This window comes from Megascapheus bottae, chromosome 10 (assembly GCF_031878675.1).
Source record: "Megascapheus bottae isolate mThoBot1 chromosome 10, mThoBot2.hap1, whole genome shotgun sequence".
Taxonomy (NCBI): domain Eukaryota; kingdom Metazoa; phylum Chordata; class Mammalia; order Rodentia; family Geomyidae; genus Megascapheus; species Megascapheus bottae.
In genome coordinates this window covers 55,178,399-55,231,000 of record NC_143518.1, presented here as the reverse complement: position 1 = coordinate 55,231,000, position 52,602 = coordinate 55,178,399, and the positions used below count along the sequence as shown (strand labels likewise).

The 52,602-nt window shown below is 48.9% G+C and overlaps 1 protein-coding gene across 1 annotated transcript; it reads left to right on the top strand.

The window, feature by feature from the left end:
- Positions 1-25,336: 25,336 nt before the first annotated feature.
- Positions 25,337-51,154, top strand: Slc60a1 (solute carrier family 60 member 1). Its single transcript, XM_090341336.1, has 10 exons — positions 25,337-25,581; positions 37,479-37,677; positions 37,992-38,252; positions 40,525-40,690; positions 40,988-41,103; positions 42,474-42,647; positions 44,661-44,808; positions 45,951-46,021; positions 46,761-46,881; positions 48,429-51,154. The coding sequence occupies exons 1-10, from the start codon at positions 25,352-25,354 to the stop codon at positions 48,470-48,472; spliced, it is 1,530 nt and encodes a 509-aa protein (XP_090197462.1). The 5' UTR covers positions 25,337-25,351; the 3' UTR covers positions 48,473-51,154.
- The last annotated feature ends 1,448 nt before the right edge of the window (positions 51,155-52,602 follow it).

The following is a 52,602-nucleotide window of genomic DNA, read 5'->3' as shown; positions in this document are numbered from 1 at the left end:
CTGATAGGGTCCGGGGAGCTGGAGATGATAAGGGAGGGAGACAGGGTACAGCCAGGGACAGAATATTCCAGCCAAAGGCCCTGAAGGGAACATACTCCAAAGATGAGCAAGAGGGAGCCAGAGCGAGGCCAGCAGGGTGGCAGGAAGGCTGAACCATGTGATTCTGCCCATTAGCTCCACCTGAAACCCAGCTCCAGCCCGCATCAATTGGATTTTTTAAAAATTTTTATTATTATTATGTTTTATTTTGTTTTTTGGTCAGTCAGGGGGCTTGAATTCAGGACTTGGGTGCTGTGCCTTAATTTCCTTTTGCTCAAGGCTAGTGCTCTACTGCTGAAAAAGTTTTGTGTGTGTGTGTGGTTTTTTTAAGTTTTACTAACATACATTTGTTGTACAGGAGAGGGTTTCATTGTGTTATTTCCATACGTACATGCACAGCTCCCGTCAAACTCAAGTACATGCCTCTCCTTATCTTCATCTCTCTCTTATCCCCCTCCCTCCCTAGAGTAATTTCAACAGATTTCATGGTTCTATTTTTTTACACACATATAGATAGTGCTAATTTACCTTCATGTACCCTCTTCCTCCTCCCACTGAAATCCAGCAGTCTGTTTTACTCTCCTATCATTGTTTCTCATATATAGTAGTTGTAACAAACGGTTTTATTGTGCTAATTTGTACTGCATATATTATTATTATTATTTTATTGTTATTATCATCCAGTCCTGGGGCTTGAACTCAGGGCCTGAGCACTGTCCTTGGGCTTTCTTAGGCTAGAACTCTACCACTTAAGCCACAACACCACTTCTGGCTTTTTTCTATGTGTGTGGTACCGAGGAATCAAATCTGTGTCTTGGTACATGCTAAGCAAGCACTCTACCACTAGGCCAAACTCCCGGCCCATATATTATATTTTAATTAGAATGATATTCTCGATTGCTTTGGCAGAGTCAACAAAAAATTTGATAATGTCTGTGCTCTTGAAAGAGGAATTAAGTCAGTCCTGGGTTCCCAAGGAGTGTTGGGAGTGGTTTTTGTGGTTTTTTTGTTTTGGTTTGGTTTGGTTTTTTGCCAGTCTCCGGCCTTGAACTCCGGGCTTGAACACTGTTCTTGGGCTTTCTCAAGGCTAGCGCTCTACCACTTGAGCCACAGTACCACTTTTGGCTTTTTCTTTGTGAGAAAAGATTCTTCCCCAGGAATCTTACATTCTTTTTTTTTTTTTTTTTGCCTGTCATGAGCTTGAGCTCGGGGTCTGAGCACTGCCCTTGGACTTTCTTAAGGCTAGAGCTCTACCACTTGAGCCTCAGCACCATTTCTAGCTTTTTTCTATGTATGTGGTACCAAGGAATTGTGCATGCTAGGCAAGCACTCTACCACTAGGCCAAACTCCCAGCCTCTTACATTCTTTTTACCTGTGATAAGGTCTCAGTAAGCAAGAAGGTAGTAAGTACATTTACATAAAAGATGTTGTAAGACTGTCACAAAGAATCCCTCAGCCCTGGGTTCTGTTTCTACTGAGCCTTCAGTGTGGTTGGAGAAGTGTCACAGAAAGAGTTTAAGATACAAAGCATTAGAGCACAGATGTTGCTCAAGGTAGATAAGCTACGTCCTGAGGTTGGGAGCATCCCATCCCCAGGAGCTTTTAAGCCTCAGGGACACCACTTCCTCTGGCAATCCATAGCAAGTCCCTGAAGCAGGGGCTGCCAGTCTGCTCCTGGTCTGACTCTTTTCCTTGTTCTTTTTCTCAATCTCTCCCCTTTACCTTGTGTGGCAGCAGGGTGTGACCAGCAGCTGAGACACACTCCTGGCTCTAAGAGGAACATGTCAAACCACCATTCTAGGCTTGCAAACCCCCTTGTGTCTGGATAAGCCGCTGGCTTATCCAGATTGCCTTGGCCTTTCAAGAGCCAACACTGATCTGAGAAGGAACTAATGAGGGATTCTCAATGCCAGGGCTGATGTTAAGTACGAGGGCCTAGTGCAGAGAGCGGTGCCAGGGATTACAGCCTGACTCTTCCCTGCCTTAGGTAGCGGTTCTGCGGGTCCACCCTCAGCCACCTGTGATTCGTTGGTCAAGTGTTTCCCCTGCTCAGGAATGGAGTGCCCAGGTCAAGGCCCTAGAGCGGGGGTGAGGCTGAGCTCTGCCAGGGACAGGCAGGTCAGCATGGACACCAGGAGCAGAAGCCTAGGGCCAGGCTGCCTCCACCCAAATGCCAACACCATGTCCTACTCACGTGACCATATCACCTAGAAGGATTGGTGCATGTCTCAGTTTCCCTGTCAGCCAAGGGGGTAGGGTGTTCATAGGATGGTCAGTACATGGAAGGTATTCACTATTTACATCAAAAGCACTTAGGCCAGCTACTGGTGACTCACACCTGCAATTCTAGCCATTCAGAAGGCTGATATCTGAAGATTGAGGTTGGAAGTCAGGCAGGGCAAAAAAGCCAAAGCTCCACTTCAAATCTGGCCTCAGATTTGAGATCCTCATGCCTCAGCCTCCTGACTGTCCGGGCTATAGGTATGAACCTCCATGCTCAGCACTTTATTTTTGGTGGTTTGCACTCAGGGCCTCATGCTTGCCAAGCGGGTGTTGTACCACTTGAGCCACACTCCTTTTTGCCTTTATTATTCTTTTCTGTAGGGTCTCAAGTATATACCTAGGCTGGCTTGGACTTCAGTCCTCTATTCACATTTCCCCCTGTAGCTCGAATAATAGATGTGCACCAGTGCATCTAGCTATGGACTGAGATCTGGCCTTTATGCCCAAGTTAAACAAAATCTTCTCAATCCCTGCTTCTCAACAAAGTAAGATTATAGGCTTCAGTCACCTGTGCCCAGTTTTAAAATCATTTTTATTAAATAGAATTTATATCCAGGCACCAGTGGCTCACATCTGCAATCCTAGCCACCTAAGGAGGCTGAGATCTAAGGATGGTAGTTCAAAGCCAGCCATGGCAGGAAAGTCCATGAGACTCTTATCTCCAGACAATCAACCAAAAAAGCCTGAAGTAGAGCTGTGGCTCAAGTAGTAGAGCACTAACCTTGAGCACAAAAGCTCAGAAATAGCTGGGTGCTGGTGACTCATGCCTGTAATCCTAGCTACTCAGGAGGCTGAGATCTGAGGATTATGGTTCAAAGCCAACCCAGGTACAAAAGTCCATGAGACACTTAACTCCAATTAACCACCAGAAAACCAAAAGTGGCACTGTGGCTCAAGTGGTGGAGCTCCAGTCTTGATCTGAAGAGCTCAGGGACAGCACCCAGGCCCAGAGGTCAGGCCCCAGGACCAGCATATGCACACATGCACATGTGCATAGATAACACGCATGTATGCGTGCACACACACACACACACACACACACATTAGCCAGGCACTGGTGACTCATACCTGTAATCCTAACTACTCAGGAGGCTGGGATCTGAGGATCATGGTGTGAAGCCAACCCAGGCAGGAAAGGACATGAGACTTATTTATTTTCCTTTTTCCCATGAGACTCTTATCTACAGTTAACCACTAGAAAAAAAGGAGTAGAGTGCTAGTCTTGAACAAGAAAAGCTTAGGGACAGAATCCAGGCCATGAGTTCAAGCCTCAGGGACAGTGCCCAGGCCCCAAGTTCAAGGCTCACAACACAGTGGTGAATGCCTTTAGTCCTGATGGCTTCAGGAGCCTTAGGCAGGAAGATTGCTAGAGCCTAGGAAATCAGGGATCAATCTGGGCAACACACTGAGACCCTGTCTCAAAAGAAAACAAAACAAACCCACAAACAAATCTTGGCACACACCTCTGAGAAACACTAGTGGTTCAGAACTAAGTAAACACTGTTCTGTCCTCCAGGAACTCAGTCTGGTCCCAGAGAGAGGAGCCGGCTGAAGCAATAAATAAGAATGGCTCCAAGTGGGGCTCTTATCTGCCGCTCACAGATTTGGGGAGAGATAATGGCAGAAAGATTTGAGGCACCTGCTCAGGCTTCTTCCTCCTGCCTCCTTTCCCTCCTCCTGCCCCTCCTTCCCCTCCTCCTGCCCCTCCTTCCGGCCTGCAGGACCTACCTGTTTTGCAAACCTAAACTGGGCCTCCACCTCTACTCTCAGGGATATGAATGAAAATACAAATGATTTAATATGAACAGGAAACACGACATGTACATTATAGAAACAGGAAATGGGTACATTAGGAAGCTACCAGGACTTATTTGTCCTGCTGCTCCCTCCCCTGTCCCAGACCCCTGTCCTGGATTCTAGATCTCTTCAGACTTGAAGACTGGAGTGCCTGTTTTATTTGTTTGTTTTTACAGTTGCAACAGAATCAGTCTTGTTTCTAGGTGTTTCATCACTTTTTTTCTTTTGGTGCCAGTACTGGGGCTTTTGAAGTCGGGGTCTGGGCGCTGGCTCTTTGCTTTTTCCCTCAAGGCTAGTTAGTGTTCTACCACTTGAGCCATAGCTCCATTTCGGGTTTTGTTTTGGGTGGTTAATTAATGCAAAGTCTCAAGGACTTTCCTGTCAGCGCTGGCTTGGAACTGCCATCGTCAGATCTCAGCCCTCTGAGTTGCTGGCTTTGCTTGCCAGCTTAGGTTTTAATTTGTTCCAGTGTCTGGGTTATGGGCTGTGGCTGCAGAGCTGGCAGGGGAGGCAGAAGAAGAGGTTTGACTTCTAATCTGACTTGTCCAGCTGGTTCTTTCCCAGCCAAGCTGAGCAAGTGCTCCCACCTCACCCCTTCTCCACTTGCTGGGCACAGCTGGCCTCTAGCCCCTCTGTAAACCCTTCCCTCCTCTGGGAGCCCATAGTCCCTGGTTCATGGTGTGTGAGCCTGGGACTGGCCAGGGGGATAAGGTGGTTCTCCCCTCCCCCCCCCCCCCCCCCCCCGCCATTGTTCTGTCGTTGAACATTGTGTGTGATGAGAGTCACTGAGTCTTCTGGCAGGCTCTCAGCAGAGCTGGGGACATTTCCGGAGGAGTCTGGCCCATTATGCATGGCTGCAGCTTTGTCTGGATAAGCCAGCCTGGAAGATCCTAGGAGAAGGGCCTTCCTTCTCGGATGATCCCCAAAGCTCCCAGAAGGCCAGCTTTCAGATCTGACCTCAGCACCTTTATTTTTTATTTTTTATTTTTTTTGCCAGTCCTGGACTTGAGCTCAGAGCCTGAGCACTGTCCCTGGACTTTCTCCAGGCTAGAGCTGTACCACTTGAGCCTCAGCACCACTTCCGGCTCTTTTCTATGTATGTGGTACCGAGGAATCGAACCCCGGTCTTCATGCATGCTAGGCAAGCACTTTAACCACTAGGCCAAACTCCCGGCCCACCTCAGCATCTTTAAAAGTATCATTGTGAGGGAGCTCACACCTGGAATCCTAGCTACTCAGGAGCCTGTGATCTGAGAATTGCAATTTAAAGCCAGCAGGAAAGTCCATGAGACTCTCATCTCCAGTGAACCACCAGAACACCAGACATAGCTCTGTGACTCAAAGTGGTAGAGCTCTTGCCTTGAGCAGAAAAGCTCAGGGATAGCACCCAGGCCCTGAGTTCATGACCCATAACCTCCACCACCATGACCACCACCACCATCGACAAAGCTTCCTGGGGGAGGAGAGAGCTAAGTAGTAGAACACTTGCCTAATAAATGTAAAGACTGAGTTCAAACTCCAGCATCTCCAAAAATTAAAAATAATAATAAATAAAAATAAAAGTTTCATTGAATCCCCTCTGCCCTCAGAGGAAATGAAACTCAAGATTGTTTTAAAGCTACTCAGTGGTAGTCACCAGACAAGCAGTGCTCTCAGCTCAGGCGTCAGGGTCACCATGGCGTTTGTGGCCTCTGAAGGGGGCAGTAGAACCTGGCAGGGTAGCCTAGTGGCTAAGAGCATAGGTATTGGGAACAGAGGCTTCAAATCCTGGCTGGACCATTTGCGAGCTGAGCCACTTTGAGCCATTTACCTCTCTGTGCCTTCGTTTCTTTAAGTAAAATAGACTATAACAGATGTACTCACTTACTGATGCAACAAATAACTTCTATTAGCCATGACTATTTACGAATGAAAGGATTTCTTTTTGAGGAGGAGGTACTGGGGTTTGAACTGAAAGCTTCATGCTTACCAGGCAGGTACTCTTCAGCCCTTTTTTTTTTTTTTTTAAATTTGCCAGTCCTGGGCTTGAGCTCAGGGCCTGAGCACTGTCCTTGGCCTTTCTCAAGGCTAGAGCTCTACCACTTGAGCCTCAGCACCACTTCTGGCTTTCTTTCTATGTATGTGGTGCCGAGGAATCGAACCCGGGTCTTTGTGCATGCTAGGCAAGCACTCTACCACTAGGCCAAACTCCGGCCCCCTCTTCAGCCCTTTTTACCCTGGTGATTTCCCCTCTTCTTCCCAGGAGGCCTGGATTTGTAATCCTCCTATTTATGCTTCCCAAATTGCTGGGATGATTCCTGTGAAGTACTATATCCAGCTTTCTCTGTTGAGATGGAGTCTCACTAATCTTTCAGACCTCTTCCTTTGGGGTTGCCAGGATTGCATATGTGAGCCACTGGTGCCAGGCAATGGACGGATTTGAGCATGAAGGAGGTTTTTTTGGGGGAGGGGGAGGGAATCATGAGGCTTGAACTTGGCCTGGGTGCTCTCCCTGAGTCTTCAGCTCAACGCTACCACCCTACCCTCAAGCCAAGCCCCACTTCCCATTTTCTAGAGGTTAATTGGAGATAAGAGTCTCAGGTCCTTTTGTGCTGAGGCTGGCTTTGAACTTTGATCCTCAGCCTTCAGTGTAGCTAGGATTACTGGCATGAGCCACCATGCCCAGCTAGGTGGAGTCTTTTAATAGACTACACCTCCTGGGAAATCTCCTGTGTTTGTGCGGGAAGGTTTCACTGCTGTTGCCAGGACAGCAGGAAAGACAAGGCTGCAAACAAAGCCAGGAGTCTAAATCCTCACACCAGAATTTTCCTCTTGGCAAATCTTTTTGGGGATGAGGCAGCGGCACCTGGATTAAGGAAGAGTCTCTGTCAGTGTCCCTTAAGTCAGGGATTCGGGGTTCTTAGGTTGTTTCCTCCTGCAATAAGGGTAGGCCTGGGGGAGATGGGGGGAGGGGAACCAGAATACTGTGAATCACTGGATCTTTGTACTTGACAAAACTGGGGAAGGAAGCAACTGCTCTATGAATTCTGCTAAGAAGGAAGGAGCAGTCTCCTCCAGAGACCGGTCTAGCTCCTGCCACCTCCCCTCTGCCTGGATTCCCTCTGAATGGGGTCTGAGAAGGCCCCTGGAAGGGTTGTATAACATCTGGGTAAGTAAATGGCAAGTGTTATGCATGAATAAAAAGAAGAAGGGGCGGGGGGGGGCAGGAGCATGGCCTAATGGTAGAGTGCTTGCCTAACATGCATGAAGCCCTGGGTTGGATTCCTCGGTACCACAAACAGAACAAAAGCTGGAAGTGGTGTTGTGGCTCAAGTGGTAGAGTGCTAGCCCTGAGGAAAAAAACAAAGACAGGCCCCGAGTTCAAGCCCAGGACTTGCGAAAGGAGGAGGAGGAGGAGGAGGAGGAGGAGGAGGAGGAGGAGATGAAGAATTCAAAGACGAAAGAAAAGGAGGAAGACTGAAGGAAGGAAGGAAAAGGAGAGGAAGAAAGGATATCTGTATTTAGATTACCAAATGGATTTTAAGAGGGGATGGGTATGGCTCAGTGGTAAAGCTCATGCTTACCATATAAAAACCCCTAGATTCCATCCCCAACACTGTCCCCCCCTAAAAGAAATACAAAAGAATGTCAATAGGAAGGAAAACAAGACTGCCACCATATCAGACAGAAGAGCAAGGATGCATCTAGACATTCCGGTAGACAGAAAGGAGATAGACGTGAGAGCTTGGAACACGTCCGTCCATCCATGGCCCATCGGCTGAAGGTAGAGGAAGCTGCCAGTGCTGTCCAGCCGGACACTGGGAAGACTTGGCCTCAGCCAGGACCTGGCCTACTCTGTGACCCAGTGTAGACCAGATCCACAGTCCAGCTCAGAGGGAACTGATGGGCTAGCAGTGCACAAGGAAGGAGCCACTGGTTCCATCTAGAAGGGGTGACGGGACTGCCCTGACGGACGGGCCTCATTTCTTCAGGACCAGGGAGAGCCACCAAGGACTCTGCTCAGGAACAAGCCCTCCCCGTGAGGGAGTCTGGAGAATGAGAAGAGGGACGCAGGTAGGGGTGTCCACTCACAGAGACTAAGCTGCAAACAGAGGAGCCCACATCATCTTTAGAAGAAGTATCTATCATGAAAACAGTTAAAGGAGGCAAAGTGCTGGTAGCTCAGTCCTATAATCCTAGCTACTCAGGAGGCTAAGATCTGAGGATCATGGTTCAAAGCCAGCCCTGGCAGGAAAATCTGTCTGTGAGACTCTCACTTCCAGTTAACCTTGAGAAAACCAGAAGTAATGCTGTGGTTCAAACTGACAGAATGCTAGCCTTGAACAAAAGAGCTTAGGGACAACATCCAGCCTGGAGTTTAAGCCCCATGACAGAAAGAAACAAAAGAAAATAGAAAGAAAGAGGAGATTTTAAAAAGAAAAATGATAACACTAGGTCAGGAGTGTAGCCTACAGATAGAGTGCTTGTTTAGTATGCACAAAGCCCCAGGTTTGATTTCTTGGTACCACATACACAGAAAAAGAAGTGGTGCTATGGTTCAAGTGGGAGAGTGCTAGCCTTGAGAAAGTCCAAGAACAGTAGCCAGGTCCTGAGTTCAAGTCCCAGGATTGCCAAAAAAAAAATATTCAATGCTGTCTACTGATAATTTATTAATATTAGTGTTTCAAATTCTCTTAAAAAAATCTTTAGCCTGGCACTGGTGGCTCACACCTGTAGCTACTCAGGGACTTAGAATTGAATACTGAAGTTCAAAGCCAGTCTAGGCAGGACAGTCCACAAGACTCTTATCTCCAGTTAACCACAAAAAAAAAAAGTAGAGCTGTGGCTCAAATGGTAGAGCACAAACTTTGAATGATGAAAGTTGAGGGATAGTGCCCAAATCTCAGTACCAATACATACACACACACACACACAATTTTATTTATTTTTTATTTTTATTTTTGCTAGTCCTGGGGCTTGTGCTCAGGACCCGAGCACTGTCCTTGGGCTTTCTCAAGGCCAGAACTCTACCACTTGAGCCACAGCACCACTTCTGGCTTTTTCAATATATGTGGAACCAAGATCTTTGTGCATGCTAGGCAAGCACTCTACCGGCCCCCACAATTTTATTTTTGAAGAAGGAGAAAGCATGCAGAGAAAGCAAGAAAGGAATGAAAGAACGGAAGAAGAAAACTTTCAGGTAGACAGGTAAGATTCAATGATGGAGCCAGGGGCTGGTGGCTCACGCCTGTGAGCTACTCACAAGAAACAGAAAGGCTGAGATACGAGAACTGAGGTTCAAACTCAGCCCGGGCAGGAAAGTGCATGAGACCCTTATCTCCAATTAACCACCAGAAAACCAGAAGTGGTGCTATGGCTCAAGTGATAGAGTGCTAGCCTTGAGCTGAATTGCTTAGGGACAGCACCCAGGCCCAGAGTTCAAGCCCCATGACCTACCAAAAAAAAAGAGAAAAAGAAAAAAGATTTACTGTTGGGTGAGAGATTCCAGGGATGAATCCCACAGGGGCTGCCAGTTGCCCAGGGGACACAGTTGAGGACATGCCTGTCCTATAGCCGTTAGCAATGAACTCCTTCTCTGCCACTATGTCTTCAAATTCATCCTCATTAAGCTTGAGGCAAGGGTCATGGGACTGGAGGCATGGCTCAATGGTGCAGTGCTTGCCAGGCATTCTGAGTCCCTGGGTCCCCGCCCCCACCATCAACAAAGAAGGAAGAGATGTGTATGTTCCCGTAGCCAGGGAACATGAACTTGGCCCTGCATACACAGGCTCTTCTCCATCACATGCTCCTGTTCTGCCGCCTGGGCTGGTTGGACAATGATGAACCCTGGACACCCTGCCCTGGGGCTTCCCACAGCCCCACACACCGGTCCCAGCCCGCGGCAAACACAGCACAAGTCGGAGATGTCCACTGCTGAGGGCTGTCCTCAAGGGCCTGACAACAGGCTGCAGTACTGAGGAGGCTGCTGCCGGCACCGCTGCTTCAGGCCCCTCACAGCAAAAGGAATCCCATTGGCTTCAATGACAGAAATTAAATTTTTCCTTCCTCCCTTCACCTCTTCCTTCATTCCTCCCTCCCTTCCCTTCCTTTCCTTGTTTGGGGGGGAGGTGGGGTGGGAGGGTCTGATTATGTTTTCCTGAACTCCTGGGCTAGAACATCCCTCCTGCCTCAATCTCCCAATTATATGGGATGATAGTCTAGGAAAATCTTAAATAATCTCCTTTGAGATTTGAAGAGATGCAGCCCTCTGAAAAATATACTAGATGTTAGAGCCGGGATGTGGTGGCTCACGCCTGTAATCCTAGCTACTCAGTAAGCTGAGATCTGAGGATCAAGGTTCAAAGCCAGCCTGGGCACAAAAGGACCTGAGACTCTTTATCTCCAATTAACCTCTAGAAAATGGGAAGTGGGGCTTGGCTCAAAGGTAGGACAGTAGCCTTGAGCTGAAGAGCTCAGGGACAGCGCCCAGGCCGAGTTCAAGCCCCATGACCCCCCCCACACACACAAATGTACTAGATGTTATGTAAAGGAGTGATTAGAAAAATATCCCCACCAGGTGGCTCACACCTGTAATCCTAGCTACTCAGGAGGCTGAGATCTAAGGATCATGGTTCAAAGCCAGCCACAAAAGTCCATGAGAGTCTTATCTTCAATTAGATACCAGAAAACTAGAAGTGGCTCTGTGGCTCAGGTGGTAGAGCACAAGCCTTGAGCTGAAGAGCTCAGAGACAGTGCCCTGGCCAAGAATTCAAGACCCATGACCAACAAAGAAACAAAAAAGAAGAAAAGGAGAAATATCCCCAGTTAGCCAGCAAAAAAGCTGGAAGTGGTGGTGGGAATGTGGCTCAGTAGTAGAGGACCAGCTATGAGGCCAGAAGTTCAAGCCCAGTACTGGCACCAAAAAAAAAAAAAAAAAAAGAAACAGAAAAACAAGAAAACTAAAACTAAACTGAGTGTCAGTGGCTCATGCGCCAATAATCCTAGCTACTAAAAGATCAGGAAGGTCCACGTTCAAGGCCAGCTTGAACAAAAACTTGAAGAGATACCAGTTCAACCAATAGCTGGATGTGATGGATGAGTTTGCCATCCTAACTACATGGGTAAGATCCTAAGAATCATGGTTCCAAACCAGCCCAGAAAACAACAACAAAATAAAACCCTGATGAGACCCTATCATCAGGAAAAGCTAGGTGGTGTAGTGGTGTGTACCTGCCACCCCAATTATGCTGGAAGCATTAACAAAAGGGTCAAGTTAAGGCTGGTCCAGTGAGAAACCAGAACCATCAGAGCAAAAATACAACAAAAAGGACTGGCAGTATGATTCAAGTGGTAAAGCACCTGAGGTATAGCAAAATGAGTCCATAAGATGAAAATGAGAAAAGGAGGGAGAAGGAAGGAGGGGAGGGCACTGGCCCCTGGCACGAAGGGGGTTATCTCATCCATTCAGTTAATGATCACTAATGCCATCTGTGACTTCGTCTCCTATAAACATCCCTGGATTCGTCTCTTGCCCACTCTGCCTCTCGCCCTGACATCCTCGCCATCTCAGGACTCCTTTGCAGGAAGGTCATCCATACAAGCAGACCCATTGAGCCAAAATACAATCTTGACTAGCTTTCCAGGGTAGGCACAGTGTTACTAGCAATAGGAATCACTCCACCATCTCAAGGAACCAGCATGGACTGTAGGAAGGAGAAAAGAACAAGGGAAGAAGAAAGAGAAGCTGACTCAAAACTATGAGAAATGAGCTGGGACCAGTGGCTCAGTCCTGTCGTCCTAGCTGCTCAGGAGGCCGAGATCTGATGGTCTGAGGGTCTCTGATTTCTTCCCAGGGTGGGCAGAAAAGTCTCTGAGACTCTTATTAATTAATCAACAAAAAGCTGGAAATGGAGCTGTGCCTCAAGGGATAGAGTTCCAACCTTGAGCAAAACAAAGCAAACTTAAAGGTTAGCTTCTGGCCCTGAGTTCAAGTCCCAGTATCAAGCAAGAACCTGAGGCCCTAAGTTCAAGCTAAGGTACTAGCACAAAGGACGGAAGGAAGGAAGGAAGGAAGGAAGGAAGGAAGGAAGGAAGGAAGGAAGGAAGGAAGGAAGGAAGAGAGGGAGGGAGGGAGGGAGAGGGAGACAGGGAGGGAGGAAAATATGTAAAGTTGGGCATGGTGGATAGAGGCTGAGGCGGGAGGATCATGAATTGGAGGTCAGCCTGAGCTACATAGCGGAGGCTTTATCTTCAAGTGAAATAAGACCCAGGTAAGGTAGTAATGGTATTCTTGCCATTCTTACGATTTCAGTGAGCTGAAATGACTATCAGCGACACTGGAATGTGTCTGCTTAGGGGTAATTAAAATGTTCTGAAATTTGATAATGTGATACATCACCCAATCTCACAAATATACTGAATTAAGTAAAGATGTAAATATGTTACTTAAAGCAACAAAGGTAACCAACAGATTTATTTATACTTTGGGGAACTAAACAAAAACAGCTAGGTAGCCATATTGGGAAAAGGGAGGGCTAGATCTGTTAAAATGATGCATGAGAACTAAACTCTTTTTATTTTCATAGCTATAAACCAATACAGGATGTTAAAACTTAAAAAAAAAACAAGGAATGGTCACATAAGCATATTATTTAAAGATTTGGAAGTTGCTCCAAGAATAAAAAGCTAAAAGAGTGAGCAGAAGTTGTCTCCAGAAGCAAGCTAGGAGGTGGGGAGAGCCCACAGAGACGAGTCCTCCCTTGTTCCAGTTTATTTTTAACCATGTACATGAATGCTTTGAAAAAAAAAATTTAGGCACATCCCATGACAGCTGAGGAGGTGGGTGAGGAGTACTCTTGAGACTGCAGACAAGTCTGGGGGCCAGATTCAGATGGATTAGACACGAGTCACGGAAGGCTTGCAGGTAGGACTGCAAACCAGCCCAGATGCATTGTGGGGACATTGGGACTAAGCAAATGTTCTGATGTTTACAAGGAGACAGAAGGTATTTCTGGAAACTATAGGCCAAATGGCTCGATATAGAATTCTGGCAAAATTCTAGCACAGATTATTAAACAGATGGCATGGGAGTGCTTTGTGATTTATTTTTATTTATACTCTGCCTCATTCCAAAAAGAGTGGTTTGCAGTGGCTTATAGAGTATAAGTATAATACAAGACAAAAAAAAATGTTTAATGAGGAAAGGGTCTCCAAAAACCTAAACCAAATATTACTATGTGACACTGAAAGCCACCCCTAAATACATTACCAAAAAGAACTGAAATATATAAAAACTGGGGCACGAATGTTCACAGCATCATTATTCACACTAACCGAAGAGCAGAAATCCAAATGCCTGTGAATTTTCCAACAAATGGGGCATATCCATACACTGAACTATTATTCAGCTATAAACAGGAATGAGGCCTGGAGGCTCAGACAGCAGAATCCAATGTTAGAAGACAGCCTGAACGGCAGAGTGAGACCCTGTATTTCACATAGTTAAAGAAAGTAAGAGACACGGATACGTGCTACAACACAAATGAACCGTGGAAACGTTGTGCTGAGTGCAAGGAACTGCATAGTGCATGATTCCATTTGTGGGAAATGTCCAAAATATGCAAATCCATGGAACAGAAGGTGGGACCAAAGGAGGAGAGACCAGAGAACTGCTGATGAGGATTGAGTTTCTTTTGGGAGTGATGAAAGTGTTCTGAAATTGGATAAAGTGATGCATCACACAAAATATACTTGCAAATATACTGAATTCTACTAGATTATACATTCAACGTATGTTTTGGAACAGGATCTTTCTCCAGGTCCCAGGCTGGCCTTGAACTTACTATCCTTCTACCTCAGCCTCTTGGGTGCTAAGATTAAAGGTGTATACTACCACACCTGGCTTTAGACACTACACCGCCAAAAAATAAAATAGAAAAGGTGAATTTTTGTGGAACATGAATTATCTCAATCAAAACCAACATATTGGGGGAGGGGAGGAAGGTGAAGAGGAAGGACAGGAAGAAGAAGCAAGTCCACACAGGGTGTAAACAGTAGGCCCTGAGTTCAAGTCTCAAGACCCTCCATATACACACAAAAAGATTGATTGCAAGAAGATCCCCTTAACTCCAGGAGCAAGAGTCACATGGCTGGCTCCCTTGGAGGGATGCAGATTGCTCACACATGCAGGTATAATACGGTGAGGGAGGGGCCTGGAGCTGCAGCGTTTGCAAGTTCCCAGGGCTGAATGTGGACTTTGTGGGCCTAGGTCTTCAGCACTAACTACAGTTCTGGGAAGTACACTTGAAGGGACCCCATAACCAAGCTGAAGGGCTCCTCATAAAGCCCTAAAAGTTACCTCGACTGCCCTATACATGACACGGAGAAACGGCTGTCAGCCTGCCTGGCACAGTGGCATAACTGATAAAAACACAGAGAGAGAAACTGGTTCTAAGAAGAAGACAGGGCTCCAACCAGGCAACAGATCCTAAAGGTCTACTCTTTAAAAGACACTGGTGAGGGTCTGGAGTTTGGCCTAGTATGCACAAAAATCCGGGTTTGATTCCTCAATTCCTCAATACCACATTCATAGAAAAAGCCAGAAATGGTGCGGTGGCTCAAGTGGTAGAGCTCTAGCCTTGAGAAGCCCCAAGGACAGTGCCCAGGCCCTGAGTTCAAGGCCCAGGATTGGGCAAAAAAAAAAAAAAAAGACTGGTGAGCAAGGAGTGTAGCCTATTAATAGAGTGCTCGCCTAGCACGCATGAAGCTCTAGATTCTTTCCTCAGTACCACACACACCGAAAAGGCTGGAAGTATTGCTGTGGCTCGAGAGGTAGAGTGCTAGCCTTGAGAAAGCTCAAGGACAGTGTCCAGAAATTAAAATAAAGGCACTGATTAAGGAAGGAGGAAGGATGAGCAAGTGCTGTCATTATAGACAATGTGTATTATATAAAATCCAAACTATTTAACTTGAGGGTGTAGGGGAGGAGGGGAAAATGGGGAGAACGATAGAAGGGGTGACACTGATCAAGAAACATTGTAGCTGGGCACTGGTGGCTCAGGCCTGTAATCCTAGCTACTTACGAGGCTGAGATCTGAGGATAGTGGTTCAAAGCCAGTGCAGGCAGGAAAGTCCATGATACTCATCTCTAATTAACCACCAGAAAAACAGAAGTGTGCTGTGGCTCAAAAATGCTAGTTTGCCAGCCTTGAGTAAAAGACTTCAGGGACAGGTGATGTACATAGGACTTACAATTACATATGTCAGGTTAAGAGTACATTTCTTTTTGGACAATGTCACCCCCTGTCTCGTTCTCTATCAGTTTTTCCCTCCCATCTCCACCCACAAGTCACTTCCAGCCTTTTGGCAGTTAATTGGAGATAAGTCTTACAGACTCTCCTGCCCAGGCCGGCTTCAAACCAGAATCTTCAGATTCCAGCCTCCTGAGAAGCAAGGATTACAGATGAGCCAGCAGCTCCCAGCACCCAGCTACTCTTCTGGCACTTTTTGTGGTTGGCTGTGGTTATGGGGCTTGAACTCCAGGCCTGGGTGCTATCTCTAAGCTTTTGTTGCTCAAAGCTAGTGCTCTGCCACTTTTGCTACAGCCTCACTGCTGGCTTTTTGGTGGTTAACTGGAAATAAGAGTCTCCTGAAAGCCCCAGACTTTCCTGACTGGACTGGCTTTGAACCATGATCCTGAGATCTCCACCTCCAAAGAAGCTAGGATTTGAAGTATGAGCCACTGGTGCCCGGAAAGATGCAGCCTTATTGCTTATTAGCTGTGTGCCATTAGACAAGATACTCTGCTTCTATTTCTTTATCTGTAACAAAGGAATAATAATGCCTATCTCTCAGAAATACTGTGAACTTGAAATAAAATTTGTGTTCCGGGCAAGGAGGAAAGGTTTACATTACAATTATCTGACAAAGGACTCACAGCCAGAAGACACAAAAATTCCTTAATGAATTTCAAAGATAGACTGCCTAATGCTAGGAGGCCAATGCCTTATCCATTAGGCGACCGGGGAAGACCGCCTAATTTTTTTTTTTTTTTTGTCAGTCCTGGGCTTGAGCTCAGGGCCTGAGCACTGTCCTTGGACTTTCTCAAGGCTAGAGCTCTACCACTTGAACCTCAGCACCACTTCCGGCTTTTTTCTATGTATGTGGTGCCGAGGAATCGAACCTGGGTCTTCATGCATGCTAGGCAAGCACTCTACCACTAGGCCAAACTCCCGGCCCCTGACTGCCTACTTTTAAAAGAAAGCATGTCCTTAATCTCAGCACTCAAGAGGGAGAGATAGAAGGATCTCAAGTTCAAGGCCAGCTTGCCAGCTTGATCTCCAAGCTGGGGGCCGGGGGTGGAGGGGGTGGGAAAGGAAGGGAGGAACAGAAGGAGGGAGGGAGGAAGGGAGGGAGGAGGGGAGGGAGGGAGGAAAAAGAATGAAAGAAGGGAGGGAGGGAGGGAAGAAGGAAAGAGAAGAAAAGAAAAAAATACGAAGCTGGGTGCAATGGCTCATGCCTGTAATCCTAGCTACTCAGGAGGCTGAGACCTAAGGGTCACGGTTCAAAGCCAGACCAGGCACTAAAGTCCATGATATCTTATCTCCAATTAACCACCAGAAAAACGGAAGTGGCGCTGTGGTTCAAGGGGTAGGGTGGTAGCCTTGAGCTGAAGAGCTCAGGGATAACATCCAGACCCAGAGTTCAAGCCCCACAACTGACAAAATAAATAAATACTGTTTGTTACGCTGTTGCAGCCTCTTTCCATTTCTGAGAATATACTCCAAAGAACGATAACGTCTGTCCAGAAGGCAAGTAAATAAATGTTCAGGGAAGATTCACTTACTGTAGCTCTTGGTTTCCATCTGAATGTTTGCCTATAGCATAAGTAAACCAGGATGTGTCCTTTTGATAGAATACCACTTAGCAGTGAAAAAGAAGGAGCTACTGTCACATGAATATGTTGAGCAAGCATGCAGCAACTGCTGCTCGTGTGTGTGTGTGTGTGTGTGTGTGTGTGTGTGTGTGTGTGTGTGTGTGTACTGGGCTTGAACTCAGGGCCTCTTGCCTAGTTTTTTATTTTTTTCTTAAGACTGGCATCCTACCATTTCACTCATGCTTCCACTTCCAGATTTTTGCTGGTTAATCAAAGATAAGCACCTTGGGGATTTTTCTGGCAGCACTATGATCCTCAGATCTTGGCCTCTTGAGTAGCTAGGACTCTAGGTATGAACCCCCAGCTCCAAAATTGTCTCTTGATCTGAGCAATGAGCACCTGGCTGTGGACATATATCAAAATTCACCAAGCTATTTATTTGCCTCATGTACACTGTCTGTGTTTACCTTATTAAAAAGAATAAACAAAAAGTTACTGCATGTAATGGATTTAGTACACAGTGGGAACCCAATAAATAGAATGTTCAAGAGAAAAAAACAAAAAAGGAGACAGTTAATCATTGTACTATGAGCCGCTTGGACCCCAGGGAGTCCTGGGGTCAGTATTGGTTGTTCCCCTTCTTAAAAGGGTCACTGTCCATCAGAGCCTGAATGACAAGGAGATGAGGGCTGGGGAGTCAGTCATATGATAACTGAAGGCTGGTTGAAGAAAGCAGATAGAATTTGAGAGTAAGCCGGGCGCCAGTGGCTCTCGTCTGTAATCCTAGCTACTCAGGAAGCTGAGATGTGAGGATTGTGGTTCAAAGCCAGCCCTGGCAGTCCAGGAGACTTTTTTTTTTTTTTGGCCAGTCCTGGGCTTGAGCTCAGGGCCTGATCACTGTCCTTGGGCTTTCTCAGCCACACTGTCACTTCCAGCTTTTTCTATATATGTGGTACCAAGGAATTGAACCCAGGTCTTCGTGCATGCTAGGCAAGCACTGTACCACTAGGCCAAACTCCCAGCCCCTCCATGAGACTCTTATCTCCAATAAACCACTAGAAAACCTGAGCTGGTAGAGTGCTTGCCCAGAATGCACAAAGACAGGGGTTCAATTCCTTGGTACCACATACATAGAAAAAAGCCAGAAGTGGTGCTGTGGCTCAAGTGGTAGAGCCTTAGCCTCGAGAAAATCCAGGGACAGTGCTCAGGCCCTGAGCTCATGCCCAGGGCTGGCAAAAAAAAAAAAAAGAAAAGAAAGAAAAAAAACAAAACACCTGAGCTGAAGAGCTAAGGGACAGCGTCTAGGCCCAGAGTTCAAGCTCAACAACAACAACAAAAGCAGTTGAGGAGCAAACAGCCCAGAGAATCTGGAAATAGTGGATGGCTCTCTGTAGACTGAGAATTCCATGTTTTCTTTGGAGTCCTAAAGCTGCCTCTGAATCCTTTGCATGGCTACTGAAACCTAAGCCTTGCAACCCTCACTCTCAGTCTCTGATCTTGGCAGGTCTGTGGCTAGACATACACAGAGACAAGAGGCTGCTGCTGGCTCATGGACAGACTCTGCTAGCCTGTTTCGTGTGACACAAAACCAGGCCATGGTTAATAATAAGGACCAGCTTCCATTTGCATAGTGTTGACAGGTTCTCATGGGCAGGGAGTCCTGTTTTAGAGAGAAGCACAGAAAAGGCTGTTGCAGAGGCCAGGCTGCAGGGTCATCCCTCTTCCTGGGAGTCTGGGCAGGCTCAGGTTGAGGCTGAGTGGCTGCCTGCAGGGCTACCAGAAGTAGAATTCCATTTGTGAGTGGGAGGTTGCAGTAGATCATTCCAGAAGGCTAGCTTCAATTGGTACTTCAGAGCACTAGCACACATTAAGTACCAACTAAAGGGCAGATAACTATGCAACCTGCCTCCAGGGTGCTGGAGGGCCTGGCCTCACTATAAGCTGGCTCTCCTCTGGGGCGTCTCTCCTCTACCCGCACCTCCTCTCCTCCCTGGCACTTTCCAGGGGATATTGAGCACTAGGAGATCAACCAGATATTTGGTCAGGGAGGCTCTTGTGCACACCTTTGTTCTGTTTGTGTTCAAGTGTGGCAAGGCTAACCAACTGTAGTCCTTGGCACTAAGCTTTCTGCCACTCCCCCCCATGCCATTAGACAGAGCCACTAATCCTTTTTCCACACTCTAGCCAGCAGGGCAGTGAGGTGGCAGCTGAGAAGACAAAAGGCAGGGGAAGGGTGGCAAGATACCCCAGAATGGCCAGGGAAGGCTGCCAGATGTGCTTAATGACCTTGAACTAGAGACTTCACTCTCCCGCTCCTACCTGGCTTCCTGAGAGTGTGGGAAGCAAAGACCACAGGGCCCAGAGAAGGAGGACCAGCCTGAGGTTACTCAGAGAATCCTCAGGCCCGAGCCCCAGTGCCCTGTCGGCTGGTGCTGATTGTTGATCAGACCTTTTCTTCTTGTACATAGGGTGTGTGTGTGTGTGTGTATGCACCCACAACAGTGTTGGAGCTTGATGGGGCCACTTGGGTGCTCTACCACTTGAGCTACGGTAGGTTCACTCTTGCCTTTTTTTACTGGTTAATGGAAGAGTCTTGAAGACTTTCCTGCCCAGGTTGGCTTTGAACTCTGATCCTCAGACCTCAGCATACTGAATTCCTAGGATGACAGGCATGAGTCCCTAGTGCCCAGCTCTCCATTGTCCTTGTATTTAATGTTTTGTTTGTTTTGGCCCAAGATTTGGGCCGGATTCTGGTGGCTCACACCTGTAATCCTAGCTACTCAGGAGAATGAGATCTAAGGATCACGGTTCAAAGCCAGCTTGGGCACAAAATGTCTGTTAGACTCTTATCTCCAATTAACCACTAGAAAAACCAGAGGTGGTGCTGTGGCTCAAAGTGGTAAAGTGCTAGCCTTGAGCTAAAGATCTCAGGAATGGCACCCAGGAGTTCAAGCCCCACAACTGACAAAACAAACAAACAAAAATCCCAAGGTTTGAACAAGCTTCATGCTTGTTTGGCTTACCACTATTTGAACCATGCCTCTAGCCCTGCCTTTTGCTACTTATTTGGAGATACAGTCTCATGAACATTTCTTCCCAAGCTGGTTTCAAACCACTATCATTTAGATGTCAGCCTCCTTAGCCACTGGGGCCCAGCAGGCTTTCACTTCCAACAGAAACCGTGAAAAGACCAAAGGGTCCATCCCAGGTTTCCACACAGAGGGTTTCTGGCAGCTGGAGTAAGCGGGAAGGAGAGCTAGCTCTTCTACTGGGTGCCACATTTCCTTGGTTGCCCTCTCGTGTATTTCTGTGATGTACGTTACCTGTAGGTGCTCAAAGATGCGCTTGGATGGCTTATAAATGTCCAGGTATTGGCACACAACTTCCTGAGGACTCTGAGCATCCAGCCATGAACAAATCCCATGCTTTTATCCTGAAAGAGCAGAAATAGTGAGTGAGCCCTGGGATACCACCTAAGCAGGATGGGGGGGCACCCAGGCCCCTCAGAGGAAGCTTCTGGAGTTGGTGACTTATGGCAATGGTCTTCAAGCTAGAAAACCCTTCTGACCTACGAAGGCTTGCTTATAGTTCGGGTTTTGACATTTGAGGGTCTCAAATTGCTCCCCAGAGCTTGCACAGGGCTGGGGCCATTATCCTTCCCACTGGTAAGGAAATGAGAGTAGTTAAAGGATCATCCAAAATGTTGTTTCTTTTCTTTTATGGAGTTAGAGATGGACCCTGGGATTCAAGTACATGACAGGCAGGCTGCACCCCCAGCCCTTCATTCAAGATTTTGTCTTTTAGATCTAGAAATAGCCTCAAGGTGCCCAATCAAACTTATGGGCTAAGGCGAAGGAAGAATTGCTGGAGATGAACTCAGGGCCTGCCACATAGCTGCCAAGCAACTTTACCTTTAAGCTATACCCCTAGCCCCAAGAATAGACATTTAAATAGCAACTGGAAGAGAAAAATAGGACAGCCTCTGCCCTTGAGGAGCTTGTTTTAATTGGAAGACATGTAAATGTAAAACTAAAAGTAATAGTAAAGATATTGTGTACATAACCAGTTCTTTGGTTATATATCCTAGACTTGCTGGTCAGCCGCCAATGGTAGGAAGTAAAGGATATAGGTAAATATCATTTAGACCTTGGGGAGCTGCAGGTATAACTGGCTGAGGTTCCAGGGGGAGCCTGGGAACCTGTACTATAACAGCTGCACAGGTAGAGGGAAGTGAGCAAATCAAGACCTGGCTGGAACTAGGGGAGTTGGACACAATTTATCTGGGGAAGGTTCCCAAAGGAGTGTGAAATCCCCAAGAAAAATATGATTTAAAAATGGACTTGGAGCTGTGTGCCTGGCTCACACCAGTATCCTAGCTATTCAGAAGGCTAACATCTGAGGATCTTGGTTCAAAGCCGGGGTGGACAGGAAAGTCTTGAGACTCTTATCTCCCATGAACCACCAAAAAAGCCAGAAGTAGAGATGTGGCTTAAATAGGAGAGTGTCAGCCTGGAATGAAAAAGCTAAGGGACAGTGTTCCTGAGTTTGGGCCCCAGGATAGGCACACACACACACACACACACAGTGACTTTGGACTTGCATTTTAGAATGCAGTTGGGGAACATCAAGGAATCAGGATCTATATGTACACTAGGGATTCTTTAACTGAATAAAAATGATATCAGAATGAGAACCTTTGAACTTGGCCAAGGACAAAGAAGTTGTTAACTCTTTTATTGGAGCTTGCAGCCACAACTGTTTCACAAGTGAGAATGAACTTTATACTTTGGGACAGTTCAGCAATCAATCAGCAGGAGCCCAGGGATCTCCTTGTGTCTCAGGACAATCTGTAGACCACTCACCTCCGTCTTCATATAACTGGCTCATTTCCCTTGGTCCTCTGCCTCTCCTTATTTAATTTTTTGCCAGTCCTGGGCCTTGAACTCAGGGCCTGAGCACTGTCCTTGGGATTTCTCAAGGCTACAGCTCTACCACTTGAGCCACAGCACCATTTCTGGCTTTTCTCCTTCTTTTAAAAGTCCTGTACAATGAGTTTCTTTGGAGCACTCATTTCAGAGCTGTGTTTTTACCAACTTGGAATTGGCCAACACTAAATCAAGTGATGCCTCTATAGTTTGAGTTTAAGTCGATCAAAAGGAGATAATGTGTAATACTAGAAAACAGGAAGAGGGGGAGAGAGAGAGAGAGAGAGGCAGAAGGGAAGAAAATAAGTAAGCCCTCCCTCTAGACTCATCTCTGTAATCCTAGCTACTCAGGATGCTGAGATCAAGGAAGTTCACAGTTCAAAGCCATCCTAGGCAGAAAATACCATCTCTAAAATAACCATAAAAAAAAACAGATCTAGGGGCTGGGAGTTTGGCCTAGTGGTAGAGTGCTTGCCTAGCATGCACAAAGACCCGGGTTCAATTCCTCGATATCACATATACATAGAAAAAGCCAGAAATGGTGCTGTGGCTTAAGTGGTAGAGTTCTAGCATTGAGAAAGCCCAAGGAGAGTGCTTAGGCCCTGAGTTCAAGGCCCAGGACTGGCAAAAAGCAGGGCTAGAGGCATGGCTCAAGCAGTAGAGCACCCACCACCAAAAAAGCTAACCCAGTCAGCACAGAACCCTAAATGCAACACCCAGTACTGCAGAAAAAAAAAGAGAAATTAAAATTCAGCTCACCCATCTGTTTAACATTACCCAGAAACATACATCCCTTTTCTATGGGGAAGTGGGAGAGTGGGGAATGAAGACAATTTTGGACCATTCTGAGGGTGTGTAAAGGATTCCCAGGAGAATGAATGGCCATAGAGATGGTCTCTTGAGCCAAATGGACACAGTCTGTCCAGATGTGTTATATTCGTGACTGCGGTTCCAGCAGAAAGTAATTAGGTTCTCTTTCACAGTCTGGCTTTATTGCTATGAGTCCTTGCACTGTGCTGGAAAGCTATAGGGGAGGCTTGGGAGTTTGGTACAGTGGTAGAGCACGCTCTTAACATGTGCAACACCCTGAATTAGACCCACGAAAAAGAGGGGGGTAGAGGGGTGAAGGAGAGGAGGAAGAAAGGGAGGAAGGAAGGAGGGGAGGAAAGAAGGAAAGGTAAGCTACGTGGATCTTGATTCTATACTGTTTAAGGACCTTTAATATTCTTTAGCTCAAAAATTCTCATTATGCAAAGAAACAAACAGTATGATCGCCCCAGTGGCCATCAGAATGGAGATATAAATCATTTCCAGCCCCAGGCACTGTGGGCTTTGAGCTGGTAGCCAACGAGCATGGTGTAGGGAAATCATGGAAGAATTTCAGGTGTTCCGGAGGCAGAGGCAACATCACGGGGTCGAAGTGATCCATGTGTGAAGAGCTAACAAGCAGAACAAACTTGTTTTGTGTAAGGCCTTGGAAGCTGTTACTGGAGGAGTATTTCCATATGATGGGAGGCCCTTCCTCCCTTCTGACCACAGCTGACTCCACATCAGGACAGGTCCCCAGAAAATCCCAAGTGAGCCTCATCAGTGGGGGCATTAGTTAAGAACAGGACTGGCAAGTGTTTTCCAGCAGGTACGAGGAAGGGATCAAATCATTTCCTGTGGAGCCAGACACAGGTGGTCACATCTCTAATCCTAATTACTCAGGTGGCCGAGATCTAAGGACTAAGGTTCAAAGCCAGCCCAGGAAGACAAATCTGTGAGATTCTTATCTCTAGTGAACCAACAAAAAGCTAGAAGTGGAATAATGGCCTAAGGGGTAGAGTGCCCCAAGCCCTTGTGATCATGATTTGTCCTTTTTCCTAAAGGTTAATTTTGTTCTTCTTACCCACCATCATCAGCATTGAGTGCTAGTCATCCCCCATGGGGTCCCCTCAATCACAGGCACCCTGCAGCTCCCCTAGTGCTCACAGACCAACATATGGTAGAGCTGATACCAGATGGCACAGTGAGCTGAAAGTACCTGACAGAAAAGCTGGCTTCCCTCACCTCATGCCAAGCCATATTGGGGACCCTCACCCCAAGACCTCATCTTTCACCTCTGGTCTCCTTGGTGAGCAAGTGGGCAATGTATTGGCACCCTCACTCTGTGTGCGTGTGTGTTCGAGAGAGAGAGAGAGAGAGAGAGAGAGAGAGAGAGAGAGAGAGAGAGAGAGAGAGAGAGGGAGGGAGGGAGGGAGGGAGGGAGGGAGGGAGAGGGAGGGAGGGAGGGAGGGAGGGAGAGAGAGAGAGAGAGAGAGAGAGAGAGAGAGAGAGAGAGAGAGAGAGAGAGAGAGAGAGAGAGAATAAGCACACATGGGTGCGCCCCCCCCACACACACCTTAGGGCCTCTTGCTCAAAGCTGGTGATATTTTACCACTTGAGTCATATCTCCACTCTGGCTTTTGGTTGGCTGGTTAAGAGTCTCACTGACTTTTCTGCTCCAGCTGGCTTTCAACAGGGATTCTCAGATCTCAGCCTCTTCAGTAGCATGAGCCACTGGATTCCAGCTAATTTTCCTACTTCTTTCTACAAGCTAGCAGAGGTGACTTTGCAGGGTGTAGAAGGGAGGAAGGCAGGAAGGTGCCCTGCACACACGGGGCCACACAGAACCATGTGTGCTTCTTTCCCCAGGAAAGGCCAGCATGGGTCTCAAAAGCAGCAGGGCCTCAGAACCCTCTCAGCCTAGAGTCTCAGCAATCCCCTGTAGCCCCCACCAGGGGAAAGAGAACTGTCCACAGCTCTCCTTAAGGATTGCTCCCCACAGGGAAGGAGACAGATGGAGTTTGAACAGAACAGCTCCTCACCCCACCTTGCACTTGTGCCAGGCGCAGGGGAGAGGAGGCTTGGTGTGGAGGCGCCCAGCCCTTCCAAAGAACCAAACCAGGAGCAGGGGTCAAGTTCCAGGGTTTTTCCTCTCCCAAGGGGAGATGTTTAGTGTTTTGTTGTGCATGAGATTGTGATTTCTATGGGGGAGGCACTGCCAGGGCCTCGCAGCCCATCTATGAAGCCCCTGGACTGAAGGGCTGAGGTCCACGTTTCCCTGCCCCGCGGTGCCCGGGTGTGCGCAGGGGGCTCGGAGCTACGGGGCCCGGGAGAAGCGCGCGCAGACCGGGGCGCACGCCTCGCCTCGGACGCCCCGGCCCCTCGGTTCCAGGGCGGGTGCGGAGAAGCTGCGGGCCCGGCGATGCGCGGCGGGGAACGCGGCTGCCCCCGGCCTGGGAGGGGACCGGCGCCCCCCCACCCCGGCCGCGGCACCCCGATCGCGCCCGAGGGTGGGGCCCTCGGCCCGGTGGCCCCGCCCCGCCCGCCCTGGCTCCTCCCGGCCCGGCCCGGCCCTCCCGCGGGCGGCGCGCCACTCGGGCACCGGGCTCGCTCGGAGTCAGCAGCCGCGAGCCCGCCGGCCGAGCCATGGGCTGCGACGGTCGCGTGTCAGGTCTGCTGCGCCGCCACCTGCAGCCCACGCTCACCTACTGGAGCGTCTTCTTCAGCTTCGGCCTGTGCATCGCCTTCCTGGGGCCCACGCTGCTGGACCTGCGCTGCCAGACGCACAGCTCGCTGCCCCAGATCTCCTGGGTCTTCTTCTCGCAGCAGCTCTGCCTCCTGCTGGGCAGCGCCCTCGGGGGCGTCTTCAAGAGGACGTGAGTGCCCGCCTGCACGCCCCCCGCGGACCCTCCCCACCCCACCCCACCCCCGGGCCCGGCGAGGGGCTGCCAGTCCCTCCCCCCTGCCTCCCAGCCCCCGGTTCCAGCTGTGCCCCGCCTTAGCCCCAGGGCTCCTCCTCCCCCACTCCAATGCTCCCCGGAAAACTCTCTCCAGGGACTGAAGGTGACTTGTGGCTCCTTTATTTGCTTCATTCAACGTCCTCTCCCCCCCCCACCCGCCCCTCGAGTGTAGAACCAGTCCCAGCTCCCTACCCCCAAACCCCAGCCTATGGGTAGAGAAATGGGGGCGCTTGCGTCAGTGGAGAGGAGGTATCCTTCTTGTACAGTTCCTTTGAGCTCGGTGATAGCCCCAGCCACCAGGGGCAGAAATTGGCAGTGAGGTGGAAAGACAGTGCCAGCTCAGAGGCAGTGCCAGGTGCCCAGGCTGGAGAGTGGTTTGACCAGGCGCCTATGGGTGGCTCCACTCAAAGTTAACTCCACATTGGCACAGGTTGTCCCTTTGCTCAGGTGGCCGTGGGGCTGGTGGTTCCAGAGGGAGCCAGATCACCGTTCCTCTACCAGCCCCTGGAGGCAGAGCCTTGGGCCTCTGAGCCAGGCCAGGAGGCGCATATCCTCCCACCACTGCTTAGTATGGGACCCGCCTTCCCCAGTGCCAGGAGCCCCTTCCCTTGTTGCTCTACCCTAGCCTCTGCCAGGGCAGAGCTCTGGACCACTGGCATGGCCTCCACTGCTGCTCTTTTGGATAGCCTACAGGGCATCATTTTCCTGACTAATTGTCAGGACCACCTTCCAGGGTCCTTTGGGAAAAGGAGCAGGCTCTACTGTCCTGTGAAGCCCGGGCTAGTGCATGGATGATTTGTCCTCCGGAGACTCCTCGGCCATTTCCCTAAGTCCTGACTCCTGGCTGAGTTAGTTATTTTCCCTGGCTGCAGGGACTCAAGCCAGCAGGTAGACTGGGTGGGTTCAAAGGGCTTTGCTGGTGGTGCTATTTAGTTAGCATTAGTGTTTGCAGTGTTGGGACTGGAACTCAGGGCCTCATGTATGTTGGACAAGGCTCTGCCATTGTATCACAACTCACCTTAATCTCAGAGATTTTTTGTTGCCTAGTACTTCACTATTTTGACTTTTTTTTTTTTTTCCAGTCCTGGGGCTTGAACTCAGGGCCTGAGTGCTGTCCTTGGTCTTTTTCTTCAAGAAAAAGTCCTCTGCCACTTGAGCCACAGCACCACTCCTGACCTTTTCTATGTATGTGGTACTGAGGAATTGAACCAAGGTCTTGGTGCATGCTAGGCAAGCACTCTAACTAGGCTAAACTCCTGGCCACTATTTTGACTTCTAGACACTGTTTTACCTAGAACTTTTTTAGGAACATGTTAATATGAGAGCAGGTAGGAGAATAAGGATAACTCTAAGTGACAGGTTTGATTGTATGAAATGATACCTAGATGGGCTCTCTCTTCCTGGCTACCTTTGTGCCTTTGTTCCTTCACTGGAACTCTGATAAGGAGCAGAGTGGGTCCTGTATGAGAGTCTTTCCTGGCTCACAGGAAAGAGAAAGGCAAAGGTAACACTGTGAACAAACGTCCGTGTATGCTGCTCTGTCCCAGGCACTGTTTATTCTGTTTTGTTTGTATTAGCATATATTCATTATAGAAAGGAGTTCATCTCCCGCACTCTGTTTAGTACAGTATTTGTATCAACTCACTTCCTCTTCAACACATTCTTGCAGATTAGTACTCTTGTCTCCATTTTACACATAAAGAAGCTGAAACAGAGGCTAAGAAGTATAGCCAGGTGTGATGGTGCCTGCCTGTAATCTCAGCAGGAGGATTATAAATTGCCGGCCAGCCTAGGATGCACAGGAAGACACAGTTTTAAAATACAAAAGAAAAATTGCTGCCTGTAATCCTAGCTACTCAGGAGGCTGCATAAACACGAGGATTTCAGTTCAAAGCCATCCCAGGCAGGAGCCAGCAAAAATCCTCAAGTGGAACTGTGGCTCACATGGTCAAGTAGCAGCCTTGAGTGCAAAAGCTAAAGGACAGCACGCAGGCCTTGAGTTCAATCCCCAGTACTAGCACAAATAAACAAAAACCTCATGGGAAGGCAGGTGGTTCAAGTTTAAATTCTCAGTCTCAGTCCTTCCATCCCCCACAATAAAATGTCATCACCAAGAACTCTTCCCTTCAGTAAAGAGCAAAGCAGACTTCCATGGAAATGAAGAATGGTGGGGTGACCTTGAGTATAAGCAATAGAGTCTCACCACCAAGCAAACTCCTGGCACTTCTCCAGCCTCCCCCCCCAACCCTATACACACACACACACACACACACACACACACACACACACACACACGGGACAATACCTCAGACAGCCCTGACTCCTGCCTCTAAAGCTTGAGGCTTATGCCTCTGTTGAAATCCTAATGTCCTATAAGGAAGTGCTTTTCAGCTTAAGTGATTACCAGCCAGTGCGTCAGGCTGGCTCTGGGAAGTGGGGGGATTGCTTTAACAAATCTCTTCGAGGGCCAGCTGTTGCGAGGGTGTGGGGGAGAGTGAGAGAATGACACATGGAAGAGCCGCACCTCTTTCTCTAGGGCCTACCTACTTAGCCCGGATGATGGGGCTTCTAGACACCACCATAGGGCAGCAGACATTGAAAAGATAATAAGTGGAGAGCTGGACACAAGGCAGAACTTGAACCCTCTCCTTGCTCAGAGATGCAGCAGCCTCCCCCCTCCCTCTTCTCTCATCCTTTCTTTTCTCTCCCCCTGTTCCTTCTTCTCTCCCTCTCCCTCCTTTCCCCCTCCCTCCCTCTTTTTCTCCCTCTCCTCCTCCTCTCCTTCCCCCCATCCTTCCCCCTCACCGGCTCCGAAGCATCTAGCACAGACCTAGATTTGAACATGGCCACTACTTGCATGGCTTAGGGAAGGAAAAGTGTATCTACCAGCCAGAAGAATCTGACCCTAGAAAGACCAGGAAATCTTTCAGCTACCTGGTTGGCAGGTAACTAGGTAGGTATATATGCTATATGGGACAGGAATGGGAAAGGATATTTAGATAAAGGGTTAAGAGGGGTTTTTTGGGGGGCCAGGAGTTTGGCCTAGTGGTTAAAGTGCTTGCCTAGCATGCATGAAGACCCGGGTTCAATTCCTCGGTACCACATACATAGAAAAAAGCCGGAAGTGGTGCTGAGGCTCAAGTGGTAGAGCTCTAGCCTTGAGAAAGTCCAAGGACAGTGCTCAGGCCCTGAGCTCAAGCCCAGGACTGGCAAAAAAAAAAAAAAAAAAAAAAAAGAGGGTTTTTTTTGTTGTTATTCCTGGTTTCTGGGACCTGTCTAACCACCCTGGAGGCATCAGGGTAGGGTTTCCCCAGCCTCTCTTCTGCACACATTGGCAATAGCCTTGCCCTACGAGACTCCTTCTCTTCTTTTCTCACATTCTTTCTAATCTTCAAGTCACACCTCACCAACCCCACCTAAGGGGCAGTGCCTTGCAGCACTGCAAACCCAGTCTTCCTAGCCTATTCTTCAAAGTATTCTTAGATCTGTTCCACAAGTTACACTCCCTTACCCCTCCCAGCCCCATAATGCCCAGTGAACACAAGCTGTCTTTTCTTTGAGCTTGGCTCTGATTGGCCTCCCTTCCACAAACCCTCTACTTGTCCCGTCAGAAGCCACAAACCCATGCCATAGCTTCCTGGGCATCCAGCAGCAGTCATGGGTCTTGCTTTAAAACCATCACAGGGCTGGGAGCATAGCCTAGTGGTAGAGTGCTCGCCTTGTATGCACAAAGTCCTGGGTCCAATTCCTCCATACTGTATACACAGAAAAAGCTGAAAGTGGTGCTATGGCTCAAGTGGCAAAGCACTAGCCTTGAGGAAAAAGTGTCCAAGGAGAGTGCCCAGGCCCTGAGTTCAAGCCCCATGACTAGCAAAAAAAATCACAGCTAGGTACTTGTGGCTCATGCCTACAATCCCAGCTACTCAGAAGACTGAGATCTGAGAATCTTTGTTTAAAGCCAGGCTGGGCAGGAAACTACTCAGAACAAGCCAGAAGTGGTACTGTGGTTCAAGTGGTACAGCACTAGCCTTAAGCAAAAGAAGCTCAAAGATACTATCTAGGCCCTAAGTTCAAACTCCAGGACCAACACACACACACACACACACACACACACACACACACACGAAGAAAAAAAAGAAAACTCTCAACATGAAGTTACCATGTGACGTAGCAAGTCTACTTTTAGGTGCTTTCCAAGAGAAATTTTTTTAAAAATTGCCCACACCAAAGCTTGTGTATAAACATTCATAACACCGTTACTAGTAGTAATCAAAAAGTGCCAACAGCCAGCTTCACTGGTAGCTCATGCTTGTATTTCTAGCTACTCAGGAGGCTGAGTGCTGAGGATCATAGTTCAAAGCCAGCTTGGACAGGAAAGACCATAAGACTCTTATCTTCAGTTAACCAGCAAAAAGCTGAAAATAGAGGTGTGGCTCAAGCGATAGAGCCAGTCTTGAAAGGAAAAGCCATGAGAAATCAAAAAGCCCTGAGTTCAAGCCTGAGTACCCTCTCCCTTCCCAAATGGAAACAACCTTGTTATTTTTTATCAGATGGGTGGGCAAATGGTCTGTGCATATAATGATATAACATCTAGCCATTGTGGTAAGAGAACAGATCAGTCCCAAAAGTCTACATAGTAGATATGGTTCCATTTATGTGACATAGCCAGCATAGGGGGATCTGTAGTGACAGAAAGTGGATTAGTGGTTGTTTAAGGCAGGTGGTGACTAGAGAGATGAGGAGAATAACTGTGAATGGATACAGAGTTTCCTTCCAAGGTGATATGAATGCTTTAAATTTAGATTGCTGTAATAATTTAGAATATGCTAGACAAGTGGGGTGCTGGTGGCTCATGTCTGTAATCCTAGCTACTAAGGTGGCTAAAATCTAAGGATTACAGTTCAAATCCAGCCCAGGCAGGAAAGTCTGGGAAACTTTCTTATCCTTCATTAGCCACCAGAAAAGGGTTCTAGTGGTAGAGCACTAGCCTTGAATGAAAGATCTCAGGGACAGTGCCCAGAGAAAACAGAAAAATAAATAAATAAATAACTAGGAATATGCTAAATAAAGGCATTGAACTGTATATTTAAACACTTAAAAGTTTATGCTACGTAAATATTTATGAATTTTATGCTACACAAATGAATATTGGGGTTTGTTGTTGTTGTTTTGGTTTGGTCTGCTTTGTTTCTGATGGTGTGGGAGTTTGAACTCAGAGCCTTGCTCTTGCTAATCAGGTGCTCTATCAGTGAGCCTTAGCCCCAGTCCTCTTTTACACGGATTATTTTGGGGGTCTCCATTCCTGCCCAGGAATGTACCTGGACCACATAATCCTCTTAGTATTTTTTTTTGCTTATTTTCCTGCCCAGGTGAGAGATAAACACTCACTACCACTCCCAGCTTCTTCTGTTGACATGGAATCTCATGAATCTTTTTGCTCTGGTTGCTCTGTAATCTCCATTCTCCTGATCTCAGCCTCCAAGGAGTTAGGATTTATAGTACGGTTGTTTTCTTGTTTGTTTATTTGTTGTTGGTCATGGGGCTTGAACTCAGGGCCTACGTGCTGACCCTGAGCTCTTTTCCCTCAAGACTAGTGCTTTACCACTTTGAGAGTCTCATGGACGTTCCTGCCCAAGCTGGCTTCCAACGGTGATCCTCAGATCTCAGCCTCGTGAGTAGCTAGGATTATAGCACCTGGCTATAGTGGGTTTTACTTTTGTTTTAAATTTAGAAACTTCTCCAAACCATTAATTCACTCATTCAACAAATATATCTTAAGCTAGGCCTTGTTTCAGGAGAGATAATGTGAAGACTGCTACTATCCTAGAGCTCATGTTTTGGAAGGAAATATTAGATGGTCAGAAGAAGTAGATGAAGCAGGCCAGGAGTGGAGAATGCCAGAGCTGAGACTGGGTCCTCTCTTAGGTTCTCAGGGATGGCCTTTCTGGGGAGGTGACAGTAGAGGTGACTGCTTTGTGAGCAAGCTCCTGAAGAGCCAGGCTGGGGAAGAATAGGAGATGTTTTATGCAGACAGCCTGCTGGTTGAGCTCAAGTCTAAGATGCATAGACTTCGCGTGTGTCCTCCAGCTGAACACCAGCCTGAGTCTAGCAGGGTAGTTCTGCTTTAGACTGGAACCTCCCCCAAAGACAGGCTGTTTTGCCCCTCTCTGGAGCCCCCATGCCTCAGCAAAGGCCTCTGAACAAGCTGAAAGGTCAGTAAATGGAGGTTGACTCAGCTGGGGGGAAGGGAGGAAGGCCCCCTCTTGCTCACCAGCCTGGCTTCAAGACCACTAACCTAGCTTTCCTGGGGTACCCTGTGTCCACAATGCCATGCCATTTGTTCATGCCCCTTTGAGTTGGAGAGGGGCAGCCTCTACCATCTCCTTCCTTCTGCCATTTGTCCTGGTGCTCAAAGGAGAAGGCCCAGCTTGGGGGAGGGAGAACAACGAGTCCTGGGAATCCTCCCTGTGACCAGGAAGCTCTTGAGCTGAACTATGAGGATGTCCCAGCCACCAAACTCCAGGGCCACTCGTGGTGGTACACAGGTGGGCCTCAGTGGCCTTCTTCCCAATGGAGAGGCTGGAGCAGGATGGGCCTACCCACCCACTTGCTCTTTTCCTGGCACTTGGGGGCCAAGGACAGGGGCCCAAGGCAGGGCCAGACCAAGGTATGACTTGAGCACATGACCAACTGGGGAAGGCAGATCGCCAAGGCTAACCAGGGTCAGCAGTGAAGTCAAGGTCACAGGGTTGCTCATCGGGGGAACTCCAACAGAGGCACAGCCAGGAGGGCGTGGGGAGATGAGGGGAGGGAGGACCCCAGTTCTTGTCCCTCCCCTCCCCCATTTGCCCCTTCTATGTGGAGACATTAATAAGTAACGCGGCCGTTTCTCAGGCATCCTGATGTAGGTTTCCTAGGCCTGGGGGAAAGAGACTTTTCTTGTCCTTGGCCCCAGTAAACAGGGGGGAAGGGAGGGCCATGCAATGCTGTGCTTTCCTGGCCTTTGCCTATACTGGGAGTCAAGACCCAGAGTCTCAAGTCGATTTTTTTTTTTTTTGGTTGGTTGTAGAACTTGCTCTCAAGGACTGAGCCCGGTCTTGTGCTCTTTTGCTCAAGGGTAGCGCTCTCTCACTTTCAGCCATAACACCACACCTCTGCTTTTCTGGTAGTTCATTGGAGATAGGGTCTCACAGACTTTCCTGCCCAGGCTGGAACCATGATCCTCAGATCTCAGCTAGGATTGCAGGCATGAACCACCAGTGCCCAATTCAGTTCATTTTTGTGCTGCTCTCTTCATGCCTGGCATCCGTTTTCTACTCTAGAAAATGAGCAGGACTCTGAGGACCTTGCCGTCACCCTAGCTGGGACACTGGGAGAAGAGAGGTAGGTAACAGGGCAGTAACTGGACTAGCTTCCCAGGGTCACTGCAGAGGGTGTGACAGCAGGGCTAGGATTGGGATTGGGAGGAAGAGGAAGAAGCTGGCACTGATCTTTGCCTTCTTTCTCCTGAGTGCCCTGCCCTAGGCCCAGCGCTGACTTTAGGGAGCACTGGAGAGAGCACTGGCCAGCAGCTTAGGGAAGGACACATGCTGTCCCATGCTATCATCGAGGAGACTGGCTTGGAAGAGCCTGGCCTTCTGCTTACATGTCCCATTGCATCCCTGTTACCATTCCTGAAAAGAGCCTCTGGTGGAACCATTTACAACAGGCAATGCGTGTGTTTCAGTCTGGCTCGAGGACATGTGTAGGGTTTTTTTCTTGGTATTCATGGATCCTTCTAAAGACATTGATTCAGGCCAATTTTGGGGGCGACCCTGGCACACAGCCCTGTTAAAGCAACTAGGAGAGTGGTTAGCCTGGGATCCAAAAACCAAGATTTCTTGTGGAACAAATATCCCATTGAAGTTCCTTAGATCCCAGGTCATATGTGGCTCAGTCCTCTCTACAAGCTGCAAGTGCCTGGCTCAGGTCTCAGGCCAGGACCTGGAGGTAACAGAGGGAGGATTTCCCAAGCCTTCTTTATCTGATCACCAGGCCAAGGGCCAAAAAAATACCCCATGGGCATCTTCTCCAGAGTGGCAAGGTGAAAGGTCTAATGGGAACCGCAGGCTTTCCAGAACTTCCCTTCTCCAGAGCCTCTTACTGACCCACTCAAACCCTCTTGGTTTACTACTAACAATACTACTAATATTATTATTATTCCAATATTTCTCTGTATGTGCATGCATACGTGCACATCCCTGTGCTGGTATCAGAGCTTAAACTCAGGGCCTAACATTCCCTCTCAGCTTTTTCACCTCTCAATTTTTTCGCTCAAGACTGGTCCTCTCCCACCTGACCCACACTTCCAGTCCACTATTTTGCTGGTTAATTAGAGATAAGAGTCTCAGGGACTTTTCTGCCCTGGCTGGCTTTTAACAGCGATTCTGAAAGCTTATCCTCCTGAGTCACCGGTATCACTGACGTGAGCCACCAGGACCTGATCACATTATCCTTCAACTCTTGTCACTGCCGTCCCCATCAGATAATCTAGCAATACTCCTGCATCACTGTCTGACCATCTCCAATCCCTTCTCTGAGCAGCTCTGTGTGGGTGGCAGATCAGAGATTTCCCCAGGCACTATCCTGTTTCACTAGCAACATCCTAAGCCTGGACTGAGCTGCCTTGTCAGGGCCACACATGGAGCCAGGGCTGGCTTCCACAGGGCACAGCAGTAATGCAGTGAGAAGCCTGTGTGGTGCTTCAGCATCTGGAGCTGTGGTGACACCAACAGGCACATGTCCTAAAGAGGATAGATATTCTCCATCCAATGCTACAGAACCCTGCAGATCAAAGACCTCTTGTTGGCACTCCTCTCCCCCCACTTAGCTGGTTCTGGCCCAGCACCTGATGTGCACACACACACACACACACTTTACTATGGAAAAGCAGCATGAAGCCACTTGGGCAGGTCCAAGCTATATAGCTACGTACTTAAGCACCCCCCTGGGTCAGATGGCATAAGTTTGAAGTCTCCTTCGCCATGTTTCCATGTGCACTGAATGTCTGAACAGTGGTTCTCATGTACACCGTCAGGCTAGTTATTATGCACTGTTTCCGTTCCCACACCTCCCCCAGTTCCTTCCTATCTCAGTTGACTGAGCCTAGCTCCCATCCCCTCAGGACTTGCTCCACACTGACAGCTATACCCAGTCACTGTCACCCAGGTGTTTCCTGTCCCTCCTTCCTTCCTGTCCTTCTTTTCTTCTTTTGTCTGTCTCTTTTGATGGTACTGAGGATAGAACGCAGGGTCTCATCAATAGCAGAGGAGACAGGTACATGCCTTACCAATCCTAACCTAGTTGTTTTCTTTTTTTCATTTTTGTGTTTTTGCTGTTGTTGTGTGTGTGTGTATGTGTTTGCTTTTGTGCCCATCCTGGGGCTTGAACTTGGAGCCTAGGCACTGATCCTGAGCTTTTTTTTTTTCAAGGCTAACACTACCACTCGAGCCACAGCTCCACTTCAGGCTTTTGTGATATTCTCTGGAGATAAGAGTCACGTGGACTTTCCTGCCCCGGCTGACTTCAAACCTCCCTCCTCAGATCTCAGCCTCCTGAGTAGCTAGGATTGCAGGTCTGAGCCACGCGTGTCCAGCCTTACCTAGTTTTTTTTTTTTGTTTCTGTTTTTGGTTTTAAGGCAATAACAAGAAGGTGTTCATTCTTCCAGAGAGCATTTGTATTTGACCTGGAGCCTCCTTCCATCACTGTGAAGTAGTCAGGGAGGTGGTGGAATGCACTGTCTGTCAGTGGAGGGGACACTTGAGGATGCTCACAGAAGAGCCATCTTGCTATCCCTGAGGCTGGCCACTTAACAGGCTGCCTGGCGTGTCTTGTGTGGGAAGGGGGGATTACTGTGAGAGGTCAGAGGCATCCTTGCACCCATGAATCTGTACCAGGTACACAGGAGGAGGATCCGAGGCATGTAGCCTGCTCCTGGGTATAGGAAGCAGGAACACCCCTGGTCCAGTGGTCATCACCAGATGGGCAGAGGGGCAGAGAGGGCTGGCTGTCAGGGCTGGGGGCTGTCAGGGCTGGAGCCCCAGGGAGAGCCAGTGTAGGACCAACACAGCTAGGGATTCCTTAGCATGACCTTCCTTTCCATGTGTCCTCCGTAATGCAGGCCTTGCAGTATCTGCTGACCTCCATAACCCCCCCCCCCTCGAGCTGTGTGCAGGGAACAGACCAGAGTCATGAAAAGCAATCAGCCTGACAGATCAGCCAGGAAATGAGAAAATAACAAAATAACAAACTGCAGCTATCAGCAGAGCTCTTCTGATAGAGGATTTAATCAGATATGGGGTTAGATGGGATGGCCGAAAGCCAAGGGGATGGGCAAAGGCAAGCTCCAGCAAACATCGCAGCCTCTGGGGCGCTGAGGGCTTTCCTCTCCCAGTGTTGGGGACTTGGAGAAGTGTCCCTGTACCCTGACCCACCTCTCCAGTTTTTCATAATCCAAGAAAGTTCTTCCACAATTTCCAGAACCTTTTTGTGTGTGCTGGTCCTAGGCCTTGAACTTACAGCTTGGGTGCTGTCCCTAAGCTTTTTTTTTTTTTTTGGTCGGTTGTGGGGTTTGAACTCTGGGCCTGGGTATTGTCCCTGAGCTCTTCAGCTCAAGGCTACCATACTACCCCTTGAGCCACAGCGTCACTTCCAGTTTTCTGGTGGTTAATTGGAGATAAGAGTCTCATGGGTTTGAATGGCAATCCTCAGATCTCAGCCTCCTGAGAAGCTAGGATTACAGCCACTGTGCCCAGCTTCCCTGAGCTTTTTTTGCCCTCTATCACTTGGGCCTTTTGGTGGTTTATTGGAGATAAATTTTTCCTGCCAGGGCTGGCTTTGAACCATGATCCTCAAACTGCAGCTTCCCAAGTAGCTAGGGTATTCAGCATCCAGAGCCTTCTTGCTGTCCAACCTCCTCACCCCTACATTAGCCTTTCATACAGATCCCAGAAAATGCCAGACACAGAGCCCCCGACTCCTGCCTGCTAGAAGGGTCATCCACTGCATGATTCAAGTCCTAGGCTGTGGCTTTGGTTCTGGTGGCACAGGCCTATGCCTGGGAAGAATGGACTCATGTCCCTCCCTCTGTGAGGACACACATGGCTCCGCCTGCCCTGGGCCAGAGGCTCTGCCTGTAGACTTCCAGGTTCAAGTTCTATTCTGGATCCCACTCCAGATGCCAACGTCAAGCAATGCCCCCTTCAGATGCTCACAGCAGCATCCCCAACACTGATGGAAAGTATTTTTTTACACAGAAATATTTGAAGTGAATAGTAAGGCAACATAAAAGCATATCTAGCCTAGGCATTTGGTGGCTCACACCTCTAATCCTATCTACTCAGGAGGCTGAGATCTGATGATCAGAGTTCAACGTCAGCCCAAGCAGGAAAGTCTCTGAGGCTCTTCTCTCCAATTAACCACTAGAAAAGCAGGAGCAGAGCTGTGGCTTTACGAAGTAGAGCTCTAGCTTTGAATGCAAAAGCCCAGGGACAATGCCCAGGCCCTGAATTCAAGCCCTAAGACCAACAAAAACAAAAGAAAAAAAAAAAAGACAACAACAAAAACATTACCTAAGCACAGTGATATGCCACATGTCACGACATTTGTGGGGTTGGGGTTGTCCTCTGGGGAAACAGGAGCTGGCTCCCTCTCATCTCTACCACATGGAGGAGAGGCTGGGCTTCCTAAGCCACTGGCCAATGGTGGCCTGGAGGGGGAGCCTCATTCGGAGGCTCTGAGCCCCTCCGCTGACGCCAACCCTCCTCTGCCCCAGCTTGGCCCAGTCATTATGGGCTCTCTTCACCTCTACCCTGGCCATCTCCCTGGTGTTTGTTGTCATCCCCTTCTGTCGAGACGTGAAAGTGCTGGCCTCCGTCATGGCGCTGGCTGGCCTGGCCATGGGCTGCATCGACACCGTGGCCAACATGCAGCTGGTGAGAATGTACCAGAAGGACTCAGCCTTCTTCCTCCAGGTGAGTGAGCTGAGCGGGGAGTTCCCTGGGCCCATGGCTCCCTCTGGGCCCCAGGCTAGAGTGGTGGCTCAGCCCAGTAGAACAACTCACCATCTGGGCCACACCAGCAGAAACCCCTGGGGTGTGGGGGGATAGGAACCCCACTTGGAAGAGATCCTGCCCGTTCCTTCTCTTATTGTTTCCTTCCTGGTGGGGCACACAGTAGATGCAACAGCCTCCAAAGAGGGTTAAGACTGGAAAGGAAGAGGGTGAGAAAGGGAGGACCCCCACCCCACAGTGGAAGTCTAAAATCTGAGTCACTGTGCACCTCACAGGTGCTGCATTTCTTTGTGGGCTTCGGCGCTCTGCTGAGCCCCCTGATCGCTGACCCCTTCCTGTCCGAGGCCAACTGCTTTCCTGACAACAACACTGCCAATGCCACCTCCCGAAGCCACCCGTTCCACACCTCCAGGGTCCTGGGCCAACACCACGCAGGAGCTCAGACTTGGTCCAACCAGACAGCCCCCGGGCTGCCCACGAAGGATGGGGCAGAGGCCCGCGTTTCCTATGCCTTCTGGATCATGGCCCTCATCAATGTGAGTATGGATGTGGGGGGGGGGTGTGGGCAAGACAAGGTGACTGCGCATGTGTCCCGGGCCCCCAGCTTCCACAGTGGAGACTTGAGATTCTGAGAAACATGCCAGGGCTGAGATGGGCTCCAGGAGGCCTGAGGGACGAGGACTGGCCTGACCTGCTGGGGTCATCACGAAGGCCCTCAGTGGTGACCAGCTGTGTTTGCAACTCTCAAGGAAGGTATAGTGGAGGAGAAGTGAGGTGGCCGTCCAGGCCTGGCCTGTCATGGAAGCAGAGGGAAGGGCCCCCCCCTCCCCGTGACTGGGCCATCTGATAAGACTGCCTTCTGCATGCTTAGCCAGGTCAAACCCCCATCTTTGTAAGGACACCCCCTATGGGATCGTTCACATTAGTCCAAATGGAGCAGAGGGCAAGTGGCAAACCACACACCGCCCAGGTGTCCCTTGGCCTCCTGTAGCATGGCGCTTGGGCAGGGGCCTTTGGGAGGATGGAGTCCCAAGGTCCCTCGCTCTCTTGCACTACGATGAACATCCGGCTGGGGGAACTTGTGTGCCGCAGGATCTCCACACTTTTCCCCTTGGATTGTATCTGAAAATAAACAGTTGACCAGAGAAGGAAATGTGGCTACATGTACAGTGGACATGCCTCTGTCATCCACATGGCATTAGCTGGCATTTGGAGTGGCACTGCTGGCTCTGAATGGTGCCAGCCAATCTGCCACCATGAAGCCCTGCCCATCCCAGTGACCTCCCCCTGCCCTCAGCTGTTGTCCGCTTGTCCTTTTGCCAGGCCTCCGCCACTGCAGGCCTCTGTATACATTTCCTGTTTCCCTCACAACCAGTGCTCCCCCCCCCAAAAAAAAAATCAGACCCAGACTCCCTGGGGGCAGAGGCCTTGTCTCTTCCCACTCATTCTACGCCTTACAGCTGCCAGAGGCTGTCTGAACTTGACTGTAGTTGTTGATTTGTGAGCTGGAGTTCACTAATATAATCCTGGCTGATCTTGAACCCCTGGACTTAACGCATCTTCCCACCTTCACCTCTCGGTAGCTGGGATTATAGATGTATGACACCTATCCAGTTCTGACCTTGACTTACTTTTGAGTGTATATAATTGCTCTCAAAGTCACCCTGGACCCCACCCCAACTTGTCTAGGAGAGTTAGAGGGGACCCCTCCCCCCAGGGCAGCACCAAGCCAAGAGAGGCTGTGTTCTCAACTCCCATTGCTGCCTGGCCTCTAACTCACCATGCTCACCCACCTTGAGAACCTTCTGCAGCTCTGGGTTCTTTCCTAAGCAAAAGGAGTGAGGCTGAAGTTGTGGCAAGAAGGACAGAGATTAAACCTAACCAAGAGATTTGTGGTAGCAAGTTTGGTTCAATCCAAGCAGGGCCCCCCTGGGGAAAGTAGTGGCAGCTTCTCCAGGCAACCCCAGAGGCAGGAGATGTTTCTCAGTACTCTGGGGAGTTCACCAAGACTAAGTGTCTTGGTGTAATGAGCATAGATCTGAACGTTGACATGTGTCTGGAGTGATGGTACACGTGCATTTGTCACACAAAAGGAGTGTGTGTGTGTGTGTGTGTGTTCTAGCTTAGACACTAGGTACAAGGCAGAGCCAAGCAGAGCTCTATGCCCTCTAGGATAGGGCAATGCTGGGCAGGAACTGAGGGGGAGGCATTGCTCAACACAGCCAGGACACCAGCCTCTAATCTCACCGTGCCCAAATCAGCCACATGTGCTCTAATCTCACCCTGCCCAAACCAGCTGGGTGGCCAGGACTCCCGGACAGCTGGGTCCAGGCTGTGAAAAGCCTTTCTGTCTTCTCAGAGAAATGGGTGTGGCAAGGGTTGGGCAGCATTTACCCAGAGCCTGCAGGGGTTGCGGCCCCTGGCTAGTGGATTGGCGCTGACTCTTGGTTTGGTTTTGTTCACTGGTCCCGAGACTTGAACTCAGGGCCTTGGAGCTATTCCTTATCTTTTATTTTGCTCCAGGCTAGCACACTACCACGTGAGGCACAGCTCTACTTCCAGCCTTTTTGGTGGTTCTTTGGAAATAAGAATCATACAGACTTTCCCCTCTGGGCTGGCCTTGAACCGTGGTCCAGAGATCTCAGACTCCTGAGTAGCCAGGATTGGAGGTGTGAGCTACCACAGCCTGGCTTTGGAGCCGGCTGTTGGCTGAAGCGGGAGCCCCATGGCTATGCTATATGCCACCTCGGGGTGGCAGCCTGCGGGGTATGGGATGTCGGAGCCTGACGTGACCTCTGCCACCCCCAGCTTCCTGTGCCCCTGGCTGTGCTGTTCCTGCTGTCCAAGGAACGGCTGCTAACCTGCCCTCAGAGGAAGCCCCTGCTCCTGCCAGCTGATGAGCTTGCCCTGGAGACCCGGTCCCCCGAGAAGGAAGATACCGCCTCGATACCCCCAAAGTTTCAGCCATACCCAGGTGGGGGCTCCTTTGAACTCTTACAGCCCAGCCCTGGGGTGGCAGAGTAGAGCCCTGTGGGGCCTGGCAGGCTCGAGGGACAGGAGGCACTCACTGGACCAAGCACCTGAGGAAGGGCCAGGCTGTGTTACTTTGGGGAAGTGACTTGGTGTCTCTGAGTCAGGGTTGACCAAGGACTGTGGCAAGGACATGGGCTGCTGCTCACAGGCAATGGAAGTAGAGGAATGGAGGCAATCCATGGGGTGCCAGGAGCCGAGCCCCAGCCCTGTTCTTCCCCTGTCGCTCCCCCCTCCCCAGGGCACGAGGACCTGTTCAGCTGCTGCCAGAGGAGGAACTTCCGGGGAGCACCATGTTCCTTCTTTGCCATCCATATCTCAGCCGCCCTGGTCCTGTTCATGACAGACGGGATGACGGTGAGCCTGTCCCGGGGTGCCCGCAGGGGGCACGAGGGGCCTCAGTCTTGATACCCAAGTCTGGGACAGCAAGAGAAGAGAGAAACTTGGGATTTTCTAGACCCTCACCTATGGGTCTGCAGGCTCAGCCACGGTGTCCTTGGAGGTGAGGTCCCTCCTCCCCCACCCCAAATTTGTTCACAGCACATTAGAACCCCAGGCTCTGTCCTGGCCAGTTGTTTAGATCATATCCTGCCCCCCTTTTTTTCCTTTTTTTTTTTTAATTGCTTGTTTGTTTCATTGGTTTTATAGGTGATCCACATTTTTTAGAGGGGCACAGACCTGTTCTCCCAGTTTAGAGGTCAGAGCACCCAGCTTCCTGGTGTATCTGGCAGACCTTACATCTTAAATGAGCTACGGGGGGGGGGGGTGTGTGCCAGTAATCTTGCCTACTTCAGGAGGCTGAGATCTGAGGATCACAGTTTGAAGCTTGTTCCAACAGGAAAGTCCAAGAGGTTCTTATCTCTGACTATTTGCTTCTACTAGATTGCTGGAAGTAGAGGTATAGTTCAAGCCTTGAGTAAAAAAAAGGCTGAGGAAGAATGTAAGGCCCTGAGTTTAAGTCCCAGCTACAGCAGAGCTCAGGCCCAGTGAGTCCTTCCGTGAGTGACTTCTCATATGCTGTTTAGTGTTTCCTTTTTCCCTCCCCAGGCATCTTTTAGAATGAGTTTAGAATAGTTGCAAATGGCTGATTGAAAAAATTCAGATGAGCCAGGTATGGAAGGTCATCCTATAACCCCAGCTGTCCAGGAGCTAAGCTCAGGTGAATGGTGACTCAAGGTCAGCTCGGGAAAACCGTGAGACTTCCCTGTCTCAATCAGAGAAGCGGGCTATGGTGGTTCATAGCTTTCATCAGCTATCAGGGAAAACGAGGAAAGAGGATCAAGGTCCAAGGATAACCTTGAGAAAAAACACAAGACCCTATCTTAAAAATGACTTCAGTCAAAAGAGCCGGGTGTGAGAGACAGAGTACCTGCCTAGCAAGCACAAGGCCCTTAGATCAAACAAACAAAAACAACCTCCCTCAAATGCCCTGGTGAAAAGTACTGGAGAACAGACCTGGTTTACTTCCAGCTCTCAAGGTGACCTTGGGTGAGCCCATTTTCTTTTTGCTAGGAAGCAAGCACTTGTTTGTCCAAACCCCCAGAGACGTGGGAATCCCCCAGGGAGATGCAGAGCCCCCACCTGAGGGTCTATCCTCTACCTCTGCACCCCAGGTTCTATCTTCAGCTCAGGCCTGAGCCTCTGGAGACAGAGCAGTTGGTCTTCCTCAGCCCCCTTTCATGCCCAGTCTGGGCTCAAGTGTGCTCAGTGGGGCCTGCTCCCCACAGGGGGCATATTCTGCCTTTGTGTACAGCTATGCAGTGGAGAAGCCGTTGTCTGTTGGACACAAGATGGCCGGGTACCTCCCCAGTCTCTTCTGGGGCTTCATCACCCTGGGCCGGCTTGTCTCCATTCCCATCTCCTCCAGAATGAGGCCAGCCACCATGGTGTTCGTGAATGTGGTAAGTGCCCCGCAACCCCTATCTAAAGGCCAGCAGTCCGCATGCTTCTGTCTTTACCACCACCACCCCAGGACTTTTGCTTGGGTTTACTATGAGTAGTGGGAAAAATAGAAGAGTGAAGGTGGCATCCAGAGAGCTGATGTCCCCTGGGCCCAGACACAGGAGGGAAGGGACTTGAACCCTGGTGGCCAGGATGGAGTGGGAGAGAGAAAGTTTCTGAAATGTTTTCTGGTGTAAAGTTGATCTGAGCATGGGAATGAAGAGAACGAGGATGCAGAATAGGGCACAAATAGCCACAGGGATGGGGCCTGGACAACTCAGCTTTTGGTCCTTCGCATGATTATGAAAGAAGAGGGTTCCTCTGGCTGGCACTGGAGGCTCCAGGTCTCCATCAGGGAAAAGCAGAGCTGCTGCTTTGGGCCTGCGGTGAGTGTATGGATGGCCGCAGGAAGCAGGGGGTGAGGAGGGAAGGGTCCTGAAGCCCTCTTCCAGGGCTAGCCAATGACAGGTCAAAGCCATCCCAGGCAAGAAAGTCCATGAGACTCTTAACCACTCCAGTTAACCACCAGAAACCCAGAAGTGGCACTGTGGCACTTGCCTTAAGTGAGAAACCTCAGGGACAGGCCCAGGCCTTAAGTTCAAGTCCCATGATCAACAAAAGAAAAATTGGATTGATGACAGGAATTCTGTTTTGTTCCTTTTTTGGAGAGCCAAGTTTTGCTTTGCTTTGCTTTGCTGGTAACTGGTACTTGAAGCCAGGGCCTTGAACTTGCTGTTTTTGCTGATTATTTTGGAGATGGGGTCTTGGGGACTTTTTCTGACCACGCTGGCTTCAAACCATGATCCTCTAAATCCTGAGCAGCCAGGATTACAGGCATGAGCTGCCAGTACCTCGCAGAACCATTCTTAGTTTGCTGGTGTCTTGTATTTGAAGGACTCTTCGGTGACACCCTCGACCTGAGATTGTTTGCAGCAGTTAACCGCTGCACAGTGGTAGCCAACCACGTGAAGTGTTTCCCTCTGTCATTTTCAGAGGCTGTTTTTCCTTGTGCATTTCTGCCAGCACATAGCTGTGCCAGTTGCTAGTCTAGATGGCTTCGATGGCTTCTCAAAACCCCTGGGTGAGGCAATGTCCATTGCATGGAGGCCATCAGCCTCTGTAGCAGCACCATTTGACTAGGACCCTGGGCTCCAAGAGAAATTGAATCTTTTTTTCCTTCCTTCACAATCTTCAACTCAGGGCCTTGTATTTTCTAGATAAGTGCTACCACCTGAACCATATCCCCAGCCCTTTTTTGCTCTAGTCACTTTTTTCATATAAAGTCTCATGCTTTTTGTCTGGACTTCAAAACTTTTACCAGTGTCTACTGTATAGCTGGGATTATAGATGACTACACACTACCAGCCCAGATTATTTGCTGAGATGGGATCTTACTAAATGTAGCAAAGTCTTGCCCAGGCTGGCTTTAAACTTTGATTTTCCTATGCCTCCCAAGTAGCTAGGATCACAGATGTAAGCTACCACACTTGGCCTTGACACTAAATACATTTTCAGTTTGTTTTGCTTTGAATGCTGGAGATTAAACACAGGGACTCACACATGCTAAACACATGCTTTGCCAATGAACCAGATTCAGAACATAACCAAACCCAGGACATTCCCCCCCCAAAGCTGTAGAATACTATGAAAAACTTTCATCTTGTAGGACTATAAGGCTATACCACAAGGTCCTGAGTTCTATCCCGGCAACACACACACACACACACACACACACACACACACACACACACACACACACACACACACACACACACACACACACAGCCTTCCTGTACTTCTTCATCATCTGAAGACGTCAGAGTAGAGACAGTGCAGTTCCTGGTCAGTCCACAAGGTGGCGATTGCATCACACTGCTCTGCTCCTGGGGCATGAAGAGAGGGAGTCCCTTGGTTTTCCCTTTCACCTGGGATGCCCAGCTTTCTGGTTCCTAATGGCCTCCACTCTGCAACAGGTGGGCGTGGTGGTGACATTCTTGTTGCTGCTTATTTTCTCCTACAATGTCATCTTCCTGTTTGCGGGGACAGCAAGTCTGGGCCTGTTCCTGAGTAGTACCTTCCCCAGCATGCTGGCCTACACGGAAGACATCCTCCAGTACAAAGGTGAGTGGTGGGGATGCCTCCGCTCCTGCACCCCATCTTTCTGTGGGTCCTCCAGCAGGAGGATTCCAACCCCACCTCCTGACTGGCAGGGACATTTTCCAAAGGTAGGATGGCTATCTCCACGAACCTGTGACTTCAGGCCACAGGGGCTCTCAGCAATTCTTTTCCATTTTTCCCCCATGTGGGAACGTCTGCAGACATACAGCTGACATGGTGTGCGTCAGGGTGCGTCAAAGTACAAAGCCGAGACTGATTACCCCTTTCCATAGCCTCCCTCCTAAGTGCACTCAGCTGAGAACCCTTTGTGTATGTGTGCTAGTACTAGGGCTTGAACTTAAGACCTGGGTGCTGTGCTGGCCCTTTGCTCCAAACTAGCACTCCATCGCTTGAGCTACAGCGCCATTGCTGGCTTTTTGGTGCTAAATTGGAGATGAGTCTCATGGACTTTGCTGCCTGAGCTGGTTTCTAACCATGATTCTCAGATCTCAGCCCCAGGCCCAGAGTTCAAGCCCCACGACTGGCAAAAGGAAAAAAAAAAAAAGTTCCACAAACTACACAAGCATATTTTCAGGCAGCCAAGAAAAGCAGCTGAAAATAAGCCTCTTATCAGTTTTTCTCTCAGTTCTCCTCTTGAGAATATATTACATGTGGATATTCAAACCCAAATGAAGGCCAGGCACTGGAGCTCACACCTGTAATCTTGCTCAGGAAGCTGAGTTCTGAGGATCAAGGTTTGAAGCCAGCCCAGGCAGACAAATCCCCAAAGACTCAATCTGAAGTCTGGGCCATGTTGCCAAAGAGGTTGTGGTCAGTCAGTGCCAGGGCACTGAAGCCCCAGAGCAGCCTGGTCTGAGGATGTCAGGAGATCTTTCCAGAAGGGCAGGTGGTGATCAGACTGGGAAGAGCTCTGGATGCTATGCTAAGTGGGTTAGGACTTACCCGGGAGACTGTGGAGAGCCGCTGGGAGTTTGAGAATAAGGAGCATGTGTAAGGGCAGCTGGGTGCCAGTTTCCCAAAGTCTGAACAATTCTAGGAAGCTAGTGGTCTTCAGCTACCTGGCATTCCAGAATCTTCCCACGGGAGACCCGGGCTATGAGCCTTCACTATGAGAACTTCTAACCAGAGCCTTCTGTGTCTGTCAGGCTGTGCGACCACAGTGCTGGTGACAGGGGCTGGAGTTGGCGAGATGGCCCTGCAGATGCTGGTTGGTTTGGTATGTGGGGCCCTGGGGGGAGGGCATCTCCAAACAGGTGACATGTCATGGCAGGCTCCCTCCAAACCCACACTGGGGTTTCCTGAGTTCAGGGCCCCAGGACACACGTGAAAGCTGAGTCTCCAAATGTGAAATCTGGAGACAGGCATGGATGTGTGCACAGGGCCAAAGCAAACAAGTGGAGTCTGGCAGTGAGGCCGGAGGGGACCCAGAGAACAGCCCGGTCAGCATGCACTACTCCCAGGGTCCTTCCACCCTTGCTGCCTGGAGCCCAGCCTCCTGCCCAGGCAATGCCAAGCTCCCTACACACACTCCCTCTCTCCCGTTGTGTGTGTGTGTGCGTTTGCACATGCATGTTCCAGTACCGGGGCTTAAACACTCAAGGGCCTGAGTGCTGTCCAATTAGGCCTGTGAGTATAGAAACACCTGTGTGACTGGCATTCCCATGATGCTATGGGGATTTATCCAAAGTTCCAGAACTCACAGCTGAAAGACTACAGAGGGCGGCCAGGTCCAACCTCAACCTCCGGGCAGGCCTTTCTGCCTCCAGAGGCATAACCTTGGAAAGGCCAAGACTCTCCACCTCCATGTTCCTGTTGGGAGGGTGGGGCCCGGGGGTGGTGGCCCCAACTCGATGGAATCTGCCAAGCCGCCTGGGAGGTTCTGAGAGGTTCTGCTCCTGTTCACCTCCCACGTGGAGATTTAATGGCCTGTGTCTGTGTGTTTTCCCCTTTGGCAGATCTTCCAGGCCCAGGGCAGCTACAGTTTCCTGGTGTGTGGTGTGATCTTTGGCTGCCTGGCTTTTACCTTTTACGTCTTGCTCCTGTTTTTCCACAGGATGCACCCTGGGCCCTCCTCCGGTAAGGGGAGAATCCGTTTCTACACAAGGGGAGGAAAACACAGCGGGCCTGGGAAGGAGGGGGGATCTTAATACACCGGAAATACTATTCTGTTCCAAGCAAAATGCAAGGAAATGTTTATTTTTCTACAGCTTCCTTTCCCTCCCCTTCCTGCTTTCTCCAGGATGGTCACGCTGGACTCCCGAAGGCCAGTAGGTGTGGGGGAGGCGCACTCATGGTTTCCCCATGAGCAGAGGGGCATAGACTAAGAGTCCTCCTTCCTGCAGTCCTCCATGCATGGAATCAGGGGCCAAAATCTATTTCCAGTTGGGTTTTGGGCAGAGGAAGGCACAGCCTGCCTCCTTCCCTGGCTGGAGTTCAGCCCAGCGGCCTAATTGGCCATCTTACAGCTTAGAATTTTGAGTTTGATCCAGATCACATCTTCAAAAACAAAATAATGAAATAATAATAGACCATCAGGCCAAATGGCAGAAGAAAACTGCTTTAGGGCAGAGACACAGCCTAAGAATAGCCTCCCTCCTAGAGACCTGAGGCAAGGGTATCCTGTGACTACTGTGCTGTGTGCATAGCCCCTCACCCCCATCTTAAGTGAAATCACCCCTGGTGTGTGCACTGGATGGACACATGCACCCCCGAAAGAAAACTATTCAGTACTGAGGCCTAGAAAGACAGAGGGTCTCCCAGAAGGGCATCCAGCATGGCAGGTACCAGTCACTGTCTAGGTCTGTCCTTAGCACAAATACAGTTAGAATTTTCTGAGAATCAGGTTAACATTTTTAGCCAGCCAGCCTGCCTTCCTTCCTTCCTCCCTCCCACCTTCCTTTTTTCCTTCCTTCCTCTTTCTTTTTCTTTTTGGTCAGTACTGGGGCTCAGACTCAGGATCTGGGTGTTGTCCCTTAGCTTTTTTGCTCAAGGCTGGTGCTCTACCATTTAAGCTATATCTCTACTTTTAACTATTTGCTAGTTAACTGGAAGTTTCACAGACCTTCCTGTCTGAGCTGGCTTTGAACCACAATTCTCAGATCTCAGTCTCTCTTTTTTTTTTTTTTTTGCCAGTCCTGGGCTTGAGCTCAGGGTCTGAGCACTGTCCTTGGACTTTCTCAAGGCTAGAGCTCTACCCCTTGAGCCTCAGCACCACTTCTGGCTTTTTTCTATGTATGTGATACCAAGGAATCAAACCCGGATCTTCATGCATGTTAGGCAAGCACTTTAACCACTAGGCCAAACTCCCGGCCCCATGATCTCAGTCTCTTGAGTAGCTAGGATTACTGGTGTGAGCCACCAGTGCCTTGCTTTGCATTCCTTTCTCATAGGATGCAAACACAAACACACATTCCCTTTGTGCTAGACTCTGGTCTCGACAAAGTGCCTCCCTCAAGTTTGTCAGAACTTGTAGGTCTGACATGTTCATTTGCCTGCAAATGAACCCTGGAGGCAGAGAACAAAAAACTTGGTCAGCTCTCAGAAAAATGCTGCAGCAAGTTGGAGATGCCCAGACATGCTGCCGGTTCTATTTAACTGTTTTCTCTTCTTCATTCTCACCCAAGACAAGCCAGTTGGCCTGGAGAATTCTGAGTGCTATCAGAGGTGAAGGAGCAGGTGAAGACCCCAACCTTCTCAGCATCAAGGTGGCCTCCAGGATTCATCCTAGGACCACTGTCATAGGAAGCCAGAGGTCTCAAGAGAAGAGGGAGGCTTCCCTCCCTGCTTGCTTAAATCCACTTACACCTGGTTGGACAGAAGAAATCAACTTCCAGTAACAGGGACCTTCCCCAGGAGATCATTAGATGCATACCTGACAATTCCAGGTCCTCTCCTCTTCCCTGGTTCGGACCCCAGAGGGGAGGGCAGGACGCAGCTGCTCGCCACTCCCTGTCTCTTCGTGCATGGACCCAGACCCTGGGTTTGCGATCACTTCTAGTTTTCGTTTGGGAAAATAGATGAAATTGTAAAGCTTGACTATCGCTATATGTAGATATATGTTAAACAAGTCCAATCTCGTTATTCTCTGGCATGTTCAAAAGACCTACGTGCTTTTTATTCTGGATTTATATCCAGTCACTCCCAGTCCTGCTAAGTTCAGTAGCCTAAGATGCCACAAGAAGTTCAGTCTTTTTTTTTTTCTTTTTTCGTGCCAGAACTGGGGTTTGAACTCAGGGCCTCACACTCTACCTTGCTTTCTTGGCTTAAGGCTCGCGCTCTACCAGTTGAATCTTATTCCTTTGGGACACTGGTTTGGGGGCTGGCTCCCACCAGTTTTGTCCTCGAGTTTTCATGTTGAAAGCTGGTTGTTCAATACAGCCCTAACCAATGGTTAACTGCCATTGAACAAATTGAAGACAAAGCCAATAAAACACCCAACACTTAGCATTTCCTAACCCTTGGGGTTTGTGATGCGAGGGCTAGTGAGACGTGGGGTTGCTGTGGTACCTCCCGGCTTCACACTCAGTGCTCTGTGAAGGTACTTGGTAGCTGTGATTGGCTGTGGTGGCATATTTATGCCCACAGACACTCTGTGGCCAAAGCTGCCAACCACAGCTGCTTTTCCAGGCAGCACCCACTCACTCCTGCTCACTGTAACTGCGGGCAGCACCAGAGGTCACCTGCAACAATGAACTGGCCGGCCTATTCTTTAAGACGAGCTGGGAGGATTCCAAAGAGATATGACTTAAATATTACATCTTTTCTTTATAAAGGGGGACCTTTTCTTGTGCCAATCCTGGGGCTTGAGCTCAGGAGCTGCCCCTGAGCTTTCTGCCCAAGCCTAGCACTCTACCACTTGAGCTCCACACAGCTCCACTTTGTCTTTTTTAATGGTGGTTAATTGGGGATAAGAGTTTCACAGCCTTTCCTGCCTGGGCTGGCTTTGAACTGCGATCCTCAGATCTCAGCCTCCTGAGTAGCTAGGATTGTAGGCATGCACCATTAGCTTGGCTAGAGGAAACTTTTTTTGTTTTTGTTTTTTTTTGCCAGTCCTGGGCCTTGAACTCAGAGCACTGTCCTTGGGCTTTCTCAAGGCTAGAACTCTGCCACTTGAACCACAGCACCACATCCAGCTTTTTTTCTATGTATGTGGTACCAAGGAATAGAACCCAGGTCTTCATGCATGCTAGGCAAGCATTCTACCACTAGGTCAAACTCCCGACCCCAACTTCTGGCTTTTTCTATGTATGTAGCACTGAGGAATAGAACCTGGGTCTTTGTGCATGTTAGGCAAGTGCTCTACCACTAGGCCAAACTCCCGGTCCCTAGAGGAAAAGTTCTATAGCAGGTCAAGGTCTTGTCTTTTACAAAAAACTAGAACGACTGAACCAATTCCAGCCGTGCAGAATCCTGTGGGCAGCACCCGTGCAGGACCTCCAATTCCTCTGTACAGCACAGGGCAGGCTCACCCACTCAGGAAGTGGAGATGACTTCTAGAAGCAGAGAAACAGCTGTTACCTAGGCTGCCTGCCCGCACTTTCTCTGTGTACATGTACACATGTGACATTGCAGTGGATCATGGCTCTGGACTTCCTGTTCTAAAAGCTGTAATGCAGCACCTGACACTAAACGTTTTTTTTGTGTTGTTCTTTCCTGAGCATCTGACCGGAGCCAGGTAAAGGGCTGATCTCACTCTTAGCTCCACAGTTTCAAGCAAGCCACATGGTGTGTCCAACCTTCAACTGTTTTTAACCAGGAAAGTGGAATTTCTAAAAGTACCCTACCTCACAGGAAAACTTGGAAAATTAAAGAAATTTGTATAAAGCACATGTTAGATTCCTGACACAGAAATTGCATCATCAATATTAGTCATTCTTAAAGTAAAGCCTCAACAGCTTCGGAATTGTTTGTGTTTGGTACATATTTATTGTAAAGCAAACAGATCCAACTTTTCTGGAAAGCGGCCTCTGTAGGGGAAGTCGTAACTATGTAAATACTTGAAGTATTAGATGCTAGCCAAATTTAAATGTGCAATCTAACTAGTGACTGACCTGGGCAGAGGATGCAGATGTATTTTTCTTGGATTTCTTTTCAAGAAAACATCTTTTTTATACAGATTCTGAAAGAAGACTTAATGGCTATACTTAAGTTGTGATTCATTTGTTACTAGAAACAATAAAATTAAAACAAATTTGGGTTTCTTTCCTATATTTTAAACCTAATGTATTAACTATTAAGAGACAATCGAACTTTTATATATTAAAGCTCAGAAATAAATGGCCTGTGTTTCACAGAGACAAGTTGCTTGTTACTGTGAGTTTACTATATATAAAATGGTTTTGTTTTGTTTTTTGGTTATTGTTTTATTTTGGTTGGTTGTAAGACTTGAACTCAGGGCCTGGGGGCTGTCCCTGAGCTTTCACTCATGGCTAGTGCTCTACTACTTTGAGCCATAGTGCCAATTCTGATTTTCTGGTAGCTTTGAATTACAATCCTCAGTTCTCAACTTCCTGAGTAGCATGAGCCATCGGTGCCCAGCTTATACATGGGGGGACAGAGGGGTAAGTGAGAGCATGTGCTAGAGATGGAACTCGTATTTGCTAGGTAAGCTTTTAAGGGTACTGGTATATTCAAAGCAAGCTCCTGAAGCAGATAAGAATGCTAAGAGCCCACATTCCCTCTGGCACACGTATAACTACAAGACTTTGTAAGATGATGGTTCCTGGACCATTCCATTCTGGTAGCAGTGGCAGTGGTGGTACTGGACAAGAGCTCTATTTTTTTTTTTTTTTGCCAGTCGTGGGGCAGTCCTGTGTTGCCTGTGACCAGTTTATGACACGATCTGGGATGTCAGGAAGGCTGCTAGACACAGTCCAGTGCTTACGATGGAAGTCACGGCTAAAGAGAGCAATTGTGTGGCCAGATACATAGAGTTCCAAGTCAAAGGGTGTGAATGTGAGAATAGAAAATCAAGCTTTGGAGTTCTTTAACTCTTAGAAGTTTGCAAAGAATGAGCCTAGCAGAGCAAGTGAAAGAGGGGCTGGTGGCTCACACCTATAATCCTTGCTTCTCAGGAAAGGCTGAGATACGAGGACTGTGGTTTGAAGCCAGCCTGGGCAGAAAAGTCCATGTTTTTATCTCTAGTTAAATATCCCCTCCCTCCCAAAAGATATTAGTGGAGCTGTGCCTCAAATGTAGAGTACTACCCTTGAGCAGAAAAGCTGAGGGACAGTGCCCAGGCCCTGAGTTCAAGCTCCAGGACCTGCACAAAAATAGAAGATAAAATAAAAAAAGGTAATTTTTTTAAAAGAGGTAGAGCCAGAGCTAGAAGCAGGTTCTGGAGAAAATGTGGTCTTCTGCCTGGAAGGTAAATGACTCCAAGAGAGGAATTAGCGCTGGTAAGGCCCATGCAGACTGGACTTGGCAACCCCAAAGGTCCCCGCATGAGAGCTGAACACTCGGCGAGCAGGGCCTTCCCCACCAGCACAGCTGTTGGAGCTCTTCAGATCTTCCATTTTTCAGTCTTAGATTCATCTACTTTACAGTGAACCCAGGTGAGGCCAGTTTCTTAGGCTTACTTCCATTACAGGACGAAATCACACAGAGCCTTGCATTGACAATGCAAAATCCTAAAACTCTAAATCATATCTTCCTCAGGGTGCCAGTGTGGAAATCGACAGTGGAAGGGGGTTAGCTTGTCATAAACTACATCTGCAGACCATGCGGTGGTGACATTGTCAATGTTAGAACAAAAATGGTGTCTTAAAGGAATTTTTAAGTGGATTCTGATTTTTTTTT

Coding starts and splice junctions, on each gene's coding strand:
- Slc60a1 (XM_090341336.1), top strand. CDS start 25,352: ATGGGCTGCGACGGTCGCGTGTCAGGTCTGCTGCGCCGCCACCTGCAG. Junction 37,678..37,991: donor ACTCAGCCTTCTTCCTCCAG/GTGAGTGAGCTG, acceptor TGCACCTCACAG/GTGCTGCATTTCTTTGTGGG. Junction 40,691..40,987: donor AAAGTTTCAGCCATACCCAG/GTGGGGGCTCCT, acceptor CCCCCTCCCCAG/GGCACGAGGACCTGTTCAGC.